General features: G+C 34.2%; 3 protein-coding genes across 6 annotated transcripts; 1 reads left to right on the top strand and 2 right to left on the bottom strand.

The window, feature by feature from the left end:
- Positions 1-30,623: 30,623 nt before the first annotated feature.
- LOC139848832 (DEAD-box ATP-dependent RNA helicase 15-like) lies at positions 30,624-34,706 on the top strand. Its single transcript, XM_071838522.1, has 13 exons — positions 30,624-30,744; positions 30,871-30,992; positions 31,593-31,693; positions 32,036-32,208; positions 32,438-32,669; positions 32,758-32,876; positions 33,269-33,325; positions 33,442-33,626; positions 33,741-33,885; positions 33,973-34,056; positions 34,300-34,363; positions 34,405-34,487; positions 34,584-34,706. The coding sequence occupies exons 2-13, from the start codon at positions 30,874-30,876 to the stop codon at positions 34,704-34,706; spliced, it is 1,485 nt and encodes a 494-aa protein (XP_071694623.1). The 5' UTR covers positions 30,624-30,744; positions 30,871-30,873.
- Positions 34,707-36,312: 1,606 nt separating this feature from the next.
- Positions 36,313-58,000, bottom strand: LOC139847128 (uncharacterized). 4 transcript variants are annotated; one of them, XM_071836741.1, is made up of 16 exons: positions 57,310-58,000; positions 40,929-41,017; positions 40,128-40,211; positions 39,959-40,030; positions 39,464-39,535; positions 39,148-39,384; positions 38,939-39,049; positions 38,726-38,842; positions 38,460-38,585; positions 38,307-38,375; positions 38,051-38,157; positions 37,668-37,751; positions 37,494-37,581; positions 37,271-37,390; positions 36,997-37,181; positions 36,313-36,913 (listed from the first exon to the last, which is right to left on the bottom strand). In XM_071836741.1, exons 2-16 carry the CDS (start codon positions 40,992-40,994, stop codon positions 36,619-36,621), a joined length of 1,833 nt encoding a protein of 610 aa, XP_071692842.1. In that variant the 5' UTR covers positions 40,995-41,017; positions 57,310-58,000; the 3' UTR covers positions 36,313-36,618. The 4 variants fall into 4 exon arrangements, with proteins under 4 accessions (XP_071692842.1, XP_071692841.1, XP_071692843.1 ...); XM_071836740.1 differs by having other exon boundaries at positions 57,783-58,000; XM_071836742.1 differs by lacking the exon at positions 40,929-41,017.
- Positions 58,001-65,184: 7,184 nt separating this feature from the next.
- LOC139848831 (uncharacterized) lies at positions 65,185-65,977 on the bottom strand. The gene is made up of 2 exons (XM_071838521.1): positions 65,402-65,977; positions 65,185-65,286 (listed from the first exon to the last, which is right to left on the bottom strand). The coding sequence occupies exons 1-2, from the start codon at positions 65,975-65,977 to the stop codon at positions 65,185-65,187; spliced, it is 678 nt and encodes a 225-aa protein (XP_071694622.1).
- Positions 65,978-72,089: the final 6,112 nt, after the last annotated feature.

Genomic DNA, 72,089 nt, shown 5'->3' with positions numbered 1-72,089 from the left:
TTTTCCCGATTGGGAACGTCTATTCACCATTCGTAGACCTGTATATAAGGAATGGTGTATTGAGCTTATGAGTACTATAGCGTTAAATGTAGATGTAGATAGATTAGATGATAGAAGTTTTCTTAGATTTATACTTGGCCGTAGGATGTACAGGATGTCCATGCTGGACATGGCCAGGGCTTTACAGATATATACTCCTGGTGAATTACTACTACCCGATTATATGAATTTGATTTATCGTGGTGAAAGGGTAGATATGAATTTTGACGCGAGCGCCTTCTGGAGGCGTATGTCAGATTATAATGTTTTTACGCTGGGAGGAAAACACTCCTACTTACATATTAACAAAGCCGAGCTTCGTATAATTCATAGATTTTTGGCTAACTCGATTACATAGAGAGGTCACAATAAGGAGAAAATGACCTTACATGATTTATTTTACCTAAAGTGTATTCGAGATCCAAGAGGATTTGTTAATATCCTTACTGTGTTGGTTTTATTTGTCTAAGATGGTAGAAGGAATACAGGAAGGGGGAATGATAGGAGGAGGTATTTTTGTTACTCTCATTGGAGAGCATTTGGGTGTAAATAGGGACCAAGGGGGTCCACTTTTGGTATGTAGGGAACAGGTTGAACCTTTAAGATTGAAGGTCTATCAGGGTGCTAAGGTATTAAAGAGCAGACGCAACCAGGCAGTACCCTATGAAGGTAGTCATCCTCAGGTAGAGAGAGGTTCAGATGAGGAAATGGAGGAAGCGGATGACATTAGGGATGTCATTAGGGAGGCTATGACTGACGTCTACCAGCGTGTAGATGAGGTGGAAATGACAAACGAGGAGAGATTTAGTCGGATGGAGCAGTGGCAAGCCCAGAATGATTACGAGCATTCCAGGCAACGACAGCATGATAGATGGGACTATCATCAGCGTTAGATCATGAGCCGGCTGTCACATCAGGATCACTACATCTCAACCCGACCCGCTTACTATCCTCCACACCAGCCCGAGATAAGACCACCATATACTCTCTACGACCCTAACCAGGCCTATCAGTACACCTATCACTAACCATGGAACCCGGACGACGACATGAACTGGAACCCCTATCCAGATTGATATAGTTCCTGTTGGTGATTTCTATGATTTTTATCTTTTTATTATTTCTATTTATTTATGTTTAAACACATTATATTTTGATACTTTTATTGTAATGTTTAATATTTTTATTTGTTGTACTAATATTTCATATTTGATTTGAAAGTGGGATTTTAAATCCCATTTCAAATTACCATGCATGTTTATATTTGTATTGTATGTACTTTATTTCATGTACACAACAGGGTAAAACAGCGCATTTTCAAAGACTGGCATTAAGTTCAGCAAAAGCTACTGATTTTGATGACAAAACGAAAAACAAATGTGATGTAACAACAAGACGGAATGAACAAATGATGTGCACCATTTATCATTCAACAAACAAACGCCAATATATTTGGAAACTTTGGTAAAATTTAATCATTTTTCTACGCTGATCACCCTCAATAATTTAAATTATTACTGATTTCTTGCAAATGAGGGCATTGCAAGATCGTAAGTGTGGGAAGGGGTTAAATTCTTTCGGATTTTAAATTTTTTTTTTTGACTTATACACTTGGTTACCATTAAAAATACTAGTAACGCAGTAGTTGTATTAGAATCTAGTGCTCTCTGATAATAAAGAACAGCCCTAGTCTTATATACTGACTACTCAATTCTAGTAAAAAATTTTAAAATTTTCAATTAAATGAACTCAAAATCATGTTTATACATATTTATGAACGATAAAACTAGGTGTTAAAACACCGAAATTATTGTTACCTCGGAAAGGACATAAATTGAGAAACAACCCAAAATATTAGAATTCATTTAAAATGGAATAGAGAACAATAAAAAGGCAAAGAAAGAAAAATAAAAGCCAAGTGTGGAAAAAATTTACCAAGTTATTTTGAACATATATCACATATTTTTGTACAAATAATTGAAGATACTTTTGTTTTGGACAAAATTAACTGTTTTACCCTGAAAACTGTAATATATTTGAAAGAAAGATGGATCTACACGATGAATCAATTCCATCATTAAAAGGAAGTAAAGTCTTCCGAAAAAGACACGCGCTCTTGATTTAGGTCAGGAAGTTGTCGTCCAGACCAGCTGTAGGTTGACAAAAAATCTAGAAAAGTCATCACTAAAATCAGCAGGAAATCCACGGACCTCAGCATCAAACAGGGTCGCCAAGTGGTCAGACTTATCCTAACCATGAGAGGATCTTTCTCGTAAAATAGGGAGGGCGCCGTGCAAATTAGCTTGATAAGACTAATGAATCAGACCCCCAAAAAGGATTATCTCCTTAAAGATCAAAAATTAGCTTTTAAGCCTGATATTACTCAATCCTTGAGATTGACTTTTAAAGATTGAGAATTACAAACTCATGGAATTCGATGATATCTAAACTCAAGCTTGAACGAGAAAATATTTTGATCAAAATTACAAACTGGTTTGTTTTCTGAAAACCCATTTTTAATGCGTTCATTACCATTGAACGTAAAATCCTAGGAATTCACCTGGAATTCATTAGGTCACCTGAACCAAATCGGGTGTCAACCGTAAGAACGGTGGTTGCATAGCATGGTCGAAGACAGGACCTTGTGCCAGACCGAAAAACTATAGGGTGATCTTTACTATTGCTCCTACAAAGGATAGTAATTGCATCCGACACGTTATAGACCATAATTAAAAGCATGTCACGGGACATTGCCTTAACAGTTGCTTGTTCAACGCTTTCCTTTACAACCGGACGGTAGTTTATCGAAAGGTAATATACGGAGCAAGTATACTGGACGTGTTGCTTTCCCAATACAAGGTTAGCAAGTGGGTGACACAAAACCGCAAGTTTTGAGCTAAAATTTTCAAATCTGAAACCCACCAAACTCACAAAAACAATTTCGCAAACACCGGTGAAGGGTTATTCCGGAAAACTTATCTAGGGTAAAAGCTAGATTTAATTTTTAAAAAGAACAAATGTTTTCATAAAGATCCAATTTTCTTAAGGATATAAAATTTCATAGTCATATGGGACTGTAAACCACAACGTTACTATCATTGTTTATACCGTCGGATAGAAATCACTGATATACAAAGTGTGAAGAATAAAGAAGTGATTCTAGTATTTTTATTTCAAGACTATATTGCTTGAGGACAAGCAACGCTCAAGTGTGGGAATAGTTGATAATGCTAAAAACAAACATATATTTCATAGCATTATCCCTCAAGAAAGACAAGCTTTTAGTTGCAATTGTTCCATTCACAAGTGATATTCGTTTAAATAATAAAAGGTGAAGACAAAAGACAGATTCGACGAATTAAAGATGCAAACGACCAAAAAGCTCAAAAGTACAAACTACAATCAAAGTGGTTCCAATTATTGATGAGAAACGTCTCGAAATTACAAGAGTACAAGACGCAAAACGCAAAATACAAGATATTAAATTGTACGCAAGGACGTTCGAAAATCCGGAACCGAGACCAGAGTCAACTCTCAACTCTCGACGCAACAGACTAAAAATTACAAGTCAACTATGCACATAAATATAATATAATATTTAAATAATTCTTAAAATTATTTATATATTATATATATTTAATTAAACTGTCGGCAAACAAGAAAACAAGCGATCCTGAGCTAGAATCCCAGGCCATGCGATCGCATGGCCTGGAAGTGTAATCTTCATGCGGTCGCATGACCCAAAAAGTCAGGCCACATCCCTATAAAAAGCCGTTTGTTGAGCGAACTAAAACACATCTTTTTCTTCTCTCTCTCTCACGTATATATATATATATATATATATATATATATATATATATATATATATATTATAATTTTAATTTTAATAATAATAAGGGTATGTTAGCGAATGTTGTAAGGGTGTAAGTCGAAATTATGTCCGTGTAACGCTACGCTATTATTAATCATTATAAGTTATGTTCAACCTTTTTTAATTAATGTCTCGTAGCTAAGTTATTATTATACTTATTTAAGCCGAAGTAATCGTGATGTTGGGCTAAAATATTTAAAATTGGGTAATTGGGCTTTGTACCATAATTGGGGTTTGGACAAAAGAACGACACTTGTAGAAATTAGACTATGGGCTATTAATGGGCTTTATATTTGTTTAATTAAATGATAGTTTGTTAATTTAATATAAAGATTTACAATTGGATGTACATATAAATAACCATATACACTCGATCGGACACGATGGGCGGGATATTTATAAGTACTAATAATCGTTCATTTAACCGGACACGGGAATGGATTAATAGTTATTGGACTTATTAAAACAGGGGTGAATTATGTACAAGGACACTTTGCGTAATTGTTAACAAAGTATTAAAACCTTGGGTTACACGCAGTCGATATCCTGGTGTAATTATTAAACAAAGTATTAAGACCTTGTTACAGCTTAAGTCCCCAATTAGTTGGAATATTTGACTTCGGATATAAGGATAATTTGACGAGGACACTCGCACTTTATATTTATGACTGATGGACTGTTATGGACAAAAACCAGACGGACATATTGAATAATCCAGGACAAAGGACAATTAACCCATGGGAATAAACTAAAATTAACACGTCAAACATCATGATTTCGGAAGTTTAAATAAGCATAATTATATATTTCATATTTAATTGCACTTTTAATTATCGCACTTTTATTTACTGTCATTGTATTTAATTGCACTTTTAATTATCGTACTTTTTAATTATCGCACTTTATTTATTGTCATTCTATTTTATCGCAATTTCATTATCGTTATTTAATTTCTGCTTTAAATTAAGTTATATTTATTTTTAATATTTTACATTAGGTTTTAACTGCGACTAAAGTTTTAAAATCGACAAACCGGTCATTAAACGGTAAAAACCCCCTTTTATAATAATAATATTACTTATATATATATATTTGTATTTTTACAATTATAAGTTAAAACTAATATAGCGTTGAACTAGTTTATTAGATCCTTGTGGAACGAACCGGACTTACTAAAAACTACACTACTGTACGATTATGTACACTTCCTATAAGTGTTGTAGCAAGGTTTAGGTATATCCACTCTATAAATAAATAAATAACTTGTGTAAAATTGTATCGTATTTAATAGTATTTTCCTTGTAAAATATAAACTATTTTATATACACCTCGCATAACATCAATATTATTTATACAGGGGGAGAGATATATGATAGATGGTGTCATTTTTTCGTTCAGAAGCTGGAGCTATTTATAGGAGTTTTGAGTTTTTGATCCCCATGCAAGTGCATGAGGTTTTAGTGTATTTGCCATGCACTTGCATGGGCTTGGTTTCCAGCTCATGTTCTTTTAACTCCTAGCTTGTCGACATAGATAAATATATATATATATATATAATTTACATAATTATATAAATATTATATTATATTCTTGTGCATAGTTGACTTGTAATTTTAGGTCCGTTGACTCGTATGTTGATACTCGGTTTATGTCTCGGTTCCGGTTTCTCGAACGTCTTTTCGTGTGCTTTAAAATCTTGTACTTTGCATTCCGCGGCTTGCACTCTTGTCAATTTTTAGACATTATTCATCGATAAATTAAACTACTTGGAGTGCAACTTGTACGTTTGAGCATTTTGGATGTTTTTGTCTTCAAATCTTCGTTTTCGTCTTTAAGTCTTCATTTTCGAGCTATTTTCGTCTTCGTACTTATTTATTTTAACGATTACAACTAAAAATAATGAAATTACAATTAGAAACATTACATATTGAAATGATATTGCGTCTAAATATATGATCATTTTAAGCACTATCAAACATGAACTAACCGAGTAGTACCTACCAGTTAAGATTCACACGTAATAGCTTAGTACGAAAAGATTTATTTTGATTTCAAAATTCATATATATATAAAATATATACATATAATTTCTTCAGGGGGAATGAGTTAATACTTCATAACTCGTTGATACAATATACTCGTCGTTGGTTATTGATGATGTTCGCGGTGATTATGGATCTGTCGGAGCTTGTGATGTTATAGGTGCTGCTGGTGCTGACAATGCTGACGGCACTGACGGTGCTGGTGATGCTGACGGTGATGGTATAACAAGTCTAGCTTGTAAATCATGCACCATTCCGGTCAGGGTTTCACTTCATTATTTCTATCCACCCACTCATCTAATTTACAATTTGCACTAGAATATATAATTTCTAAAACTTTTAGAAACTACATATTCTCTGCAGAATATTTCTTCGATGAAGTTATGAATCAATACTTCATCGTTTGTTGTTGTTGGTATTCCTTGGTATCTACAGGTCGTATGCCGTTGATGCTCGTGGGACAGATTGTAAAGTTGAGGTTTGCGATGCGGTTGTTGTTGGTGGTGGTAATGGTACTGTTGGTGTTGTTGTCGATGGTACTGTTGATGCCAGTAATGCTGTTGGTGCTTGTAACCTTTGCACCATATTCTCCAAAGACAATACTCGAGCGCGAAGCTCGTTGACTTCTTCTATTACACCGGGATGATTGTCGGTTCAGACGAGCGGATGAATAAGATTCAGAATTTGAGATAGTATATTATCGTGATGAGATACTCTGGAAATGAGAGAGAAAATGGTGTCTCGAACAGGTTCACCGGTAAGTGCTTCAGGTTCTTCGCCAAGAGGGAAATGAGGTGGATGGAAGGGATCACCTTCTTCTTGTCTCCAATGATTAAGTAAGCTACGAACCCATCTCCAATTCATCCAGAATAGATGATGGCTAATTGGTTGATCCATTCCGGTTACACTGCTTTCGGAGCTCGAGTGAAACTCCATATCGGAATAGTTGTCGGAATCTAAGGAATTTGAACTAGATACGTGATCCATCTTGTATAATCACGGAATTGATTTTTGATATGAAATAGATTATAGGATTTAGATTGGTATTCTTTAATACATAATTCACATATGTATATATAATACCAAAATTCCATAAATCACGGAGGAATTTTCGGAAGATGTCAAGCAAAGTTTACAGTAATAGATATGCTAAGATATGAATTCGTCTGTACACTATGTATGCAATAAATGCAGGAAACGTGTCTAGACTTAATAATGATAAGCATGTAATTTTCGATATGAAATGATAAGTAAAACTCGGTAAAAACAGATATGGTCATAGTCCAGACTCACTAATGCATCCTAACAATTACCAGTTAAACACACTAATGCAAATTCTGGTTCCCTATGACCTCAAGCTCGGATGCCAACTGTGACGACCCGTCCAAATCCATTTGGACAAATACATCATTTGTAACAACCCGACTTCATAAACCCAAAAACGCGTACCAAAAAAAAAAAAATTTAAGGCAGTGCATCTGGACGTCGTCCAGAATCCTGGACGGCGTCCAGCTCAGTAGGGTGGGACGGCGTCCAAAGTTTGGGACGGCGTCCAGCTCAAACAACTGGGACGGCGTCCAAGCAATTGGGACGGCGTCCCAATGGTCTTCCAGCTACTGATCACGGGTCCAACTCACACGAGCGGAAAACCCGCTTCCCGACACCTTCAAACGAAAACCTTTTTACCACAAGTCAATATAAATGAAACTAAGAGATTTTCATCATCAAATCAAGTTTTACATCAACGGGCCCACATCGCCCATTTTACGAGTTTCGTTCAAAAATAAAAGTTTCGACCAAATATAAGTTTAAGTTCCAAACGACACTAGAGCATGGTGTTTTGGGGTTAAACTACCCAATCTCGGTCGAACTCCAAAAGCTAACACCCAAAAGCATCCCCTAACAAAACAAGCGGGAGATCACTAATCCAATTGAACGCTCTTACCCTTGTCAACGGCCGAGCCTATAAAAAAAGGTAAACAACGAGAGGGTAAGCAAAGCTTAGTGAATGCAATAATTATACGAATACATATATAATTATACCTACTTGCATACACATACACAACCGCAAACATGCTAGCAAACAACATTAGCTTATCGTCGCAATAACAAGCTATAATTCACCAATACCCCCAAGCTAGCATCACATCCGCATATAAATGTAACTCGAATAATATAATATGCTTACAACACAAATAACCATGGTCGACCAATAGTACAAGGGAACGGCGCTCGCGAAAACGCCATCGGTGTTCATAACATCCGTTAGGGCACTTAACACCTCGCACCACTAACCCCTAGGGTGGCACCTTAACACCTCGGCACATCAACCCGAGTGGCATCTTAACACCTCGATGCAACACTCATTATTTTACGGAGTGGTGTCTTAACACCTCGACACTACACTCCTAGGTGGCATCTTAACACCTCGATGCTACACCCGAGTGGCATCTTAACACCTCGATGCTACACTCTTCACGTGAAACGTGGTGTCTTAACACCTCGACACTACACCTTTCACGCTACAACAAATAGATACATTATATACATATGCATATAATTATTCCACTCACCTCAAAGTCTTCGTGTAAGATAACCGAACTTGCAACGTCAATGTAACGTACCTATTACATTTTAGCACATAATCAATTCACAACTCAAGTAGGTCAAGCAACTCACTTAACAATCTAGAGTCTTTTGACCCTAAGTGCAATCCCGACCCATTTTGCACCTTTAACCCTAATAATGGGTTAACTTCACCAGAAACCCTAGTTCTAGCCATTTAAGGTCTTAACACGCGTTTAAACACCAAGTTGACTCATTTTCCCGCATGCAAGACAACCTAGGTCATCAAAGACCCATTTGACCCATTTCAAGGTCAACATACCCATTTAGGTCACCCACAACCCAAATGACTCCCACTAACACTAACTATAGGTGTACTAGTGATCTATTAGGCCTTTAAGACCTATTTACACATTTCAACATTTCAAAACCCTAAGTTAGTCACCATTTGGGTCTTCATGACCCAAACTTACCCAAAACCCCCAAATCACTCATACATGGGTTTTATGTACAACATTAACCCAAACCCTAACCCTTAAACATATTTACTAGAGAAATCAATTTTAGGGCTTACCACCACAATCAAAACGAAGCTAACGAGGAGATGAACAACTTCAATGCTCGAGCTAGAACCCGAAACAAGCTTCTTCCTCTCCTATTTGAGCTTTCTCACACTTAAGAGCACTCTCTCTCTAGAATTGAAGTAGATGATGTTTGGTGGTTGTGAATGGAGTAATGAGACTCCCAAAACTGATCTAGGGCTTTAAAATTCGTCCAAGAAGTGAAATTACCAAAATACCCATCTAAAATAATTAATAGCAAAAAGACATGCCTGCCAGCCATCCTGGACGGCGTCCAAAATGTTGGACGGCGTCCAGGTCTTCAATCTGGGACGGCGTCCCAAATATTTGGACGGCGTCCAAACCCAAAAAGAAAACAGGATCTTACAACTCTCCCCCACTTGAACCGGATTGCGACCTCGCAATTCAAGCCGCATGACACGAGGGAAGATAAACTAACACGAACTCTTCGGGCTCCCAAGTGAACTCGGAACCTTTACTTCGCCGCCATTGAACCTTGAAAGTTCTCACCTCTTTATTCCTCAACATTTTCACCTTCTCGTCAAGGATAGTAATCGGTTCCTCGACATATTCTAACTTGTTGTTTAGCTCGATCTCGTCTAAAGGCATCCATAAGGAATCATCCGCAAGACACTTACGGAGGTGGGAAACATGAAATGTATTATGGATCCCCGCAAGCTCTTCGGGTAATTCCAATCGATATGCAACTTCACCAACACGAGCTGAAACTTTGAACGGCCCAATAAACCGAGGAGCTAACTTTCCCCGTTTTCGAAATCGAATAATACCCTTCCATGGCGAAACCTTAAGCATCACCATATCGCCTTCTTGGAACTCAATCAATCGCCTACGTCTATCGGCATACGACTTTTGCCTATCTTGAGCCTTCTTCAAATGTTCCTGAATCAAATCGATCTTGCTATTTGTCTCTAAAACCAAATCGGTACTCCCGATCTCTCTTTGACCCACTTCTCCCCAACAAACAGGAGTTCGACACCTACGCCCATAAAGCATTTCGTAAGGTGGCATCCCGATACTAGTATGATAACTATTATTGTACGAGAATTCCACCAAAGGCAAATGCTCATCCTAACTACCACCAAAGTCAATGATGCACGCCCGTAACATATCTTCCAAAGTTTGATTCGTACGTTCGGTTTGACCGTCCGTTTGAGGATGATACGCCGTGCTCAACTTCAATTGTGTACCCATATCCTCATGAAACTTTTCCCAAAATCGAGATGTAAAACGGGTATCTCGATCCGAAATAATAGATATAGGAACCCCATGTCGAGCGACCACTTCCTTGATAAACAACTTAGCCAAGGTCTCCGACGATATCGCTTCTTTAATGGGAAGAAACAAAGCACTTTTCGTCAACCGGTCAACTATCACCCAAATCGTATCAAATTGGGTTCTCGCCGTCTTAGGTAACTTTGTTATGAAATCCATGGTAATGTGCTCCCATTTCCATTTCGGAATTTCTAACGGTTGCAATTTACCATACGGCTTTTGGTGTTCGGCTTTTACTTGCAAACACGTGACGCATTGCTCAACATACTTCACAACATCACGCTTCATGCCCGGCCACCAATAATCTTTCTTCAAGTCAAGATACATTTTCGTCGCGCCCGGATGAATGGAGTATTTTGACTTATGTGCTTCATCAAGTAGCACTCGTCGATAATCACCCATCTTAGGCACCCACACCCTTCCTTGGAAAGACAACAAACCACGCGGACCCATAGTAATAAACTCCGATTGGCCCACGATTCGCTCCGTATGCTTGTTGTGAACATAAGCCTCTATTTGAATCTCACCAAGCTTTTCAAGAAAATCGTTGGTAATAATCAAACGTAATGACCCCACTTTTATCGCCGGATGTTGACTCTTTCGACTCAACGCATCCGCGACCACATTCGCCTTACCCGGATGATAAAGTATTTCACAATCGTAATCTTTCACCACATCCATCCACCTACGTTGGCGATAATTCAAATCTCGTTGATTAAAGAGATGTTTCAAACTCTTATGATTCGAATAAATCGTACACTTGACACCATACAAGTAATGGCGCCAAATTTTCAACGCATGCACAACCGCCGCCAACTCAAGATCATGAGTCGGATATCTCGTTTCATGTTCCTTTAATTGTCGAGAGGCATAAGCGATGACTTTACCTCTTTGCATTAGAACACACCCGAGACCATTTAAGGAAGCATCACAATAAACCACCATATCTTCTACCCCTTCCGGCAACACTAACACCGGAGCTTGACACAACTTCTCTTTTAACAATTGAAAAGCAATCTCTTGCTCGTTCTCCCAATTAAACCTAGCATTCTTTCTCGTCAACTTCGTCAATGGAGAAGTAATCTTAGAAAAGTCTTGGATAAACCGACGATAATAACCGGCCAATCCGAGAAAACTTCGGATTTCCGTAGGCGTAGTCGGTCGTCCCCAACTCTTCACCGTTTCGATCTTCCCCGGATCTACTTGAATACCGTTTTCGTTCACGATATGACCAAGGAATTGAACTTCCCTTAGCCAAAATTCACATTTGGAGAACTTTGCATACAACTTCTCCTTTCGTAGCGTCTTCAATACTTCACGCAAATGACGTTCATGCTCGTTCATACTTTTCGAGTAGACTAGTATGTCGTCAATGAACACTATTACCGACTTGTCCAACATAGGTTGGCACACTCGGTTCATAAGATCCATGAATGCCGCCGGTGCATTCGTAAGACCAAAGGGCATAACTACAAACTCATAATGCCCGTAACGCGTTCGAAAAGCCGTTTTCTCTATGTCTTCCTCACGGACCCGCATTTGGTGATAGCCGGACCGTAGGTCGATCTTAGAGAAATACGTTGCACCTTGAAGTTGATCAAATAAATCGTCAATCCTAGGTAATGGATAACGATTCTTGATCGTCACTTTATTCAACTCACGGTAATCAATGCACATACGCATACTACCATCTTTCTTCTTCACAAATAACACCGGAGCGCCCTATGGCGAAGCACTCGGTCGAATAAAACCCTTCTTGAGCAACTCTTGGGTTTGATTTAACAACTCTTGCATTTCCGTTGGTGCTAAACGATAAGGAGTTTTAGCAATGGGAGTAGCTCCCGGAACCAACTCAATACGAAACTCAACTTGTCTTTCCGCCGGAACACCCGGTAATTCGTCCGGAAAAACGTCTTCGAATCCACTAACAACCAGAATTTCACGAATAGGTGGTGGCTCATTGTGAGTATCAACAACATGAGCAAGGAAAGCCATGCCACCGGTAGCAACAAAACGACGTGCCCGTGCAAAAGTGCATATCGGCACCGGTCTCCTTCGCTTATCACCATGAATAATTAACTCTCCCCCACTTAGGGTCTTCACACGAATAAACTTATCATGGCATGCAATATCGGCTCTATAACGATCGAGCCAATCCATACCAACGACAATATCAAAGTCGCCCAAGGTCATTGGAATAAGATCAATTTTAAAGGTTTCGGCACCAAAAACAACATCACAATTTTCACACACATCAACCACTAGCACCGTCTTGCCGTCCGCTATTTCGACTTCTATCGGACGACTTAACTTAGCTAACGGTCTATTAAGTTTAGGCACAAATTTAGGAGACACAAACAACAAATTTGCACCGCTATCGAAAAGAATCCTTGCCGCATTAGAATTAACCATGTAAGTACCTGAGACAACTTCGTGCGATTGTTTGGCTTCATCATTGGTCATCAAATAGTTGCGACCCCTAGCCGTACCCGCCGCCTTCTCTAACCGTTTCACATTGTCGTTTCGCAAGTCGGGACACTCCGGCTTCTTATGCCCTTCTTTGCCGCAATTAAAACAAGTGACTTTGTTTCCGGAACGTGGTTTCGGACACTCACGAGCCATATGACCCGGTTGCCCACAATTGTAGCATGTATAAGAAAACCCGCCGGTAGTGCCCTTCTTTACACTATTGACACTTTCGGCCCCCCTCTTGCTCTTGCTCTTCTTGCTTGAGGCGTTAGAGTAACTAAAACCTTCAAATTTTCTTTTGGAAAACATGAAATCACTCTTTCTTGGAACCTCCGGCTCAAAACCCCGAGCCAACTCGAATAATTCATCAAAAGACTTAGCCATACCCCGACTAATCTTCCCCTTGTACTCATCATTCAAAGTACGGTAGAAATCCTTCATGAGCTTATGATCATCACCCACATATTCCGGGCAAAAACAAGTCTTTGCCAAGAATGTAGACTTAAGAGTAACTAAGTCCATTGAGCCTTGTTGCAAATGGTGCAACTCATCCCGGATTCTATCGAGATCGGAAGAAGTTCGGTATTCCTTGAAAAACTCCTTCTTAAACTCTTCCCACGTTAAGCCCATACATTGTTCCTCACCATACAAGTTGATTTTATCATCCCACCATAACTTAGCCTCTTCTCGTAGCATGCTAGAGCCATACCTCGCCTTCTTTTCGGGAGGACATTCCGCGGTACGGAAAGCTCCCTCAATATCGGAGATCCAACATGTACTTTTTAAAGGATCCCGCACCCCATTAAACATCGGGGGTTGAGCATCCTTGAAGTTCTTGTAGTGGAAGTCCCGCCTTCCTTCACCTCCTTCACCACGAGGATAAATGTTTCTGGCATCAAGGGCCCCTTCGATAGTGGCCTTCATTCGTTCATTTATCAAATCGGTCACCTGCCCATCGACCGAATCTTGAAAGACCTTTCGGACGTCCGTAAGAAAATCCGCTTTTAACCTTTTAAAGACGGCCTCAACCTTGGCCGAAAACTCGGCGTCCTCGCTTGTACTTCCGTTATCATGATCAGGACCGTTTCTCGTCTTCATTCTATAAAACGAAATAGGTTAAACCACAAAAACGAAAGGACAAATTACATATGTATATACATATATGCCACACTACTCCATCTCGCTCAACAATCGTCGTACATTGCTTGTTTAACACGATTTGCACCCGTAACAACGGTAGCTACTCGTTGTTACGCGAGCACGTCGCATTCACTTGCTAGTACAACATCCGTCTTGCTTGATGATTGCTAAACACAACACAAAACAATTAGCACAAGGTTAATTCTCATAAACCAAAGCACTAACAATTCCCGATTAGACCCAAAGTCCTACAAGTCCCGCATAAGGCGCTCACACAATAAAGTCTAAGTCTAGGCACCTATCTCAAGTCGCCTAAATCCCTTAGACCATGCTCTGATACCACTTGTAACAACCCGACTTCATAAACCCAAAAACGCGTACCAAAAAAAAAAATTTAAGGCAGTGCATCTGGACGGCGTCCAGAATCCTGGACGGCGTCCAGCTCAGTAGGGTGGGACGGCGTCCAAAGTTTGGGACGGCGTCCAGCTCAAACAACTGGGACGGCGTCCAAGCAATTGGGACGGCGTCCCAATGGTCTTCCAGCTACTGATCACGGGTCCAACTCACACGAGCGGAAAACCCGCTTCCCGACACCTTCAAACGAAAACCTTTTTACCACAAGTCAATATAAATGAAACTAAGAGATTTTCATCATCAAATCAAGTTTTACATCAACGGGCCCACATCACCCATTTTACGAGTTTCGTTCAAAAATAAAAGTTTCGACCAAATATAAGTTTAAGTTCCAAACGACACTAGAGCATGGTGTTTGGGGTTAAACTACCCAATCTCGGTCGAACTCCAAAAGCTAACACCCAAAAGCATCCCCTAACAAAACAAGCGGGAGATCACTAATCCAATTGAACGCTCTTACCCTTGTCAACGCCCGAGCCTATAAAAAAAGGTAAACAACGAGAGGGTAAGCAAAGCTTAGTGAATGCAATAATTATACGAATACATATATAATTATACCTACTTGCATACACATACACAACCGCAAACATGCTAGCAAACAACATTAGCTTATCGTCGCAATAACAAGCTATAATTCACCAATACCCCCAAGCTAGCATCACATCCGCATATAAATGTAACCCGAATAATATAATATGCTTACAACACAAATAACCATGGTCGACCAATAGTACAAGGGAACGGCGCTCGCGAAAACGCCATCGGTGTTCATAACATCCGTTAGGGCACTTAACACCTCGCACCACTAACCCCTAGGGTGGCACCTTAACACCTCGGCACATCAACCCGAGTGGCATCTTAACACCTCGATGCAACACTCATTATTTTACGGAGTGGTGTCTTAACACCTCGACACTACACTCCTAGGTGGCATCTTAACACCTCGATGCTACACCCGAGTGGCATCTTAACACCTCGATGCTACACTCTTCACGTGAAACGTGGTGTCTTAACACCTCGACACTACACCTTTCACGCTACAACAAATAGATACATTATATACATACGCATATAATTATTCCACTCACCTCAAAGTCTTCGTGTAAGATAACCGAACTTGCAACGTCAATGTAACGTACCTATTACATTTTAGCACATAATCAATTCACAACTCAAGTCGGTCAAGCAACTCACTTAACAATCTAGAGTCTTTTGACCCTAAGTGCAATCCCGACCCATTTTGCACCTTTAACCCTAATAATGGGTTAACTTCACCAGAAACCCTAGTTCTAGCCATTTAAGGTCTTAACACGCGTTTAAACACCAAGTTGACTCATTTTCCTGCATGCAAGACAACCTAGGTCATCAAAGACCTATTTGACCCATTTCAAGGTCAACATACCCATTTAGGTCACCCACAACCCAAATGACTCCCACTAACACTAACTATAGGTGTACTAGTGATCTATTAGGCCTTTAAGACCCATTTACACATTTCAACATTTCAAAACCCTAAGTTAGTCACCATTTGGGTCTTCATGACCCAAACTTACCCAAAACCCCCAAATCACTCATACATGGGTTTTATGTACAACATTAACCCAAACCCTAACCCTTAAACATATTTACTAGAGAAATCAGTTTTAGGGCTTACCACCACAATCAAAACGAAGCTAACGAGGAGATGAACAACTTCAATGCTCGAGCTAGAACCCGAAACAAGCTTCTTCCTCTCCTATTTGAGCTTTCTCACACTTAAGAGCACTCTCTCTCTAGAATTGAAGTAGATGATGTTTGGTGGTTGTGAATGGAGTAATGAGACTCCCAAAACTGATCTAGGGCTTTAAAATTCGTCCAAGAAGTGAAATTACCAAAATACCCATCTAAAATAATTAATAGCAAAAAGACATGCCTGCCAGCCATCCTGGACGGCGTCCAGGTCTTCAATCTGGGACGGCGTCCCAAATATTTGGACGGCGTCCAAACCCAAAAAGAAAACAGGATCTTACATCATTCATCGATTTCACGGTTAGGTACTGACCTCTACATGATACGTTTTGTAAACATTGCATTCTTTTGAAAAGGCACACCATAATTGAATATCAAATTCCAAGGTTTTTGACGTTTGATGATTTCTACATATAGACAATCACCGTAAATAATAGTTTACAATACTAAATCCGTTGATAATGCAGTCAAAATAAGATACATGGTGATGATTTTGTGAATGCAACGTTTTCTCGAATAAAGCATGTATGACTCCATGCACATAGCTTGTATCACATATAAGCAAACAGCGGAAGACTTTTAGGAACCTGAGAATAAGCATGCTTAAAAGTGTCAACACAAAGGTTGGTGAGTTCATAGTTTTAATGTTGCGCATACTTTGTATATAAAGGTGGATCACAAGATTTCAGTTGTTTCATCCAGAAACGTTTATCAAAATATTCTACAAGATTGAGCACCCTGGTAACTAAACGTTAACGTATATATAATAAGTACCCAAGTTTTAACATACATGCAACCAACATGTACAATACACGCAAACTAACGTGTATTAAACTCAAATAGCATACGTCTATTTTATAGTTCAGGCTAGGGTTTCTATACCTGGAACATACGGGGATGTCAAGCCCTATGGATCCATATACAACTATTCGCGCCCACCAGTTCTTATAACCGGCAGCTACTAGTTACCAAAGCTAAGGGATTTTCGGTTCAAACTCAGTGTAGAATTTAAGTATGTACTTATATCCATTGTGTTTAAAATAAAGTGCATGTATTCTCAGCCCAAAAATATAGATTACAAAAGCAATTAAAAAGGGAGCAAATGAAACTCACTGTTCAATATTGAGATTCAATATTGTAGGTAAATTCGTAAACGTAACGATAGTGGATGATTGTATGGTTGGTCTTGGATTCACGAACAATACCCTTAATATCCTTAGCTTAAAACCCATTTGAAAACCCAATATGAAATTCGTTTTAATAACACTCGTGTATCACATTTTTATAGTACCATGCTATCAAATTTAAAAAAAAAATTAAACTACAAAATTATGCAGAGTATATATTTTATGTGTAGCCATTTGTGTCCTTGACAAAATGATCCCATTGTATTTATAGGCAATTTTGACCCGACTGATTAGTTTTGTCAATAATTAAAATAATTAAGTGCTTGTCAATTGTGACTAGACCCATAATCTCACAAGATATTAAAATAATTCAATCATTAAAACATGCAGCGACATTTTTGGCCATGTAACTCAATAACGTGACAGTTTTGTTATTTTCTTATGTCGACATATTTTTCCCTAATTCACGGACCGCTATTTTATAATCCGTATCAATAATTAATGACAAAAAGTCATATGAAAATTCCAAAATTTAGGGCTAACGTTAATTTTTTTTGTATCCTTGTCATGACAGCTGAGGGGCAAGTTGTACAAAAAAAAATGGTTCTAATCCTCATTATTTATATAAAAATATATAATAAGATTAATATATTTCCCCCTAGCTATTTGATTTGCTCAATAGTGCTTTTATATAATACGAGTAACCGGCCTTCAAAAGAATACATGTTAAACTAAAGAATACATTATTTTTTTTAAACATATGATATGTACCATTTTTCTTAAACAATAAACTTACGCCTCATGTTGACAAAAATGAGTCGCACGTCTCATTTAAGTTTGCAATTTCATTTTAACAACATCTGACTAATTTTCTCATATCAGTAACATAAGATAATTTTTAAAATTTAAGTGTCATGACTTATGAGAAACGGGTCATATAAAGTGTACCCATGTCTAAAAATACTTTATACGTTTGTTTAAAAAAAAATTGACCACTCAAAAGGTAGTATATATAGTTTATAGTTTATATTAAAAAGATAGTCATTTTATTAACTTAAAATTTTAATAATTTATTTACTAACCCCCGTCCTATATCTCTCAAAAATGTAAGTTTGTTATTTAACCCCAGCCCAATAATCATGCATGGGTGAAACATTTGTACGTCAAGTTAACAGTTTGAAACATTTACGCATCAATTAATCATGGATGTTTACGTGTTAAAGGATGCTTTAACCAATATATATATATATATATATATATATATATATATATATATATATATATATATATATATATTGTTATAAAATATCTAGATTGTGTTATAAAATATCTAGATTGGATGTTAATTTTATTATTATTATATTTCTTACATAGTAATATTTTATACTATAAATAGACATGTATGGTAACCATTTAAGGTGCACCATTTCTCTTGAAATATCAATATCAATATTTCTTCTCTCCTTCTTCTCTCTTTTTCTCTCTTTGTTCTTATAACCATTAAAGGTAGTTATAAGCCTACTGAATTATAACACGTTATCAGCACGAAAAGCTTAGTGTAATTAAAAGATATCTTAAACGATCACGAATCACTAATCAAGGTATGAAATTATTAATAATTTTCAGACTCGAATATATCAAATTTTGGACTACTAACATTTATATTTATGTTATTTAAGTTATATATGGTCGGTTATACCACCTGAATTATATTTCTGTAATCTAACTTTTACTAACTTCACTAACATTTATATTTATGTTATTTAAGTTATATATGGTCGGTTATACCACCTGAATTATATTTTCTGTAATCTAACTCTTATTAACTTCACTAACATTTATATTTATGTTAATAAGACCTCATGATTGTACGCAACACGTCATTTGACAACACGGTACTTTATGTACGCAACACGTCATTTGACAACACAGTACCATGGGTCGAGATTAATTCCGATCAATACGAATACGACGGGGTCTTTATATGTTATCTAACATTTATGATTACTTATGCAATTAATCATTATTTATTTCATGCATACTAATGTTTATTCTTAAATTTATAATTTTAAAAGTTAAAATAAAAAAATAGTTTGTATTTTTATTAAAAGTAAATCTTAAAAGTTAAAATAAGAAAAAGTAGTTTGTACTTTTATTAAAAGTAAATCTTAAAAGTTAAAATACAAAAGTAGTTTGTATTTTTATTAAAAGTAAATCTTAAAAGTTAAAATAAGAAAAAGTAGTTTGTATTTTTATTAAAAGTATATCTTAAAAGTTAAAGTAAGAAAAAAAAGGGGATGGTAAAATGGAATAGTTTTTTTGTCAAAAATGAAGTATTGAAAATGAAGTGGTCTCCTTCTATAACTAAAAAAAAAATATATACTTTTATCAAATGAATTTTTTTATAACTAAAAAAAATATATATACTTTTATCAAATGAATTTTTTTTGTGGCCGACAATTTCAAACACGAGTCCGTGTTTAGTTTATCAAGAATATCTCTTGCTTTGGTGAAAGGTCACGATCACGATATCAGGTGTTGTGAAAGAATTAAAAAATTGGTCAAGTGGCCTTTTAAAAACTAGAAAAAAAAATTTAAACAAAAAGTTTTTTTTTATATATTTATAATTTACGGGTAACGTAAAAAAAAGGAAGTTTTTTTTAAAAAAAAAAAACAAAGAAAGTGTTTAAATGAGTTTTACAGAAAGGGGGAAAGCAAAGTAAAAAAAAAACTTTTTTCCAAACAAAGGTAAATGAAAGTAGGACTTAATACAAGAAAAAAGTAAACATCTCCTAGACGTGATAAAATCTATCAATGATAAGTATTAGACTTGATGAGCTAAATGTGACAAAAATGTTTCAACATGTCTTATGTTAATTTTCTAAAATAAGTTATTATTATTCCGAGTTTAACACATATACATATGTTAATTAAAAACAACCTTTTTGTTCTTATGTAGTGTTGGGTTGCAATTTTGGTTGTATGCCATAATTCCATCCAGTAGAGTGACAATAGAAAACTTTTGATGATAATCAATAAAAAACTTTTTTTCAAACTTGTCAAATGTTTTGTTAAAAACGTGACCGTTGAAAAAAGGAGGTTGAATAATAAAACTTAAAAAACAAATTATTTTTTTAAGAGTGTGCATCAAAATGGCCCGTTTAATAATGGGGAGTAAAAATATAGTCAAATTGTTTCAACGAACAAGGGTTCAATTGGATGTCTCTTAAAAAAAATCCGCGGGTACGGGTGATGGATCCAATGGATCCGCATCCACGACCCGCGGGTGCTATCCCTAATTGTGACAAGTACAAATCAACTAAAAGTCTAAAAAATAAATGCTCTTATAGGGACCAAATGTTCACAATAATTGCCTAAGCTAGATATGAAACAAATAGTTCATAAAAAAAAAAAAAGGTCGTTGTGCGTTTTCGGGATGATAGCCGAAATACACTTACAAAAGTAGGTCAGCCGTCAATTCTTTATGGCCATATCAACGTAGATCAATAAAATCATTTATGGTTTTGATAAAAGATTAATTAAAAATTAATTGTTTTTTGGTCTTGGATTCTCGGTAACAAAAGCAAAGGTTGTTTTTGGTTGCCACAACAAACAAGACAGAGGTTGTTGACTTTTGTTGTTAAACATGGCACAAGTGAACAATAACAACAGATTATTGTTTTTGAAAAGAATAATGATGCGTTAATTTTATTGTATAAAATAAAATTAAAGAAAATGGTTTTCATTGATGACTATGAACAAACGCAAACAAAGTGTTTGTGGTATTTGGTGATTAAAAAAAAAGTGCATCTAAAGCTTCTACTGAAAATAATATGCATCTAAAGCTTCTACTGAAAATTAATGTGCAAGGTACAACGTATAACTATATGGTCAAATTCATTTGAGCCTTCGAAGTCACAAGTATATGATGTATATATATATTACTCAATTAACAAAATAGTAAATCTAAATTAATTCATATGAATAGTAAAACGAAATTAATTAATTTACTATTCACATAAAAAAGCGCATATGATAAAAAGCGCATCGCATATGATAAGCGCATATGATAAAAAGCGAATATGATGAAAAGCACAACGCATATGATGAAAATCGCATATGATTAAAAGCGCATATGGTGAAAAACACAGCGCATATGATTAAAAGCGTATATGGTGAAAAGGATATATGATAAAAAAAAAACACATATGGTGATTTATAAAAAAAAAAAAAAAAAACACATATGGTGATTAATGGAAAGCACATATGGTGATTAATGAAAAGTATATTGTGAAAAAGAATCACAAATGTTTCTTGAAAGAATTCAAGGTAAGATATATGAACCAATTCATCCATCATGTGAACCATTTTGATATTTCATGGTTCTAATAGACGCATCTAGCGGATGGTCTCATATTTGTATGTTATCAAGCCGTAATATGGCATTTGCAAAGTTTCTTGCACAAATTATTAAATTGAGAACACATTATTCTGATTACACCATTAAAAGGATGAGACTTGATAATGCTGGTGAGTTAACATCTCAAGCATTTAATGATCATTATATATCTACAGGGATTGTTGTTGAACATCCAGTTGCTCATGTGCATACACAAAATTGGTTTAGCTGAATCAATAGATAAACGCTTACAGCTAATAACTAGACAATTGATAATGAGTACAAATCTCTCAATATTTATATGTGGACATGTAAATTTACATGCTGCGACATTAATTCGCATTATACCATGTGGAAGTCGTAAATATTTTCACTTAATACTTGATTTTGGCCAAGAGCCAAATATTTTCTACCTTAAAACATTGGTTGTGCAGTGTATGTTCCAATTGTATCACCACAACACAATAAAATGGTTCTTCAAAGAAAAATGATAATATATTTTGGATATAAAACATCTTCAATCATAAGATATATTGAACCCATGATGGGTGATGTTTTTACAGCACGTTTTGCTGATTGTCATTTTAATAAAACATTGTTCCCTAGATTAGGGGGAGAAATAAAAAATAAAAAATAAAATGATGCTTCATGATGTGAACATCAATTAAGGTATATTGAACTCGCACAAAAGAATGTGAAACGAAAGTTCAAAAATAATGCATATGCAAGAACTTGCAAATTAATTACTTTATGCATTTACAGATATAAAAAAGTGACTAAATCATATATACCAGCGATAAATGCTCCAGCTCGAACTAAAATTCCAAAAGCTGGCAATAATGTCACTGTTGAGTCTTTGCCACGCATCAAACGTGGAAGATCAATTGGTTCCGAAGATAAAAATCCTCGAAAAAGAAAATCAGCTGATAATGAGGTAAGAGAAAGTGTTCAAGATGAACCACAAATCAATATTCCTTCTGCAGAGGATATTGATAAATGTAAATACTAAAATTGCGATAAATTATGCAATATTATGGAACCGAAATGAAACTAAAATCTCTATGAGATATTTTCATATAATGTTACAATGACATCATGAATAAAGATGATGATCTGGAACTAAAATCTGTCATTGAATATACAAAATGGACATGATTGAGCTCAATGGAAAGGAGCAATAAGAGCTGAATTAGAATCGCTCGATAAAAGAAAAGTTTTCGGATCAATCGTTATCACTTTTAAAGATGTGAAACGTATGGGATACAAATGAATTTTTATCCGAAAAGAAATGTGCAAATGAAGTTACAAGGCAAAACTAGACTTGTAACTCAATATTTCCCACAAAGACCAGAAATGAATTAGGAGGAAAAATTATCCTCCTGTAATGGATACAATTACTTATTAGATACTTAATCAACCTGGTAGTTATTTAAATGCATCTCATGAATGTTGTTACTACTTATCTGTATGGATCACTTAATAGTGATATATATGAATATACCTAAAGGGTTAAGGTATCATAAGCATCTAATGTAAAACCCAAGGGAATATATTCCATTAAATCACAAAGATTTCTAAGTGGGTTTATACAAACGGGACGTATGTGGTATAACCGATTAAATGACTACTTGATAAAAAAAAAAAAAAAGGGTATAAATATAAACTTATTTTGCACGTATGTTTTATAAAAACAATGTTCGGATATGAGATCGTAGTTGTTTATGTCAATGTTCTTAACATCATATGAACAAATAAAGAGATCTATGAAATCATTCAACTTCTAAAGAATTATTTTGAAATGAAAGATCTTGAAAAAACCAAGTATTACCTTGGATTGCAAATTGAGCATATGCCTAATGATTTACTTGTACATCAAACAACTTATACTGAAAAGATTTTAAAACATTTTTTTTAAAGACAAACTCATTGTTGTTAGATCACTCAATATTGACACTGATCTATTTCATCCCTGCGAAGATCATGAAAATTTTAACAGATCGGAAGTTCTATATTTTAGTGCAATTGAGGTTCTTATGTATCTTATAGATTATACAAGATCTGACATTTCTTTTGCAGTTAATTTGTTGACAAGGTTCAGCTCAGCCCCTACCAAAAGACATTGGAATGGGATCAAACAAATAGTTTGATACCTTCGGGGAACTACTGATTTATAATTATTTTATTCTAACAACTCGAAACAAGATTTGTTTGGTTATACAGATGCAGATTATTTATCCGATCTACATAAAGCTAAATCTCAAACTGGATATGTATTCCTAAATGGAGGCACCGCAATATCATGACGTTCTCAAAACAAACACTTGTTGCAACATCATCAAATCATGCCGAAGTGATTGCATTACATGAAGCTACTCGGGAATGATTTTAGTTAAGATCAATGATACAAATCATTATTGATTCTTGTGGACTAGAACGCTATTAAAGCGTAACAACTATCTATGAAGATAATACAGCTTACATAATACAAATGAAAGAAGAGTATCAAAAATGACAGAACAAAACATAAATGCTGACGAGGCGCTAAAGCTATAAACGGTCTTAACGGTCATAAGTTTGATGGAAAAGAATGGTATATTGGTAAGGCTCAGAAAAAGACTGAAAGGGAATAGGAACTGAAACAACGGTTTGAACAAACCATGAAGGAGACTGTAGACAAATCACGAGGGACAAACTTGTACATAAAAGATTTAGATGATACAGTTTCAGATGAAAACCTCAGATTTTTCTCATATACTTAAGATATCGTAAAAGACAACCAGATTAAAATGAGATACGTTCAATCAACAACTCTGCTGATCTTTATACCAAAGCACTGCTAACTGCTATTTTCAGAACACACGTTCATAATATTGGCATGAGGCATGTTCAGAAGATGTAACAACTCAGGCGTTGTCTACTTGAGGGGGAGTCAACTTTATGCTGCACTCTTTTTCCCTTAGCTAAAGTTTTATCCCAATGAGTTTTCTTTAGCAAGGTTTTTAACGAGGAAGTACTAGTTATTCTCTAATAAAATTGTCATCCAAGGGGGAGTGTTATAAAATATCTAGATTGTGTTATAAAATATCTAGATTGGATGTTAATTTTATTATTATTATATTTCTTGCATAGTAATATTTTATACTATAAATAGACATGTATGGTAACCATTTAAGGTGCACCATTTCTCTTGAAATATCAATATCAATATTTCTTCTCTCCTTCTTCTCTCTTTTTCTCTCTTTGTTCTTATAACCATTAAAGGTAGTTATAAGCCTACTGAATTATAACATATATATATATATATATATATATATATATATATATATATATATATATATATATATATATATATATATATATATATATATATATATATATATATATATATGAAAAGATGTTGTCCTTGTTTTCTAATTAATTGACAGTGATGTATCTTTTTTTAAATGATGCTTTAACAATTATTTTTGCAAAGAAACTTTATTAAATCATTAAGAATGCAACAAATGATACTATTTCTTACTCGAATTTATGAATTAGCATAATATATTTAAAAGCATCTAATTTGCATAAAACTTTCTGGATTATAAATCATCCCATTTTGATCGCATGAAGGTATTGAAAATGATTTTTGACGGTTAGCTAGGTGAGAAAAATGATGGACCAATTTGATTTAGAATATGGAACTACATTAAAATTAAAACTAATTATATTCAAAATGCTTCATATGTATTTAAAAACGTTTTCATAATAGATTTTATTATATCGCAAAACGTTTTTATATTTTGAAAGCTAAGTCATATAATATTTTATTATCGGGTTTCGAGTTTCTATATGTATTTATAATATGTTCGTGAATCGTTGGGAATGGTTGAAAGGGTAAATAAATGTATGAAAACATTTTAAATATAACACAACCTTTTGCTTATCTTGTCATAAATATTAAATCATGGAATAGTTTATTAATATATATAATTATTTATATATAACTATATCTATTTACAAATAATTGTTCTCGAATCATCGGAAATACTCGAAGGGTAATTGAGTACATGAGCACAGTTTCAAATTTTTGATATTCAACTTAACAGACTTTGCTTATCGTGTCGGAAACATTAAATCATTTTGAGAATTTGATTCAAAATAAGTCGAAATTTTTCGGGTCATCATACTTGAGCAGAGGAAACTCTTCTGTTGGCGAACCATTAATGAGTAACGAAACTGAAGCCGACTTGAGACATGAGCTAATCCATTTCCTCCATTTTGTACCAAATCTCATGCACTTCATAACCTCGAATAAGAAATCCCATCTGAGATTATCGAACGCCTTTTCGAAGTCTACTTTAAAGATTAGACTTTTATCTTTTTTGTTCTTTAGGTATGCGATAGTTTCATTAGCAATCAATGCCCCGTCAAGAATAAATCAACCCTTCATGAACGCACTTTGTTCCTCTTCTATATATATATATATACATATATATATATACTAATTGTCATGAACCTACTACTGTTCACATGGTTAGCTAAATGCCATGAACCTACTACTGTTCACATGGTTAGCACTGACATTTTGCACAACTTTTATCCCCCACAAACATAATATACCACCTGCCACCAACACAATCTACCACCTCCCGCCACCACCAACGTTCTCCGGCCACCACCACCACCACCCTTTATCTTCGGCCACTACCACTGTCATTTTTCGACCCTCACCACTATATATATATACTAATTGTCATGAACCTACTACTGTTCACATGGTTAGCTAAATGCCATGAACCTACTACTGTTCACATGGTTAGCACTGACATTTTGCACAACTTTTATCCCCCACAAACATAATATACCACCTGCCACCAACACAATCTACCACCTCCCGCCACCACCAACGTTCTCCGGCCACCACCACCACCACCCTTTATCTTCGGCCACTACCACTGTCATTTTTCGACCCTCACCACCGTTAATCTCGCCACGACCACCCCTCAACTCCGCCCACCAACTCAGTAACACTTCCAGTCATCACCTCTGCCACACTAAATCCGGCACTAATTCCGGCACCGCCTCTTTCACTTTAACTATCACAATCACTCTCCGTTCAATTTTATTTGTGCTACACAGGCGTAAGAATTTATGTACGGAGTAGGTTGAGAAAATATAAAAAAATAGATGAAGGAATTGGTTAATTATACATTCGGCCATCTTAACTTCTTTTCTGATTACTTCATTTTATCCAAAATCACGTAACACCACCAACACCACAAGAGTCGTCTAATTATTCTGAACAAACCCTGAAACTTTCAACAATTTTCGACAGCCGTAGCTCCTCCACGCGCTGCCATGCGTCTCGCCGGAATTTTTTAATTACGTCGAACACTTTCTTTACTATGTTATGGTTGCCGGATTATATGTATTAAAGTGTAAGGTGCTCCACTTTTTATATATTAATCGTTTTGAATTATGAAACTAAAATGTATTTAGGTGTGGTGGTGGTGGTGGTGGTGATGAGAGAAGAGAGATGTATTTGAAGTTTGGAACCATAAAGCTCAAAATGTAATTTACAAAGAAAATGAGTGGACTTTAGCGGACTCACAGCTTTTTATCTGACAACTTTTGTTAATGTTGGACTCATTTCTTGAAATCCATTTTTGAATTGGTACGGAGTAAATTTATGAGCTACGAACTGTAAATCAAATTTTAACAACATATCTTCTTAACATTAACATTTTTAACATATAAATCAAATTGAAGCGGTAAAAGTAGTACTCCATTTTTCACGTTTTTTTTTGTTTCATTTTATATTATTTTATTCCATTATTTTTTAAACGTTTATCATTCACTGTTTTTTAAAGTTTAATTAATCGAGCATTCACCGATCAAAATCACCCCGCACAAAAGTTATTTCTTTTACCACCTTTTGATGTATTAATTAATCGACGGTTAACCATTTCTTTTAAATGTTAAATTAACTGATCGTTAATTGCCCAAAATCACTCCGAAACCAAATTATTTTCTACAACATTTTTCCACTTCCTTTTTCATTCCGTTATTTTTTAAACCTTTACCGTTAACCTTTTTTCCCGTTCAATTAACTGACCGTTAACAGATTAAAACAACTCCGCAGCGAAGCGCAGACTTTTTTACTTGTTAACACCATTTGTTATGAGAATCATGGTTTTTAAATAAGCATGTAAATAATCGTTTATCAATAAGACAATAACAGATATTTCATATTATTTTAGTCATTTTTACTCAACTATCAATTATATTTTTCAACAACATTCATAAACTTAACACAACCTTTTTCAATATAACAATTTTTTCACAAACTTTGCAAGTCACTATGATTTTTTTAAATGTAGAGCTCCAAGATGATGTAGTAAAAGAAGATTGAATTTGAATCTCTATCGGAGATTACGAAGTCTCTTCCACTAAACTGTCATTGAGGTTTCCAAGTCAAAATGTACCACTAAAAATATCACTACACGGCTACACCCACTTATACTCACCGTAATAAATTACTTCGTGTGTTTTAAATATATTGTCCCAAAACAAAAAATACATAATTTAAGAAAAAAAACTAGTCACATGTAATTTTATTTGTTAACTTTACAGTTTCATTATTTACTTTTTATCTATCTTTTTGTCATACATAATAAAATAGGGTCACAAAAGAGTTGTATCACATTATTTTATATATTTATGAAAGTAGACAATTAATTTGACATTTTTAAAAAAATGGAACAATATGAAAGTAGACAATTAATTTGACATTTTTAAAAAAATGGAACAATGGACAATAGATTTGGAATGAAGAGACTATTTAATTAGTACTATTTATGTCCCAAATCTATCGTCTTCAGACGAAAAATACAGTTCAATAAAAAGTGACTGTCACATATTTTTCTAGTGTTACATCTGTTTTTTTTTTTTTTGAAAAGCCAACAATTTTATTATTAAAAAAGAGAGTACAATCAGGAGGTCCTAAGGACTAATTACAAACATCAGGACTATGTAAACCTATAACTATAACTCGAAAGGGAAAAGAAACTCTATGGATTACACGATATATATGGACAAAATTAGGTTGGTTAAATGATGGTAGGAAAAAGCCTTCACCCATCGGTTACTACAAAGGAGGATCAACTTGAAAAGACAAGCCGGTTTAGAACTCGAGAAACAGTGCTGGTCAAGCGCAGCGACAAAACAATCGAGACTAAAACCACTTAGACCCTACTAAGTAATAATTCGACGAGATTCGGCATAAAAAATCTACTTTAACCAACACCTACTCCTGAGTGTGTTGCATCGAAGCTTTTAGGGTCCGTAATCCACATTAGCCAATTCAACGAGCCTTTTTTCAACGACTACTTATCCACTCGAAGCGTTTGCTTTGAATTCCCACGATGATTTTTGAAGAGCTAAGATAGTTATTACCGAAAACACGAGCATTTCTATGTGACCAAATGTGATATGAAGTGACCCAAATCACGTCTTGCCAAATGGTTAAACCAATAGCACAATGAGCAGGGCCGTCCTGTCAAAGTTACGGGCCCTGTGCGATAAATAAAATTGGGCCCTTATATACACAAAATTTTCAATTATATAATAATAAAGTTTAAAATACTAATAGAGTAATAATTATTATGATCAATCAAAATAATGGACGTAGAAAACGATGTCTCAAATCTAATAGAAAATGTAGCATTGTGTATTTTCTTTTTTAGTTTTTTAAATAATTAATTATCAGATGGATTCATGTATTGATAATAGACCTATGTATGCAACATTAGAATATATTTTTTGGGCCCCTATAGATATTGGGCACTGTGCGACTGCATGGGTTGCACGCCCCAATATCCGGCCCTGACAATGAGTGGTGTATGGGGGAGGTGAGGTGTAGACAATCCTTCCCTTATCCGAGAATAAAAACAAGTCATTTCTCCACTCAGAGTGAAAACACTCTCAAAAGTAGAGAAAGTCATCCATCTCTCTATTCGACGGATAAAGAGATTGCTTCCCGAGTAGATTTCCTTCCAACATATACTAAAACATAAAATTGGACAGCACATTTCTGTTAGCTAATTATATATTATATACCTATATCTAAAAGGTAAAGGGGAAATGAATAGTACTATTCTTTTTTCAATTTCCACAAACTTAACTCTCTAACTTTTATTAAAATACAAATCGAACCCCCATTTTATACGTATATTTTTTTCCAAAATTCGCAAGCTTAACCCCCTAACTTTTACTAAAATACAAATCGAACCCCCACTTTACTAACTTTTTTTTTAACTAATATTCAATTTTCACAAACTTAACCCCCTAACTTTCATTAAAATACAAATCGAACCCCCATTTTATACGTATATTTTTTTCAAAATTTCGCAAGCTTAACCCCCTAACTTTTACTAAAATACAAATCGAATCCCCACTTTATTAACTTTTTTTTTTACTAATATTCAATTTTCACAAACTTAACCCCCTAACTTTTATTAAAATACAAATCGAACCCCCACTTTATACTTAAATTTTTTTCAAATTTCACAAACTTAACCCACTAACTTTTATTAAAATACAAATCGAACCCCCACTTTACTAACTTTTTTTTTTAAAATAAAACCCGAACGCTAAAAGAAGCAACTTTCACAAAAGGAACAAGCCTTCAATGTTATGTCGAAAAAAATTCTTTTTTATAAAATAGATCAAGACTTTTTTTTAACTCGAATTCAAAACGGAGCCCCCGCCGCGAAGCGAGGGCTCCACAACTAGTTTTTATTAATTAATTTTGTAAAAATGAACAATTAATTAATGTGGGACTTAGACGAGTGATTAATAATAATAAAAACTTGAGATAAGATTGTTATAATCTAATTTTTCAGGGGTAAAAATGAAATTTATTCATGTCAATCCACTTGCCAAACCCTATCTCTTTGACTCCTCCCTAAAAAAGGCCTACCTCCTCTTCCTTAACATCTAATTCGCCCAATTTGGCATTTGTTCTCCTAACAGAATTTTCCTTTGCAGACGCTTCAAACCCTAAAACTCCATCAACTTTAATCACAGATCCAAGGTCAGAACAACTCTTCATAACCTAACACATCATAATCGTATATCAGATTCATCTGTATATTAACTTTTTTACCTTATTGAATTTGCATAACCCTAATTTTGAAATTTTTGTTCGAAATTCAAATAGAAAATGGGCGAAACAGAGATTAAGGATACTGATGCTTATGAGGAGGAGCTTCTCGACTACGAGGAAGAAGACGAGAAGGCCCCTGATTCCGCTGTTAAAGTCAACGGTGAATCCGTTAAAAAGTTAGTTTTATTTTACCTCATATATATATATATATACATATAACTGTCTGTATCTATACACCGCTTATTTGCCCTGGATCTGGAATATGCAAAGATTTATCTGAACTTTGGAATATAAATTAAATTCATTCCTTATTTTTGCATCACACAGGCTTCTGATAAAGTAAGACTAGTTCTGTGTTAAAACTTTGGATACTTACAGACTTTAATGTTTAGTGAAATAATTAAGGAAAATAGTTGAATAAAATCTAGGTGCAGGATTACAGTTTTTTGATTATATGTGTTGCTGTAGTAGAGGTATAAACAAGTTTTCTTGTAAGTTTCAAAAGAGCTGTTTATATTTAGTGTCAAAATAGTTATTGTATATGGATATGTATGTGCTGTTTATGAAGTGAAAAAGGTAAGGCTATTGTTGATTGAACCAATAGTTGTTAGAACCTCAAGTTAGACGTTGTGTTATCCTTTTAGCTATTTCGTTTGTGTCTGCTAATTTTAACTGCCTATGCGACTGCAGTATTGTATTCTTATTTGAAATGTTTATGGTCCTGAAGTATGAATACTTTTTTACTTTTTGCTGATACGCTTTACATATAAATGTAGGGGCTATGTGGGAATTCACAGTTCCGGGTTCAGAGATTTTCTATTGAAGCCAGAGCTACTCCGTGCTATTGTGGATTCAGGATTTGAACATCCCTCTGAAGGCAAGCTTTTTTCACAACTTTTAAAAAACATTATACATCCAGTTTCATTTTGTCTATTTGTAAGATTGATAAGTTTGATGTGTTAACTATACAAGATGGCAATATAATTCGTGTACTTGCTTTTTTTGAGTTACTGCTTACCTAATCTGTCGAGGACTGTATTTTTTCATATTGGATCTATTTTATAACGCCCATTGTGTTATATAACATGAATGATAGTTTTTTGTTTTCTATCTGCAGGTAAATAACAACTTTCACCCATGTCATTTGGAGAAGTCTTCGGATTTGGTTATTTTTTTTATTGAGGATTGCTTAGCTTCAATTTTTTTGGTTCTTCATCAGTGCAACATGAGTGCATTCCTCAAGCTATTTTGGGAATGGATATCATTTGTCAAGCAAAATCTGGTATGGGAAAAACTGCTGTGTTTGTCCTGTCAACGCTGCAGCAAATTGAGCCTGTTGCTGGTCAAGTAGCTGCCCTTGTTTTGTGTCACACGAGAGAATTGGCTTATCAGGTATGTATTGTACGTACAATTACTAAATTTTTTTCATGTCTATCAAAAATTTTTTTGAAAGGCAAGGGTCCAAAGTGTAGCTAGTGGGGATTGAACCTGGGTCTCGTTTAGAGATTCCCTAGCATCCAACCACTAGGCCATTCCTTGGTGTTTTATGTTAAATCAATATTTACTATCATTTTCATATTTTATATTTACGGTGGGTTTGTATATATTTTTTACTTTACAGATCTGTCACGAGTTTGAAAGATTCAGCACATATTTAACCGACATCAAAGTTGCTGTCTTTTATGGTGGTGTTAACATCAAAATTCACAAGGAGCTTTTAAAAAATGAATGCCCTCACATTGTTGTTGGAACACCAGGCAGGATTCTTGCACTTGCTAGAGACAAAGACCTTGGATTGAAGAGTGTGAGACATTTTATACTCGATGAGTGTGACAAGATGCTTGAGTCACTTGGTACGCTTTGGAGCCCATACATGTTAAGTATTTATGGGTATAAATGTTTAATTTGGATTAACTTATATTTAAATTTTGATACTTTCAGATATGAGGAGAGATGTGCAAGAAATTTTCAAGATGACTCCTCACGATAAACAAGTAATGATGTTCTCAGCTACCTTGAGCAAGGAGATTCGTCCAGTCTGCAAAAAATTCATGCAAGATGTAATGTCTCATGGCCAGCTCTACTTGAATTATGAAGTCATCGTTTTCTATTTAACAAAGGGTTGGAAAGTTGTCGGGTTCAATTGGTTACAGTGTGCAAATCATCAATTTCTTTCTTTATTCATCTTTTGTATTTTTTAGCTTTAAAAGTCTATATGGGCAGTAGTTGTGGTCTTCAATAGGATTTCTTTTGTGTTACATATATCATAGTAGATAGCTAAGATCGTGTACCAACATGGTTGGTCTGATTTGAAAGCGTCTGCAAAAGATACCAGTCAGATGAACCAGAATGTTGATCCGGAGGATGTTCATCCAACGTTCATTTCCTACTGGATTCATGTTAGCTTCTGAAGACTCCTAATATGCGTTAATATGATATTTGTTCCTTTCAGCCAATGGAAATTTATGTGGATGATGAAGCCAAGTTGACCCTACATGGTCTTGTACAGGTACTAGCATGTACTTGTAGTATCTATGTTTGACTAGTTTCTGGTAAATTTGGTCAAATTGTCTTTTTTACTCTTCTAAATGATATTTTTCTTTGTACAATAATTGTTTATTGCAGCACTACATCAAATTGAGCGAGCTGGAGAAGAATCGCAAGCTGAATGATCTTCTTGATGCATTAGATTTCAATCAAGTTGTGATATTCGTCAAAAGTGTAAGCAGAGCAGCTGAGTTGAACAAATTGCTTGTGGAGTGTAACTTCCCTTCAATCTGCATCCACTCTGGCATGACTCAGGAAGAAAGGTTTGCCTCAGCTTTTGGAATAAACATTTATCTGAATTTTTATCTTGTGCTGCATGTTGTCTTATGTTAGTGATATGATGATGATTGTTTTAGTCTTATCGTTTGAGTTTGCAGGCTGACACGCTACAAGGGTTTTAAGGAAGGGCACAAGAGAATCTTGGTGGCAACAGATTTAGTTGGTAGGGGTATCGATATTGAACGTGTAAACATTGTCATAAACTATGATATGCCGGATTCTGCGGACACATATCTCCACCGAGTAATTCATCTATTCATTCCATTCATTTACCATTTCATATTGATCAATTGATCAAAATTCTTAAAGGGCTTGTTTGTAACTTGACAGGTTGGTAGAGCTGGTAGGTTTGGAACTAAAGGCCTTGCAATCACATTTGTGTCCTCTGCAGGTGACTCAGATGTTCTTAATCAGGTATGTCGCTAACTCGCTATCTCTCTGTAAAAAATACTCTACGATGACCAGAAAAAACATTTTGGGCTGGTTGGGGGATTAAGTATGTTACTTTTGAGTCATTAAATTGTTTTCGAATAGCTATTTTGTTTTTCCATATGTTTGTTTGACCTGATGTTTCTAACATACCATCTAAAACCGACCCATTTTCACATAAATATGTTTTTGGTTACTGCTGTTGATTGTGACCTGATTGGGTTTTAGGTTCAAGAGAGATTTGAGGTTGATATTAAAGAGCTTCCTGAGCAGATTGATACCTCAACTTATAGTAAGTTATTTTTATTGTTACATCTCTGTTACCACATCCAGTTACTCATATTACACAAATATTGGTGGCTAAATGGGTGGGTTGGGTAACAAATTCAAATAGGGGGACAGGGGGCAAATATTCTGTATTGAATAACCAATAGTAAAAAGTAAAAAGAAATATTCACACTGCTCATATTATAAATGCTATAAGCTGTTACTAATTGATAATTTACTTGCAGTGCCATCTTAAGGCTGGACCAACATCAGAATTCAAGCTTTTAGCTTGGTATAAACCATGGATATTGTGTGAGGTTCACTTGGAAGATGATGTTATCTTTGTCAAACATTCTAAACATTGTTGAATCGACAGTATCATGAGATGTTCCGCTCTTCATTACTTGTCTTGTTGAGCTTTGTAACATTGTTGAGCTTTGTAACATCGATAAACTTGTTTTTCAGACTTCTGGTTCAAGTAGGTTTGATAGTCGTTTATGGTGCTAAAGTGCTAAATCAACTTCTAGATGTGACGTTTTATGTGAAGTGTAAGTGTAGCCTTTTAGGCCTTTAAGTTAGATTTTTTTTTCTTTTTTAATAATTGGATGATTTTAGATCTTGTAACTAGGTGCGAGATTATCCTACTATTAGACTTTTTACAAGGTTTCTTCAGCACTATACTTTTTTTTTTAGATACTGTAATATGTATGTTGAGCATTTACGCTTGATCCGTGTGGTGCTGTGAAAAATGATTTCGTAACGATCAGCACATCAACTATTGATTCAAACTTTTTGTTAAATATGGTTTTACTGATTTACTCTCTACCGTTAAACTTCTAAAAAAGTACTACGCACCACTAAAATACTCTAATTTGCTCACGTCGTTTTTGACCGTTAAAAAGTCTTGCCATGAAGCTTGAACCCAAAACCTGTATATTAGAAGGATTCTTTACAAGTTTACATATTGATAGACTGTAAGACTACCAAATTGCCTACCGTTATTGTTTTCTTTTTCCAAATAACTATAAACTTTATAACTAATCGGGAAACATCCAAAAGATGAAGCCCGAAACAACATACAAAAGGGGCAAGAAAACTTCTGAGTGCAAACATACACTTGAAACCAAACTAGCGCTCACTACCTAGAACAAGGGACTAAGTCTAAACCCGAACAAAGAACAAAATCCCAACTTATCAATAAAACAAATAAAGCTTAAGAGGGTACCCAATCATAACGGCAATGCAAGATTTGCATCGATTACAAAACCACAAATTGAACTACAACTCGAGAAACTGATCACCCCACTAATCACGATCATATGTCTTTCAAAAACTCCGTGAAGTTCCTCAGTTCTTCGCCTTGTATCGTCTCCTTTTACGAATCTTTTTTGGGCTTAGCCGAAGGTTTTGGTGGATCATTGGAATCGATTAGAATTGCGTCCAATTTTTGGGCCCCAAAGTTTTCATTAACTTATCGAATGACTCGAAAGGAGAGTCTGTCTGAGGCTAGATTTTTCCGAGCATGAAACTTAAGACTAGGCTTTTTGCCAATGCCTTTGTCAAACTTCGAGGCTACGGAAGCCAAGTCTTTCGTACCTCCATAGAAAATAACAAATTCACTCATTTGAAACAGGGTTTATATTCCCACCATTTAATAAATTGATTGGGTTTGTATTGATCATTTGATGATATGATGATGATGATGATGATGATGATGAAGTTGAATGAGATATAATTTTTTTTTAACTTTGACCGACTCAGGCCCGACTATTTTGCGTCGACCGACTTTTAAGACGTCTTGAGCAACCCGGATGGCCTAGTCCCAAACTGACATGTCGGCCGACAATGTCCTAATATAAACCATGAACAACTCTGGTATGGCCATATTACCGCACAATTTTCTGCTAAAGAGATCATTTTAGGACTATGCACTAAACCAAATATACAGTCTAAATATGTAACTAATCATCATCATCATCATCATTCATATAATTAAAAAGATCAACCACTAATAAGTTTACATATTTATAATGTAAAATCAAAACCATCATATGATATTCATATAACATCCAATATCCAATTGTTTCAAACATTCTTGTTAGAACCATCATAAAAAGTTGATACAATATATCCACCTAAACTATCAACAACATTAGAATCATTACCACCGGGGGGCCATCAACAGTTGAACATCTCTCTACGAGGACGATCTTTAACCATGCATTTGCTAGTAGAGGGTATCTATGTCATTTCATCCAGGAGAAAAATCACACATACGAATTACAAGGACTCTGGACTAGTAGAGGGTCTGATTCTTGAAGGCATCTGCATTTTTTTACGTTTGTCGTTTCCATACATGAATGAATCTCGGGGAGTAATCGACATCTCGTTCAACTTCATATCAAGTTCGTCATCATCATCATCTTCAAACTTCATGGGCCCACTACCATTAGATACAACATGATGATTATCTTCATCTTCGTCACTAACACCTTCCTCATAGTCATCATCATCCTCTTCATCGTAGGAACTGTTTCTCACCATTTTCCAGTACATGAAGTTTGGTCGGATATAACTGCAAGTTTAATGCCCAAACTACAGATTTGATCACACATTATAAAATGCCAAAAAAATGTGTTGAAAGAAAAAAACACTAACCTGTCAGACTTCTTCAATAAATAAGGATCAAAGGGAAAGAACATATCAAGTCTTTCGAACCCACCAAAAGCTCGAGAGAGATCTGATTCAAGTAGATCATGAAATGCAAATGTACCCGATACACGAAAAAGACAAGCCACTTTAGCTTGATGTAGGAACTCTTCTACTATGGACGGTAAGCACACCTATTATTGTAGTATTTTTTTGCATGTACCAATCATCATCATCATCATTCATCATTAGATTTATAACACACAATTTTTTTAATATATACCTCTAATGGATTCAATCCATGCTTGAAAATTTGCTCCAGAGGCATAATTGATAGTTTTGATTTAAGTAGAGGAGTGTCCATTATTGATCTCAGACGGAAGCAAAGTACATACATAATGGCCTGTGTGCAAATTCAAATCAATAAACAAAAAGATATTAATATCAAATTGAATTTTAAATTAAGTTATTAATTATTTTTCAGTTGTTATAGGAACAAGTCATACCTGGCATCCAGCATAAAATACTCGGTAATTTTTTGGGTTTATTTCACCACTCTGGTTTTCAGAATACTGGTAACACCAATCCACAATACTGGAAAAAACAAAAAAATAACAGATCAGCATCTTGAATCCATGTAGAGAAGATGTATATAATTGTCATGTAATATGTGTACCAACCTTTCCAATCTAATTGTCACGTACAAATCGGACAAGAATTTAGCACGAGACAGGTAACTTGCAAGATATGCAACTGCACTCATTCTGTAATGCATCACGAATAATTTTAGCTCTATGTAAAAAAACAGGTCAGGTTGACCCATTGAATCTTCTTATTATTTAATCATAAAATCATAAATAGGATTATATGATATCAAAAAATAAAAAGGAATAAAGGAAACCACTGTTATAAAGAACCCATTATATCAATGAAACAGTGTGAAGATTATACCCCGTTTGACATGATAGAAATGTTATATACTGCAAATTGACCCATTTTCATATAACCGAGTTGAAATGGTTAAATTTATTATCAGAGAAAACCTAATGAGACGTATATTTACCTCCAGTCTTGAGGATAGACAGTACTACTAAAGATTTCAAGAAGCCTACTCACAAACTGCATCCCACAATCTTCGGGATCAAGCGAACAAGCATAGAACATTACAAACTACAATAACAACCAATAAAGATGGGGTAAACAAGTAATATCATGTAACAGTTGAACAGTAAACTATCTAAATTAGGCAAAATAGGTAAAAGCTTCCACCTTTAAGGGCATACGAAAACTAAAAAGCATTAGGAGGATCAGTTAGCTACCTGAGCAAATTTTGACTTATATACGTTCAAAACAGTACTCTGAAACGACTGGAGAAGCGCCTCAAAAACCTAAATGAAATCTTAAATCAAACGTATACAGAAAAACAGATGATAAGAGCATATATGAAGTCACACTTGAAGTATACAGATTACCTGCAGCAAACGTCCATTTTTGTAAGCAGCTTGAAGGTGATCAAACGTGAGAAGCATTAATGTATCCAACTTCTGAGCAGCCACATTTGACCAAAGAACTTTTCGACCCGTATATTCTCTCTGGGGCTGATAGAATAAAATGATATACAAAGCTCAATATTGCAAGCAACGATTTTGTACAACAGTTCTTTTCTTTTAAAGTCAACCCATTTAAGCAAGTCAATTTGAGATACAGCTTAATTTGGGATATATCTTATTGAGATTACCTCATCCATATCCATCTCGGTTTCATCAACGGGTCGGGCCATATCTTCTAGCTCCATTTCAAAGATGCCTTTATTGGTGGTATCATCCTGCAAAACTTCATCCCATCCTATCTCCATCTATAACAAGGTCAATTGTATTGCGTTTTATTATAAGTACATGTTTTTATTTATTTATTCAAACTGCTAAAATACTAAAAATTAGTAACTACTCACGTCTAGGTCTATCAGCCTATTCACCAGTTCGAAAATCATAGTGTTACCAACAAGCTCACCCATATCACCACTCTCCAACATTAGCATGTTCTCCACATATACTACAATTTGCTGCAAAAGTAGAGAATTTAAAAAAATCGGTCAAAGTCAAACTAGGTCAACATCCGAGTACTCCTCGAGTATAAGGGTCAAGTATGTATTTGACTCACAGCTTCTTTAGCAAACACATTTGGTACTCGCTCCCGTCCGATTTGTTCCAATCTCGATGGTGCTAGAGGCACAAGATCAGCAACTCGTTTAAGTGCATAATGAACTCGGCTAAGAACTTGATCCTTTTTCGCTAATCCACGAGGCTGCTTTAATATCTCGAGGAAATTGTAAGGTGGAATAAAGTTGCTTACAAGCATATCCAAGCACAAATCAACATATTTTCCACTTGATGAAGCCTAGTATGCAGTTTAAGAATATATAATGAGAAACTAGAAGACAAATTATTTATCTAAACGCAACAGATTATTCGCATACCAAGGCAACTACTAGTTCGACCAATGCATCCATGACATCTGGCCCATAGTTCCACAAGCTCATTGTAGATATCTAAAACAAAACAGATTATCATAATAATCTGGTATGCAAGTTAAATTAATACAAGGGTGTCGAATTGGGCAAGTTGGGTAGCCGTACATAACGAGTTCAAGTCAAACCATGCAATTTCGCGGGTCCAGATGGACTGGGAGAGGCATGTCTGCAAACACTCTCTAAGTTCGTATACATAATACATTCAATAACAAACTAAATTATGGCGATTGTATAATCTATATTTTCCTTTGCTATATCGAGTGAGCAGGTTCTGTTCAAACGTTTAGAATGGTGTTCAACTCATTCGACCCACTTTCTGTTTGGTTAAATTTTTTAGCTGGGTTGAATTGACCCAGTTGTATATTATTGGGTCGAAATTGCAACCTCTACCCATCACTGAATATTAATTGATGAAAAGCACACTTGTAACTTTCATCTTACAGAAGAAAGAAGAGACCGGTGATGCACAACATCGATGTGGGAAATTGCTCCAGATAACCCTCTCAAAATTGTCTGTCAAAGAAAAAAACAACAACAAAGGAAACAAAATTTGAGTCGAAGCTCGTTATTTATCTGTATAAATTAATTTTCTTAATGGTGAAGAACTTACTTCAAGCATGGCCACTTCATCGGGGACTAGGCGCAGATTGTGATGCATATTTCCTATTATTTGATCGTATTCATCAGTATCACCCTGCAACAAGCTAAACTACATCAAGATCTCCTTATATATATATTTAATAATCACACATAATTATACTCTTAATAGGGTTTATGATTTGGGAATGTATCAAACTTCATACCTTTTTACTGCATCCAATTTTGAAACCTCCTATTCTATGTATTCTAGTTTGGAAACAATCTATTATATTATAGAACTTACAAAGATAATGTCAACTTATGTAGCCAAAAAAGATATAAAAGACGGTTTTCAAACATAAATACACACACTAGGAGGTTTAAAAGTTGAAATCTACAATAGTAAAAGGTGTAAAGTTCGATACATTCACAAACCATAAACCCAATTAATAACCAATCTATACAAAAGCCTAATCAATTTAAAGAATTCATTAACTTCATTGATACTATAGCTAATACTAGAATATTAACTGAACAAAAAACCCTTAATAACTCTTATCTCAATTGTATTCTTTGCTCAATTCAATCCATATGAACCACCAGATATGCTATACATTTACAGTACTTTTGGTTCACAATAAGTACACATACTGATCATTTAACTTTAAAACCCCATAAATCATAGTACTACTTTATACAATTTTATAAACTTCACAACATTATACTAACAGAATTCCAATATTGGTTAACAATATTTCATATTTCAATAAAACTAATCAAACCCCATAATACAAATAATAAAAAGATTAAAGCTTTTTTTTTTTTTTTTTACCGATACAGCAGATTTAAGTGCTTCACGAACATAATGAGACAACTCATAGTCGTTAACATCACCCATCTCAGCATATTCACCTCCACCTACTGCACCCATCGCAACAATAACACGAATTTACTTGCAAATTCGAAAACTTTCACCTTTTTTTTATAATTGGGTGAAAATGAAAATAAGAACTTCAAAACTTTCTTGATTGTAAACTAGAATTTGAATTGAGATTAAAGGCAGAAAAAGAAAGGGCTTGTGGTTGGAGTGAAAATGTCTAATGATCGTTAGAGGTCCCCATCGACGGAACCCAGGAACACATCCATTCGGGCAGTATTCCTGGGTAGAGGTCTGTCGGTAAAACCTCGTTATAGGGTCAATATATACCACTATTATTGATGTTTTAAAAAAAAATCATGTTATCTATAAGGATCGAATTCATGACCACTCCCTATCCCAGGACTCAAAAGACATGGGGGAACCGTTGGGTTATGTCCGCTTTTTTAAATCGGTAGGTTATCGTAATTTACAAATCTTCCATGGATAGTCACTATGTCAAAATGTCTAATGATCGTTAAACTTTTTCGTTAACTTCGAATCACATGTGACATGTAAGACACATTAGTTCTTTTACTTTTTTTTTTTTTTTTGAACGGCAGAGATTTTATTTTAAAAAAAAGAAGCTTAAAACTAGAAATTACAAGGAATACAAATATTTACAATGAAAATAAAGGAGACTATAACCAAATATTCCAATTACAACTTGATTTTCGGTATCCGCGTATAACCAATTGAAACTCGTCACCACGATGCTATCGACCACATGGAATTTCCGAAAGTTTTTATCCTTGAAAATTATACTATTCTGCAGCCTCCAAATATTCCAAAGAGATGCAAAAATAATGATGCTCACAATGAGGCGCTTATTGGCGTGAATGGGAACTCCATCTATCCAAGCCCACAAGTCATCCAGGGTGGCCCAGTTGGGAAAAGAAATATTAGACCATTGAGCAATCTTGGCCCAAATTAATTTGCTTGTTTCACAATGAAGAAATAAATGCTCATGATCTTCGAACAGCTCTTCGCACATGCTGCAACCTGAGTCTTCTAACTCAATACCGCGGTGAGCAAGGTTAGACTTTGTCGCAAGTCTTGACATCTTTAGTCGCCAAATAAAAACATTAACCTTTATCGGAATTTGTTTGCACCAAGTAGTCGGTTTTACGAAAGTCGCAGAATCGAACCCATCAATTATTCCACGAGCTTTTGAAACCGAATAAATTCCATTGTCCCAAGTTCATTGGTCGGGAGAGGAGGATAAGGTAACTTGGTTAAGGATAATATTCAATTCTTGCATGTTATCTACTTATATCTCGTATCTTGGGAGTCTTCGCCAACAGAAGACCCATGTGCCATTTCAAAATCGAGATGCTGCTGAATCAATCTGCTAGAGTCAAGAGCCAAAAGGCGAGGGAAACTTGTAGTCAGGGAAAATCCGTTAAACCAAGGGTCCAAAACGATGCAAGTTCTCCATCACCAATGCGAAGCTGAAGTAGATACGGGTCAACGTAGGAGTTCAGGTGAAGATCGTCAATCACGCGATTAATTACCACCCATGTTCCAGATGCAGTTGATAAGCAAGGAATATTAGGCCCATGAATAGCAATAATTTGCATTGCCCAGTTCGATTTTTTATTTGTGATAAAGCGCCACCTCCGTTTATAGATTAAAGCCCGGTTTAGAGAATGAAGACTTGGAACTCCTAAACCCCCATGATCTAGCGAATTAAGAATTAATCTCCAGTTGACCCAGTGAACTTTTCAATTATTTTCATTCTCGCCCCAGAAAAAAGATGCCCGCATCGACTCTAGCTTGTTGATACTAGTTTGAGGCGCCTTAAATAGAGACATGTAATAGGTACCCACCGAGCCAAGAACCGACTTAATAAGGGTAAACCTTCCACCCATTGAGATGAGATTTGATTTCCAATTCGCGAGACTTTTTTTGCTTTGTCAATTACCGGATCCCAACTCTCCGTTTTATGGATGTTGCGACCCACCAGTAGACCGAGGTGAGTGAACGGGATAGAGGCGTCCAAGCACTCAATTCTGTAAGCAGCTTGCGAAACTAAACAAGAGGAAACACCCACTCCATATAGCATTGACTTTTGCACATTTATTCTCAAACCGGACACAATATAGAAACATGTCAGGATAAGCATCAAGTTTTCAAAATTCTCTTCGCACCAATCCCCTACAAAAATAACGTCATCCGCGTACATGCATGAGTCAAATTCAAATGTGTTATGAGGGGAACCGACCCGTAGGGGATGATATAGAGCGGAGTTGACAGCATCTTTTAGGGCAACTTGGAGACCTTTCATGCCAATTATAAATAGAAATGGAGATAGAGGATCACCTTGTCGAAGGCCTCTACCAATTCGTCCGAAGGACTACCGTTAATAAGTAGAGAATCTTTGGACGAGACAAGACATGCTTTAATCCAAGAGATCCATCTGTCACTAAAACCCATAAATTGCATCATTGAAAAGATATAATTCCAATGAATAGAATCGAACGCCTTCTCAAAATCAATTTTGAACAACATAGCTTTCGTTTTCCTCTTCTTGCACCATGAGATCACTTCGTTTAACATCAAGGGCCATCAAGAATTTGACGACCCTTAATGAAAGCCGATTGGTTATGAGCAATAACCTCATTAAGAACCAAGGCTAAACGGTTAGCCAATATTTTTGCAATGATCTTGTATTGAACTCCAATCAAACTAATAGGCCGAAAATCTTGAATATAAAGCGGGTTATCCTTTTTCGGGATAAGCGAAAAGAACTAGCTATTACATCCTCTTGGAATTAAAGTCGTTGTCATAAAATCCTTCACCATATTAATCGTATCTAACCGGATAATATCCCAAAAATGTTTCACAAATTTAAAAGAAAATCTATATGGGCCAGGAGATTTGTCACTTCCACATGACCAGATTGCATATTGATTTCCGACTCAGCATAATCTGCGCTAATTACTTCATTCATACCCGAAGGCAGTTTTCGGACATGAACACTTGGAACCGAAACAGTAGCATGCTCACAATACTTGAAATTTTCAAAGAATAAGTTCAAAAATACCTCCTTAACATGGTTTGGATTGGAAATCCAAACACCTTCAGACATGACACCTTCGATATGGAGCTTCTTCCTTTTACGATTGATTGTCGAATGAAAGAAGGATGTATTTTCATCTCCTAGCGAAAAACTTCAATTTTTTTTTGAAGACACATTAGTATGTTTGTCCTTTTATCCTTTCTAATTTAAATCACCTAGATTTTTCTTCTTTTACTTTCTTAATCAGTCCATTTACATGAACCTACTAGATCTTGATGATTTCAAATAAAATTGTTACAATCTCAAATATCTACCATCATCCACCAATACTGAAACTGTCACTCACCTATTAGATTCGAGTGACTTCACAGCTATACAAAATCTAATTTCACTTAATTAGTACTCGCAGGGCTAGAGTGAAAGGACCCGTTCATATACATTATAAACGATTCACAATAGTTGATTACATTGTGAGGTATTTGACCTCTATATGATACATTTTACAAACATTGCATTCGTTTTTAAAAGACAAACTTTCTTTACATCGAAAATTGACAGGCATGCATACCATTTCATAATATCCACTATCCAACTATAAATTGATTTAATAATAATCTTTGATGAACTCAATGACTCGAATGCAACGTTCTTCGAAATATGTTATGAAAGACTCCAAGTAATATCTTTAAAATGAGCAAATGCACAGCGGAAGATTTCTTTAACACCTGAGAATAAACATGCTTTAAAGTGTCAACCAAAAGGTTGGTGAGTTCATTAGTTTATCATAATCATTTATTTTCATCATTTTAATAGACCACAAGAATTTCATTTCCAGTTCTCATAAATATACGTCCCATGCATAGAGACAAAAATAATCATTCATATGGTGAACACCTGGTAACCGACATTAACTAGATACATATAAGAATATCCCCTATCATTCCGGGATCCTCCTTCGGACATGATATAAGTTTCGAAGTACTAAAGCATCCGGTACTTTGGATGGGGTTTGTTAGGCCCAATAGATCTATCTTTAGGATTCGCGTCAATTAGGGTGTCTGTTCCCTAATTCTTAGATTACCAGACTTTAATAAAAAGGGGCATATTCGATTTCGATAATTCAACCATAGAATGTAGTTTCAATTACTTGTGTCTATTTCGTCAAACATTTATAAAAGCGCATGTATTCTCAGTCCCAAAAATATAAAGGGTAAAAAGGCAAATGAAACTCACCATACTGTATTTCGTAGTAAAAATACATATAACGTCATTGAACAAGTGCAAGGTTGGCCTCGGATTCACGAACCTAAATTAATTATATATATTTATGTGTTGGTCAATATTTGTCTAACAAATTAGGTCAAGTCATAGTGTACCACAATCCTAATGCTCGAGACTAATATGCAAAAGTCAACAAAAGTAAATTTGACTCAAAATAATTTCCAAAAATCTATACATGATTAATATATAGTTTAAATATCGTCGTTTTATATTTTTAAATATTTTTAAAAGATTTAATAGAGTAAATAATATAATTTATTTATTAATAAATAAATAAAATTTTATATTAAATTTATATAATAAAATATACTTTTATATATATATTAAGTAATAAAAATTATAGGGTTCATTTAATATCATAAAGATAATATGATAGGTATTATTAAAGTAGGTTATTACACGTAGTAAAATATGTTTGTATCACATATTTATTTGATAAAATAATATCTATAATGATAGTAAGTAAAAGTTGTATTATTTTGTAATAATAATTATTATTATAAAAATATCAATATTTATAATTACTAAGATGACATTATGATAAAACGATAATTCTAATTATGATAACTTTAATATTTACGATAATTATTAATATTATCTTTAAAATAATAATTCTATTTAAAATAATAATAACAATGATATTTTATAGTAACAATGACATTTCTATTAAAATGATAATTTTTGTTAAAATGATAGTTTTAATAATAATAGTAATGATAAAAATAATAAGAACGATAATTTTATCTAAATCAATATCTTATAATATTTTAATTTCATCATGATACTCTTACTTATTATTTCCTAATCGTTTCATTTAATAGCTTTTAATCGTCTTTTATATCGTGTTCATAATAATGATAATAATAGTAATCAAAATAATTAGGTGTTACAAATATTTGTTTTAATTACACTAATATTAATAATGATAGTTACTATAACATTATTAACGATAATACTAATAATTATCTTAATGATAATATAGTAATAATAATAATAACAATAACAATAACCATTTTTAAATAATGATATACATATTAATAATGATAATAATAATAATAATAATAATACTAATAATAATAATAATAATTGGATAATAATAATAATACTAATTATAACTTTAACAATAATAACGATAGTAATAATAATAAAAAAAATAACAATTTTTAATGATAAATCCCTTTTATTGATAAAGATAATAATAATGATAATAATAAGATAAAACTAGAACGACGATAAAAACGACGATAATAATAATCATTTTTAATAAAAATATCGAAAATTCAATTGATTATAACTTCTAATCCGTTCATCGAAACCATTCGATATCTAAAGGAAAAGTTCTTAATTTTTCGCTAGCTTTTCAAGGACATGCATATCTTATACCTTATCTCAACCGTAAGTGTAACTAATTCAAGATTCAACCTAACCTGTCTAAGGGCAATATCAAAAGTACAAGCATGCATAATCCTAAATACTCGAGCACTAGTCAGGGATACACTATTAGTATGTAAAAGTTAAATTATGAGTACTCACGTATCAATATTGAGATTCAATATTGCAGGAAAGGTACGTAGATGCAATGGAAATGATAAACACTATATTGACCTCACGAGCATACCCATGAACCATACTCAATCACCTCCATAGCTATAACCCATAATTTCCTTAATCCTATCCTACTCGAAAAATAATTTCGAAAACACTCGGACAGCACTCCGTCGTAATATTTTATGTATACTAATAATATCTTGAAATAATACGGAGTAAATATATATATGCAAATCGATTGAGAGAGTTTAGAGAAAAATATTTTCAAGTTTCTATGAAATAATGAAACCTATTGAATTCTATTTATAATAGATTTTTGAATTATTAAAGTGAATTATTAAAGTATGAATTATTAAAGTGAATTATTAAAGTATGAATTATTAAAGTGAATTATTAAAGTATGAATTATTAAAGTGAATTATTAAAGTATGAATTATTAAAGTAAATTATTAAAGTATGAATTATTAAAGTGAATTATTAAAGTTAAAGTAAAGTAAAAATAAAGTAAAGGTAAAGTTTAAGTATAGTAAAAGTATAAAACTATGTACGTATAATACGCGTATAAATATATATAATATTAATTTAAATCGTTATATATATATATTTAATAAAATAAAATATAAATATCGTTATCTTTATCATACTAGTTAAGTAATGAGTTGTCAAAAGTGGTTCTAGATATTTATAAAAGTTATATACGTTTTAATAATAAAGTTCTTTTTAAACTGAAAACGTTTTTGTACGTTTGAAACTAAATAGATCAATCGAGTCTTTATGAGATTCAATCTTCCACTATCCTTTGTCTAGTTCTCAATGATTGACAATTTGTTCTTATTTATAAATCACTTTACCATTTTCCGAATATTGTTAAAATGGAAAGATTTCTCAAATCAACGTGGGCCTTTCAACAGAGACTTGTAATCATAATTCAATATATCTGATAGTTTAATCATTTGATCTTATCTTCTAATTCCATTGATAAACATTTTGAAACAGATACAATCATATAAAGTATTTAATCTAATATTTTGTTTACGTTTCAAGTTATAATATATATACACATATACATATATAATCATATTCGTTTAGTGGTTCGTGAATCGTTGGAACTTAGTCGAGGTTGAATGAATGTATGAACATAGTTTAAAATTCTTGAAATTTAACTTAACAAATATTGCTTATAGTGTCGGAAACATATAAAGATTAAAGTTTAAATTTGGTTGGAAATTTCCGGGTTGTCACAGTACCTACCCGTTAAAGAAATTTCGTCCCGAAATTTGAGTGGAAAGGTCGTGAATGATAATAAATATGTTTTCATGATGCATACGGGCTGAAAATTAGAGTTTTATCATCAGCGAATAATTTGGATAAACAATCCATTTATATGAAGAGTACGAATGAAGCTAACATAGAAGAGTGAAATGAGTAAGTGTAGATTCATCTTATCATTTGATGTAGATATGATTGATTCCCAGATTTCAAGGGATTTGAAGAAAATCTTCTTAATAAGATTTGACTCTCCGGTAATCAAGGGAATTAGGATCCGCTTTAAATGCGATCGTCCATTTTAATTGTTCTGTCAGAGATTTTCTTATAAATTCACCTCCTTCGTTTCCTTACAACTCACACCTTCTGTTGATGCATTTTATGCAAGTCCCTAGACATCTACCCACGTCCATTGCAGGTATAACAGTTTACAGGCCACCATGATTGCTCGTTATTATCCTATCCGTGTTTGTATGTGGTTACAGGAACTGCAGGAACGAGATTTAGATGTTTGACTATGTTAGACTTAGTCAGACGTACGAGTGAAGCCTTACTAGTACGGCTGACAGGCTCATACGCACGGTTGATGCTGAGCTAAGTCACAATTACAACCTAAATAAGAATACACGAGTGAGTGATCACCCGTACGGCTGATGAAGCCAACTCGTACGTGTGATGAATGAATCGTATGGGTGAGTCAACAGCAGGGGTATATAAAGTCTTATGTTCTTCATTTTAGGTTAAGCCTCTCATTTGTTACACACACTCAGATCTAGTGAGCTCCTCCGATTCTCTCTCAGTCCAAATCACCCAGGTGGTGAATAATAGCTCTAGGTGTTGATCTAATCACACTTGATTTAGTTGTGGTTTGACTAAATTAATCAAAAAAAAACTTAACCTATTTACTAGAGGGTTTGATTTACTTATTCCGCCATTGTGTGAGTTAAATCTATTAATTTCTAAGTTCCTAGTCATGTTTCATCACCTTCTATTCTTTCCCCCTCAACTCGTATTTTAAAGTATTCATCAATATGCTCCATCCAGTTCTGATTCTCGATATACTTCTAACTTTCATATCGGTCATTCTTCTTTTTCATCTACCGCCGGAAGAATCTATTTACATCTACTATACTCTTGGGTTTATAGTGTTTCTAGTTCTCCCGTGTCTTTATATTGCTATATGCATCGATATATATGGTTTATAATTTCTGATTTGTCGTTGGGCTTTATATGTTCCCTTATATTTCAAAGTCTCTGCTTCTGTCTTCTATAATCATTATCATTCACAGTTAATGCTCTCTTTTATTTGCTGCAATTTATACCCCAATTTCTATTTCGGAGTTTTGTCCTTTCGTTTCTTCTTCTTGCGATTAAGCACCGCTTGTAATGGTCCAGAATTCACAGATATGAATTTCGGAATGAACATTGTTAATATTCTAGGAAGGAAATTGTGATGGCACGATCTTGACTTGTCAAATTACTAGAATATCTTGGAAAAGGCCGAATCATCAAGAAATATTTTCTTGATATTTTAGAGGTTAAATAGAATACAAGAGTCGTATAACATGGCACATGATGATGTTATGATCTGTGAATCATCACGTTCCATTTAGAAACTCAGCATGACTTACTGTAATATAATCACATTGATCAAGTGTCATTATATTATACTAATTCATGCTTCAGTTCCCAACACTACTTCAAAATATTCCTATTTTAAACTTGAATGTTTCAGAATTTAGAAACTAAAATAGTTTCTTTTATGATGTAATACAGATAGCGCGAAGAGGTAAATGATTTCAAATAAGAAAAATTAAGAAAATATCTTCAGAAATATGGAGGATATTTATAATGAAAGATATGATGATATTTTAGAATTTCTAATATCAGAGGATGATGAAGAATATTGTCCACAGGGGTTTAGAGTCAGGAGCAAGGTATTCGTTAATGACTTCAGCAGGTACTGAATCATTTGGATCCTTTGAAGTCAGGTTCAGTCTTTGTAATTTGTCCACAGCCTCCTTCCTACTTTGCTCAATCCGTTTTCCAGTTCCAAAACTTCTCTTTTTCTGCGCTTTTCCAGCACACTTCATCATTATCATCCAGCTTTTACCGTTTAAAGTCGTTTATAGTTTTTGCTACTTTATCAGCATTTTTTTTCCATTTTCGGAGAACCAATTCGTAGTTCGGAGTGTTTTTCAGAAACTTCACATTCAAATTAAGTCCAGAAGATAGACGTTATATATACACATATAACTGTTGGCGTAGACATGCTGCGAGATTTCAAAATACTGATTGCTAATTCCCAATGATTCGTATGGCTATTCTCATTACAAGATGTGAATGAGTAAATGATGGGGTTTCAATGAATAATTATAATGACTTTTTGGAGAGGCTAAATCAAAGGGTAATGAAGTTGTTGGTACATCTGCTAATAATGTGGTGGAATGTAAAAGGTTCACTGGTAACGATGGTGTATATCTCAAGGTTATAATAAGGTTAGTCTGACTGAAAACTCGAAGTTGACTTGCTGGAGCTGTGACAAAACTGGCTACTTTGAATAGGAGTCGCAAAGTTATTTTTGCTAATAAATGCCAAAGAATCTGACGCGGATACGTTGTTTAAACTTTTACTTTGGTTTCAAGAGTTTTTCGGGTACATAACTGTGGGTAAGATGTGGTTGGATCATCATCTTGATTGCTCATCATTCGAAGTGTCTTCAGAAATTTTCAAAAGGTTTGAACATAGATTGTAATCGTTAACATACATTTGATATTCTAACACAGTTTTGAAGTCAAAATATAGCTTGTGAAAGATGTAAGGATCTAAGAGTGATGATTTTGGTCATATCTCAAGTTGAATTTTGAGATTTCAAAATCAGAATATGTAATTAAATTTTGAATGAGTATGGTTGTTTTGATTTCTATAAAAGAATGTATATTGTTGTGAAAGTAGGGAGTATAATGGATGATTTGCTGAATCAGATTCGAAGAATGTAACATATTAATTGTGAATTTATATATCTCTCGGGTATTACCTACCCGTTAAAAAAAATTCACAATTAATATTTTGTACAAAAGAATTTTATTACAGTCTTTATGAAAATATATATATGTATATTTTCTTCAGATGTAACATAGATTTAATGAGTTAATGTTAAATTAAACTCATTTAATTTACGGTTGAAACTAGAATTGAATATTCCCTAAAGGCTTTAAAAAGTACATAACTTTTACGCAGTATTTCTTTAATGACATTGAAATTATGAATCAATACTTCGTTATTTGTTGATGTATGATGTTCGGTTCGTGGAATTCTTGTGTTCGCAAAGTACGAATGATGTTATCTGAAAAGTTTCGGGTACATCGATGATGAAAGTGTAAAATCAAATATATACTTGATTTATTATGAATTGGAATTTGTTGAATTGCGACAGAGATTGTAGTTAACGTTGGTTAAGTTGCGGCCGAAGGACGTACATTATTGCATATTTGTAATATGAATTAACCGAGTAGTTAAGATTCACACACAATAGCTTAGCACGGAAAGATTTATTTCAAAATATATATATATACATATAATTTCTTCAGAGGGAATGAGTTAATTCTTCATAACTCGTTGATACAATATACACGTTATTGATTCGTAATGATGTCCACAGTGATTCTTGAACTGACGGAGTTTGTGATGTTATCGGTGTTGTTGATTCGGATGTTGACTGTACTGACGATGCTGGTAACGCTGACGGTACTGTTGATGCTGTTGGTAAAGCAAGTTTAGCTTGTTAATCACACACCATTTTTGTCAGGGTTTCTACTCTTCCTTCTATCATTTTGGTTCGCTTAACTAATTTATGGTTAGGGCTAGATTAGATAATCTCTAAGACTTTAGAGATTACATAATCGCCGCGGAATGTTTCTCCAATGAAGTTATGAATTAATACTTCGTCAGTTATTGTTGTTGGTACTCCTTGGTTTCTATGGTGCGTATGACGTTGATGCTCGTGGGACAGATTGTGAAGTTGAGGTTTACGACGCGGTTGTAGTTGGAGGTGGTAATGGTACTGTTGGCGTTGATGATGATGGTACTGGTTATGCTGCTGATGCTGCTGCTGGTGTTTGTAATCTCTGCACCATATTCTCCAAAGCCACTACCCGAGCGCGAAGCTCGTTGACTTCTTCTATTACACCGGGGTGATTGTCGGTTCGGACGAGCGGATAAATAAAATATAAAATTTGATGTAATATATAATCGTGACGAGATACTCTGGAAATGAGCGAGAAAATGGTGTTTCGGAGAGGTTCGCCGGTAAGTGCTTCAGGTTCTTCGTCAAAAGGGCAATGTGGTGGATGGAAGGGATCACCTTCTTCTTGTCTCCAATGATTGAGGAGGCTACGAACCCATCCCCAATTCATCAAGAATAGGTGATGACTGATTGGTTGATCTATTCCGGTCACACTGCTTTCGGAGCTTGAATGGGATTCCATTTCGGAATCTGAGTGACTTGAACTGATAACGAATTCCATTTGGTACGATTGGATAAAGGATTTTTTTTTCTCGATATGAAATGATTTTGGCTAACGGATGGTATTCTAATTACATAGAATATATATATATATATATATATAGATCAAAAGATTTCGTAGATTACGGAGGACTTTGCGGGATATGTCAGACAAAGTTTAAAGTAACAGATACGATAAGATATGATTTAGCAGATATGCTAAGATATGAATTTTTGTCTATACACTATTCATGCAATCAATGCAGCAAGACGTGTCTTAGACTAAAAATGATAAGCGGGTAATTTCCTGAGGATGATAAGTAGTTAATTTTCGACACAAAATGATAAGCAAAACTTTTGACATGCAGACACGGTCGAAGTCCAGACTCACTAATGCATCCTATCGACTTATCAGTTAGACACACTAATGCAGACCTGGTTCGCTAAGACCACCGCTCTGATACCAACTGAAAGGACCCGTTCATATACATTATAAACGATTCACAATAGTTGATTACATTGCGAGGTATTTGACCTCTATATGATACATTTTACAAACATTGCATTCGTTTTTAAAAGACAAACTTTCTTTACATCGAAAATTGACAGGCATGCATACCATTTCATAATATCCACTATCCAACTATAAATTGATTTAATAATAATCTTTGATGAACTCAATGACTCGAATGCAACGTTCTTCGAAATATGTTATGAAAGACTCCAAGTAATATCTTTAAAATGAGCAAATGCACAGCGGAAGATTTCTTTAACACCTGAGAATAAACATGCTTTAAAGTGTCAACCAAAAGTTTGGTGAGTTCATTAGTTTATCATAATCATTTATTTTCATCATTTTAATAGACCACAAGAATTTCATTTCCAGTTCTCATAAATATACGTCCCATGCATAGAGACAAAAATAATCATTCATATGGTGAACACCTGGTAACCGACATTAACTAGATACATATAAGAATATCCCCTATCATTCCGGGATCCTCCTTCGGACATGATATAAGTTTCGAAGTACTAAAGCATCCGGTACTTTGGATGGGGTTTGTTAGGCCCAATAGATCTATCTTTAGGATTCGCGTCAATTAGGGTGTCTGTTCCCTAATTCTTAGATTACCAGACTTTAATAAAAAGGGGCATATTCGATTTCGATAATTCAACCATAGAATGTAGTTTCAATTACTTGTGTCTATTTCGTCAAACATTTATAAAAGCGCATGTATTCTCAGTCCCAAAAATATAAAGGGTAAAAAGGCAAATGAAACTCACCATACTGTATTTCGTAGTAAAAATACATATAACGTCATTGAACAAGTGCAAGGTTGGCCTCGGATTCACGAACCTAAATTAATTATATATATTTATGTGTTGGTCAATATTTGTCTAACAAATTAGGTCAAGTCATAGTGTACCACAATCCTAATGCTCGAGACTAATATGCAAAAGTCAACAAAAGTAAATTTGACTCAAAATAATTTCCAAAAATCTATACATGATTAATATATAGTTTAAATATCGTCGTTTTATATTTTTAAATATTTTTAAAAGATTTAATAGAGTAAATAATATAATTTATTTATTAATAAATAAAATTTTATATTAAATTTATATAATAAAATATACTTTTATATATATATTAAGTAATAAAAATTATAGGGTTCATTTAATATCATAAAGATAATATGATAGGTATTATTAAAGTAGGTTATTACACGTAGTAAAATATGTTTGTATCACATATTTATTTGATAAAATAATATCTATAATGATAGTAAGTAAAAGTTGTATTATTTTGTAATAATAATTATTATTATAAAAATATCAATATTTATAATTACTAAGATGACATTATGATAAAACGATAATTCTAATTATGATAACTTTAATATTTACGATAATTATTAATATTATCTTTAAAATAATAATTCTATTTAAAATAATAATAACAATGATATTTTATAGTAACAATGACATTTCTATTAAAATGATAATTTTTGTTAAAATGATAGTTTTAATACTAACGATACTTTTAATAATAATAGTAATGATAAAAATAATAAGAACGATAATTTTATCTAAATCAATATCTTATAATATTTTAATTTCATCATGATACTCTTACTTATTATTTCCTAATCGTTTCATTTAATAGCTTTTAATCGTCTTTTATATCGTGTTCATAATAATGATAATAATAGTAATCAAAATAATTAGGTGTTACAAATATTTGTTTTAATTACACTAATATTAATAATGATAGTTACTATAACATTATTAACGATAATACTAATAATTATCTTAATGATAATATAGTAATAATAATAATAACAATAACAATAACCATTTTTAAATAATGATATACATATTAATAATGATAATAATAATAATAATAATAATACTAATAATAATAATAATAATTGGATAATAATAATAATACTAATTATAACTTTAACAATAATAACGATAGTAATAATAATAAAAAAAATAACAATTTTTAATGATAAATCCCTTTTATTGATAAAGATAATAATAATGATAATAATAAGATAAAACTAGAACGACGATAAAAACGACGATAATAATAATCATTTTTAATAAAAATATCGAAAATTCAATTGATTATAACTTCTAATCCGTTCATCGAAACCATTCGATATCTAAAGGAAAAGTTCTTAATTTTTCGCTAGCTTTTCAAGGACATGCATATCTTATACCTTATCTCAACCGTAAGTGTAACTAATTCAAGATTCAACCTAACATGTCTAAGGGCAATATCAAAAGTACAAGCATGCATAATCCTAAATACTCGAGCACTAGTCAGGGATACACTATTAGTATGTAAAAGTTAAATTATGAGTACTCACGTATCAATATTGAGATTCAATATTGCAGGAAAGGTACGTAGACGCAATGGAAATGATAAACACTATATTGACCTCACGAGCATACCCATGAACCATACTCAATCACCTCCATAGCTATAACTCATAATTTCCTTAATCCTATCCTACTCGAAAAATAATTTCGAAATCACTCGGACAGCACTCCGTCGTAATATTTTATGTATACTAATAATATCTTGAAATAATACGGAGTAAATATATATATGCAAATCGATTGAGAGAGTTTAGAGAAAAATATTTTCAAGTTTCTATGAAATAATGAAACCTATTGAATTCTATTTATAATAGATTTTTGAATTATTAAAGTGAATTATTAAAGTATGAATTATTAAAGTGAATTATTAAAGTGTGAATTATTAAAGTGAATTATTAAAGTATGAATTATTAAAGTGAATTATTAAAGTATGAATTATTAAAGTAAATTATTAAAGTATGAATTATTAAAGTGAATTATTAAAGTTAAAGTAAAGTAAAAATAAAGTAAAGGTAAAGTTTAAGTATAGTAAAAGTATAAAACTATGTACGTATAATACGCGTATAAATATATATAATATTAATTTAAATCGTTATATATATATATTTAATAAAATAAAATATAAATATCGTTATCTTTATCATACTAGTTAAGTAATGAGTTGTCAAAAGTGGTTCTAGATATTTATAAAAGTTATATACGTTTTAATAATAAAGTTCTTTTTAAACTGAAAACGTTTTTGTACGTTTGAAACTAAATAGATCAATCGAGTCTTTATGAGATTCAATCTTCCACTATCCTTTGTCTAGTTCTCAATGATTGACAATTTGTTCTTATTTATAAATCACTTTACCATTTTCCGAATATTGTTAAAATGGAAAGATTTCTCAAATCAACGTGGGCCTTTCAACAGAGACTTGTAATCATAATTCAATATATCTGATAGTTTAATCATTTGATCTTATCTTCTAATTCCATTGATAAACATTTTGAAACAGATACAATCATATAAAGTATTTAATCTAATATTTTGTTTACGTTTCAAGTTATAATATATATACACATATACATATATAATCATATTCGTTTAATGGTTCGTGAATCGTTGGAACTTAGTCGAGGTTGAATGAATGTATGAACATAGTTTAAAATTCTTGAAATTTAACTTAACAAATATTGCTTATCGTGTCGGAAACATATAAAGATTAAAGTTTAAATTTGGTTGGAAATTTCCGGGTTGTCACATAGAGGTCTCGGGTTCGAACCTCGTCACCCGCTCTAGGAATTGAAATATATTCCTTGAAGGTGGCCCAAAGGGAAGGTTTTACCGACCCGCTCCGGGACTAAGGTCCGGCCCGCCTGCCCCTCGGGATGGTTTAAGGGTCGGATCCTCAGAGTGTGGTTCGGGTTTCCTGCCCGAAAGCGCGTGTGTGTGTGCAAATGATGACTAGGCTTCGGTCCGGACTGATGCAAGCTTGCCTTTAAAAAAAAAGAGTAAAGAGAAATACAAAAAACCTTGTGATTTCAAAAACTCTAATTTCAATTATATATCAAAGAATTATGATGATGATTGATCATATATGCGGACGTGCATATGTAAATATCGCCAAACAAACATGCGCAATGAAGACACGCGTATCGAATTCGGGATAAGGGCATAAGTATAAGGCGTCATATGTTAATTTGGGAACGCTGTAAATAGGAAGGTATGAACATCATTTAGAGGTTAGATATTGTTGCGGGTAAAAGGCTTATACATCAAACGTATGAAGCTAAGATTATACATTCGAAGTATTGATTGAGAGATCAGAAGTATCGTTACTAACGGGACATGTAATTATGCATTTTAAGATGTCGATCTTAAAATGATAATCATACGGTCCTTAAAACGTAATCTCAACATCCTTTTTGCACTCGAATTTGTTCTAAAAATTCCAATGGTTTGAAATAGGTTCGATCAATGATAAAAAGGGGGGAGGATGGCCGGAAGTCACATGTTTTCGACTAGGTACTCGAAGGTTGAACACTCAAAATCGTCGGATTAGGATGGAAGTGGTATAACCCTCACCAACCAACAACACACGCCTTTGTTTTAGGCTAAAATGGTAAAATAATTGGCGGTGCTTGATAAGAAATCGATAGTTAAATAGTGAAATCAAACCCTTAACAATAAATCAAACCCTTAATAAAAAATGACATCGATTGTTCGTATATCGGGTAAAATCAAACCCCTGATAAGAAATGGCAGAGATCATACCCATGACAGTGGGTTGTGGTGGTTGGAGTTGCAGGTGGTGGTGTGTGTAGTGTTTCTGTAGTGGTCACAGTTTAAGATTGGTGGATTGATTAACATAGTGAACTTTTGAATATTGTTTGCAGGATTTGTTTTAAGTTAGGGTTTTGCTTTTTATAAAGACTGGTTAATAAGATTTTTCTTTGTTTATAATTGCATATAGAAGATTTTTCTCTGTTTATAGTTACAATTAGTGGTGGACTTGAATCTGGTAGTGTTTATGGTTGGAATAATGAGAGTAATTATTTGGTTATTCTTTGTTTGACCAAAAAAAATGAAAAGCGGGCTGAGAAAAGAAGTTAATGTAAAATGACTAAAATACCCTCACGTGGCTAACATGTGATTAAAGTAAAAAAAAATGTTTAGTACGCATGGATATCCACGCAAAATTTGTAAACCACGAGGACTACAACGCAAAATAGGATTTAGGGATCATACCCGCAAATTGGACCGACAATATTGTAAAGTTTTTTGTTTTATGTTAGGGTGCGTTTGATAAAAATGATTAGACGCTAAATAGTTTAAAATTTAAATGATTCGAACATATTAATAAAGCTTAATTATAAAAGATGATACCATGTTTAATAAATATTCTATTTAAACTCAATGAATGATGTCAAATTAAGGTACTCACTTTTTAAATAAATAAATGGATTTATTTAATGTTAGCCGTAAGAGATATCTTTAAAAGAAAAAATTGATACATAAATGGATAGTACACAAAAGTTAGTAAGGTGGTTATTAATAGTGGTTACTAACAAATTACAAATGATTTATGCATGTCCTAACATCTTAAGCATACCCCTCTAGGGCTATGTTTAGAAAAATACTAATAAAAATAGATATAATTTTTAGATAAATATTTTGTATATAAGTTAAGGAGCATGTCAATGAAATGGAGGTGCTGAATTAATTTTTTTAAAGCATTGTTAAGGTGTTATTTCAACTCCGAATGATTAAGGATAAATTGTTGAACAATTCAACATAATTTTAATTCATATGTCAATAATAAACACAATGAATGTTGAATGTGTTATAATAATAATAATAATATAGATATGGATAGTCAATTTTGGTGTATACATATAGTCAATTTTGGTACACAAAGTATGTATTTTTATATTGAGATTTTAGGCTATAAATACTCATGAATGCAAGCATTAAACTTGCACCATTTCTCACACTTACAAAGTGTTTCTTTCTTTCTCTCCATTATCATCTTTGTTCTTACACTTCATTATTAGTATTCTAAATCAAGAATCAAATCACTAAAGGTAGTTATAAGCCTACTGAATTATAACATCAAGAATCAAACCACTAAAGGTAGTTATAAGCCTACTGAATTATAACATCAAGAATCAAACCACTAAAGGTAGTTATAAGCCTACTGAATTATAACACGTTATCAGCACGATAATCTTAATACTAAATATGGTTGGCTCTGCCACCAAAATGATATATGGTCGGTTATACCACCAAAATGATATATGGTCGGTTATACCACCAAAATGATATATGGTCGGTTATACCACCAGAATGATATAGGTCGGTTATACCACCTGAAAAAATATATGGTCGACACTGTCGCCAAATTTTCATTTATGTTTACTAATATTTATATTTTTGTTATATAACATTTATTTATGATTGCTTACACATGGTCGACACTGTCACCTACTTATCATTTATGTTATATTAAATTTATGTTTAATGTTTATATACTTATGAATATAAATTGACTCTAATTTATCATGATGTTTGTTTTAATTTTTGATAATAGAAAATGTCGAATCTGGAAAAGCTTAAATTTACTCCTTTAGAATCAACTGGAAACAACTACATGCCATGGGTTATAAAAGTAAAAATGCATCTTAAATCAATGGGCATTCTTGAAACCATAAATGAAAACAACACTTGTTCTGAAAAAGAACAAGCTACGGCATGTTGCTTTATTCATCAACATATTGATGAATGCTTACAAAATAATTATGTGACTGTAGAAGATCCCCATGTTTTATGGGAAGGTCTCAAAAGCAGATTCAATAATCAAAGAGAAATTTTACTTCCAGCTGCAATGGAACAATGGAGAACATTAAGGTTCCAAGACTTTAAGAAAGTAAATGAATACAGCTCAGCTCTGTATAATACATGTTCACAACTTAAATTCTGTGGACATGAAATTAGTGATGCAGACATGATGGAGAAAACTTTCTCCACAATGAATGCTGCAAACATCACAGTGCAAAGAAATTTGAGAATGCTAAAGTTCAAAACATATCCTGAACTTAATTCATATCTCTTAGTTGCAGAGCAAAATGATGAGCTATTAATGAAAAATCAGCAATCCCGTCCTACTGGTACACTTGCAATCCCTGAAGCAAATACTGCAAATAATTATAAACAGGGACAAGGACGCGGGCAAGGTCGTGGTTATAATAACCATCACCATCATCATGCCAAAAGCCATAACTATGGTAGAAACCATCCTTATGGTAATGGTAATGGGCGTGGACGTGGTCGTGGTCGTGGCCGTGGTGGTCAAAGAAATAGTAATCCACGAAAATATAAATATCAACCACAAAACAAGCCCATTAAACAAGATGTTGAAGAAAATTCTTCTAAAGATTCTGAAGAATCTTGCTACAGATGTGGTAGAATGGGCCACTGGGCTAATACTTGCCGAACATCTAAACATCTTGTTAAGATGTATCAGGATTCGCTGAAAGGTAAAGAAAAGGAAGTAAATTTTGTGGATAATATTGATCCAACAGTCACTGAGAAACCATCTGATTTATATGAAGATTTCTTGAATGTTTAAGTTGTGTGTCTTTTGAAAAATAAACGATTTAATATCGTCTGTCTTTGTCATTATGTTTGCTAAATGTTTCAGTACTATCTATTTGCGTTTAAAATATTGTGTAATATTAATGTACTCACTATTTATTTCTTATATATGAAGTTCAATATGAATTTTGCTGGAATACAACATCAATCAAGTGGTGGAGATCTCTGTATAGCAGACAGTGGAACTACACACACTATACTTAAATCCGAGAAATATTTTATTGATCTAAAACCAACGGAAGGAACTATACATACAATATCAGGACCTGCTAACTTGATAAAAGGGATAGGAAAGGCAAATTTCATACTACCAAATGGTACAAAATTTTTAATAAATGATGCCTTATTTTCTCCCAAGTCAAGCAGAAATTTATTGAGTTTCTCCGACATATACCTTAACGGGTATGATTATCAGTCAGTGACAACAGAAAATGAGAAATATTTAAGTATCACTGACAAGAGTCATGTGGTTGAAAAACTGCCAAGACTTAGTTCTGGATTACATTATACACATATAAATGTACCAGAAATACATATGGTAGTTAACGAAAAATATATTGATCCTGGTGTATTCAGTTTATGGCATAACAGATTAGGCCATCCAGGATCAACAATGATGAAAAGGATTATTGAATGTACTCATGGACATCCACTAAAGGATAGAAAAATCCATCATGATACAATGGTTCCATGTACATCTTGCTCTCTTGGAAAATTGATAACTAGAACCTCACCACTTAAGGTTGAGAAAGAATCACCAATGTTTCTTGAAAGAATTCAAGGTGATATATGTGGACCAATTCATCCACCATGTGGACCATTTAGATATTTCATGGTTCTAATAGACGCATCTAGCAGATGGTCTCATGTTTGTCTGTTATCAAGCCGTAATGTGGCATTTGCAAAATTTCTTGCCCAAATTATTAAATTGAGAGCTCATTTTCCTGATTACACCATTAAAAGGGTGAGACTTGATAATGCTGGTGAATTTACATCTCAAGCATTTAATGACTATTGCATGTCTATAGGAATTGTTGTTGAACATTCTGTTGCTCATGTGCATACACAAAATGGTTTAGCCGAGTCATTGATTAAACGTTTACAGTTAATCGCTAGACCATTGATAATGAGAACAAAACTCCCTGTATCTATATGGGGTCATGCAATTTTACATGCTGCTGCATTGATTCGCATCAGACCAAGTGCAAGTCATAAATATTCCCCCCTACAACTTGCTTTTGGTCAAGAGCCAAATATTTCCCATCTTAGAACATTTGGTTGTGCAGTGTATGTTCCAATTGCGACACCACAACGTACAAAAATGGGTCCTCAAAGGAGGTTGGGAATATATGTTGGATATGAAACATCTTCAATATTAAGGTATATTGAACCTATGACAGGTGACGTTTTTACAGCACGTTTTGCTGATTGTCATTTTAATGAAACATTGTTCCCTAGATTAGGGGAGAAATGAAAAATAAAGAAAATGATGTTTCATGGTGTGAACCTCAATTAAAGTATCTTGATCCTCGCACAAAAGAATGCGAGACAGAAGTTCAAAAGATAATGCATATACAAGAACTTGCAAATCAATTGCCTGATGCATTTACAGATACAAAAACGGTGACAAAATCATATATACCAGCAGTAAATACTCCAGCTCGAATTGAAATTCCAAAAGCTGGCAATAACGTCACTCATGAATCTTTGCCACGTCAGAAACGTGGAAGACCAATCGGTTCAAAGGATAAAAATCCTCGAAAAAGAAAATCAGCTGATAATGAAGTAAAAGAAAGTGTTCAAGAAGAACCACAAATCAGTACTCCTACTGCAGAGGAGATTGATGATGTCAATACAGAAATTACAATCAATTATGCATATTCAAAAATATTATGGAACCGAAATGAAATGAAAAATCTTGATGAGAAATTTTCATTTAATGTTGCATATGACATCATGAATAATGATGATGATCCAGAACCAACATCTATGGTTGAATATCAAAATAGACATGATTGGGCTCAATGGAAAGAAGCAATACGAGCTGAATTAGAATCACTCAATAAAAGAAAAGTTTTCGGATCCATCATTCTCACTCCTAAAGATGTGAAACCTGTAGGATACAGATGGATTTTTGTCCGAAAAAGAAATGAGAAAAATGAAGTTACAAGGTATAAAGCTAGACTTGTAGCTCAAGGTTTTTCTCAAAGACCGGGAATTGATTATGAAGAAACTTATTCTCCTGTTATGGATGCAATTACTTTTAGGTACTTAATCAGTCTGGCAGTTTCTAAAAATTTAGAAATGCATCTCATGGATGTTGTGACTGCTTATCTATATGGATCACTTGATAGTGATATATATATGAAGATACCTGAAGGATTTAAGGTACCAGAAGCATCAAATGCAAAACCCAAAGAAATGTATTCGATTAAATTACAAAGATCTTTATATGGGTTAAAACAATCGGGACGTATGTGGTATAACCGATTAAGTGATTACTTGATAAGCAAAGGGTATACAAATAATCTTACTTGCCCTTGTGTTTTCATTAAGAAAACAACATCCGGATATGTGATCATAGCTGTTTATGTTGATGATCTTAACATCATAGGTACAAATAAAGAGATCCATGAAGCCATTCAACTTCTAAAGAAAGAATTTGAAATGAAAGATCTCGGAAAAACCAAGTATTGCCTTGGTTTACAAATTGAGCATATGCCTAATGGTTTACTTGTACATCAAACAACATATACTGAAAAGATTTTGAAACGTTTCAATATGGACAAGGCAAAACCATTAAGTACTCCTATGGTTGTTAGATCACTCAATGTTGAAGCTGATCCATTTCGTCCATGTGAAGATCAAGAAGACATTCTTGGACCAGAAGTACCATATCTTAGTGCAATTGGAGCTCTTATGTATCTTACAAATTGTACAAGACCTGACATTTCTTTTGCAGTTAATTTGTTGGCAAGGTTCAGCTCTGCTCCTACCAAAAGACACTGGAATGGGATCAAACACATATTTCGATACCTTCGAGGAACTACTGATTTAGGATTATTTTATTCTAACGAATCAAAACAAGATTTGGTTGGTTATGCAGATGCAGGTTATTTATCTGATCCACATAAAGCTAAATCTCAAACTGGATATGTATTCCTAAATGGAGGTACTGCAATATCATGGCGTTCTCAAAAACAAACACTTGTTGCTACATCGTCAAATCATGCCGAAGTGATTGCATTACATGAAGCTACTCGAGAATGTTTTTGGTTGAGATCAATGACACAACTCATTACTGATTCTTGTGGACTAGAACGCGATAAAAGTCCAACAACTATCTATGAAGATAATGCAGCTTGCATAGCACAGATGAAAGAAGGGTATATCAAAAGTGACCGAACAAAACACATACCACCTAGATTCTTCTCATACACTCAAAATCTCATTAAGGACAACCAGATTGAAATGAGATATGTGCAATCTAGCAAAAACTCTGCTGATCTTTTCACGAAAGCACTTCCAACTGCTATTTTCAGAACACACGTTCATAACATTGGCATGAGACATGTTCAAAAGATGTAACAGCTGAAGCGATGTCTACTTGAGGGGGAGTCAACTCCATGCTGCACTCTTTTTCCCTTAGCTAAAGTTTTTTCCCACTGGGTTTTCTTTAGCAAGGTTTTTAACGAGGCAGTAATTTATAGTTGATCTTCAACAAAATAAAATTGCTATCCAAGGGGGAGTGTTATAATAATAATAATAATATAGATATGGATAGTCAATTTTGGTGTATACATATAGTCAATTTTGGTACACAAAGTATGTATTTTTATATTGAGATTTTAGGCTATAAATACTCATGAATGCAAGCATTAAACTTGCACCATTTCTCACACTTACAAAGTGTTTCTTTCTTTCTCTCCATTATCATCTTTGTTCTTACACTTCATTATTAGTATTCTAAATCAAGAATCAAATCACTAAAGGTAGTTATAAGCCTACTGAATTATAACATCAAGAATCAAACCACTAAAGGTAGTTATAAGCCTACTGAATTATAACATCAAGAATCAAACCACTAAAGGTAGTTATAAGCCTACTGAATTATAACAGAATGATATAATATTTAGTGTTAATTGATTCAATTAAGAGATAACTAAACCACCCTTAGCGACCCTTACTGACCCACTAGACCCATTTACGCAGAAAAGACTCTTTCATGTATCTGATAAATTTAAAATTAAACATATAGTATAAGTTCTATTTTAACTATGTTGATGTGGTTTAGTAGTACGTTTTCAATTGTTTAGTTGATAATGTAGGTTTTTGGGGTTATTTGTTCGTTGGTTCGTAGTTATTTACTTGTGCTTTTGTACATGTCGTTCGATTGTATTCTCGTGGTCTCTTCATTTCACTTCTAACTTCTCGTTTTTTAATAAAAAAAAGAAAAAATAAGAAAAAGAACAAGTGAGAAAACAGAAGTTCTTTTTCCTATAATTATCATTCAAATTTTCTATCAATGGTGGCTGCAATATTCAATTGGTTTCGTTACAAATTCTTTAAAAATCTGAAGGAAAACAAGTAAAATCTCCAATTTCCAATCCCAAATTTCCCAATTCTGTATATTACTGCAGCATTTATATCAAGTATAGTTACACATAATGTTACAAACTAAAAATAAGGAACATAAATTACAATATTAATTCTAAATTGTCAAAATTTTCGAGCTGTACATCCTTCGACTTTAACGGTAAGTAATCCCCAAGATACACCTCAAGATGATCAGCCAACAATGGCTTATCAATGTTTTCATGATGGAACGATTTGCAGACGAAATAAACGATCGTTTGTGCAGTTAAGCTAATAACAATCAGTACAGAAAGCAACACGACAAAGATAACGCCGTTAATAATTCTAACCACAACAGAACTTTGTCCATGAACCACATGCCACTCAAATCCCATTTGAATGTAAACAAAACATAAGTTAAGAACACAATAAATAACGATACAAACACGCCTTTTTCCTTTAATCAATTCTCTGCTCTTTAGCATTGCTTGAATTCCATAATCATCTTCCAAAACTGAAACCACACTTGCTAAATGCCATATGACACTTATATATACGAAAATCGCCAAATAAATGATGCCTAATATGGTAAGAATTAAAATCCCAAACGTCGTAAAACCAACTAGTGCAGCCCAAATTATCACAACCAACAATGCTAGTAGATTAAACGCGAAAACAATGATAAAGTTCCAAACAAATGTGATCATTAATCGCTTCCAAACGTTTGGGACAACACTCATGATTTTCTTGAAATTTAAGTCTTTTGATGTGTAAATGCATGCAATGCAATAGACTATTGCAGAGGTTGAAATGAGTGAAAGGACGAGGAAGAATATAAAGTATACAACTTTAAACGCCCAAAAATATATCCATTCGGATGAGATTATATCGGAGAGTTTGTTATACATATTTGTATTTTTAGGTGTTTGATCAAGAACATATTCGTTGTGTATGATTCTTCCGAAAAGGTATTCGGAGACTTGGATATGAGCTAAGAATATGCAGGAAAGAGGGAGGATGATGGAAAGGATGATTTGTGTGAAGATTTGTTTGTAAGTTGAGATGATTTTGAAGGTTTCTTTAAAGATGCCAAAGAAGCCAAGAAATTGTATTTGTTCTTGTTCTTGATCCATTTGAGAGGTTCAATAATTCTTGAATTGTGTTTATCTTCTAGGCTAATGAATCATGTGATTCAAATGAGGATATTGCAACAAATGGTTGCTTAGTAGTTTGTGTTTTGATATTATATAGTGAATAATGACTAGTAGGCTTTTGTAGTGGGGTAGAGGTGGGATAGAGGGCTTTGGATGGCAAACCGTTTTTAGAAATTTTTTGATTAAATAAGTAAAAAATATCATTCTTTTGTAAATGAAATTACTAGTGGGTAATTATAATTGCATGATTAGATGGAATAATTATAATTATATTGAGCATATTAGATTATTGATGTTGTTATACGATGTTATAACTAGAATGTGAATTCTAAAAGTATTCAAAGATAAAAATAAAATATTTTTATGCATTATGCATAGGTATTGTAGCTTGCATATGGGAGGATGGGACAAATACAAAAGAATCAAAGCCTTGTAATCAACGTTGACAATGTGCCGGCTATATCTTAATCTCTCCGCTTGAAAGGCATGTTCACGTATATTTTATTACGAATATTTATTATTTTATTATTTATTTTAAATAGGAAACGGCGAAAATGTACATCTTTTTTTTAAAGGCAAGTAGTTTTATATATATATATATATATATATATATATATATATATATATATATATATATATATATATATAAAATACACGAAACAATCTAGCAATAAACTAGACAAGACACGAGACTACGCACAAGCTTTTCGGTTCCCTCCCCCTATGCGGTCGGCCTTATTACCAGTCTGCCTCCTTTCTCTTGATGGAACAAACAAACAAACAAAAACTTGAACGCACTAGCACGAGAACACTAAAGGAAACTCGCTCAACCCTAGCCCAACTACCAAAGATCCACGCAAAATACCATACACGAAACTCATACATGAGAACCACAAACATACACGACCCCGAAATGAACACCATGACTAGTTATTGAATGTATGTTTCCGAGCCCGAGGACGCGCATGCAGAGCAACATGAGCAACAATCAACTTCATCATCGTCCTCTTCCGAATCTTTCATCACATTATCGATAAAATATCTATCATAAACATGTTTAATGAAATGAATTTTAATTAATGGATGGACTTTTCTCTCTTTAAAAAGAAAACGAGCTACTACGGTAGATGTTGAACTAGAGACCACATCTTGCAAATCAACACTATCCCTTTTGTTAAAGCTAGGAACACCCACATCAGATTCATCTGAAACCGGACCCAGGCCATTTGAGGAGCAATTACTCATCTCACAATCCGACCTGTAACTTGTCTCAAAATGCTCCCCACCAGATAAAATATCACTAGAATGGGCTGGCCCAATAAATGTGCTTTGATTTAGTGAGGAAGCCTGCTCAAACCCAACCTAGTTTTGAATAATCATTGGAACTCTCAAAGGTACACAGTAATCATCACGTGTGCCGTCTTTTCCTTCGATACCTGCGCAACCGACATTGGAATTTGCATCAGAACCTATCGGCTTTTGAGCTTCTCCCGTCATCAGACCGTCGTAATTAATTACCAGTGTGGAGACCGCTCCCGGAGAATCACCAGACGGAACCAAGGTCTCATTACTTTCGGTCGGAATAATCTCACCATCTTCAACGTCATCTGCATCATCTGCTGGGACAAAATTTACCGATCCATCAGAAGCTTTTTCCTTGTTACCTTCATCACAGGTTCCATTATTCGCACCCACACTTAACGATTCATTGTCCCCCAAGTTAGTGTCTTTGGCAGGTTCCGATTGGAACAATAAATTACTGGAGATGCCATGAGTTTTTTCCAAACCATCTCCGTCAGCAACCCGTTTCTTATTCACTTCGACCAAAGACCAAGTTAACCGCTCGTTGTTAAAGCTAAACACGAGATTGTGATTGCTTACTGATTCAGGAAGATTAAATTCAAGACATTTACCTCCGACCTTTATCTCGATACGATTAGTCACTGGAATCTGGAACTCCTTGGATTCTTGATTAATACCTGCAAGTGAATCTGCGTAACTTCTTCCTTCCCATTTTAATGGATTAGATGGACCACGGTTCCAAGGAGCGGGTGGAAAGTTATCATTTCCACAATTTTAAAATTAGTGAGTTTACTTGATACCATTAAACCATAAATCTTTTGGTTCACATTTATTATTTTATTATATTAAGAGTGTAACACCCGCGTTTTGGGCCTAGTTGAAATGACCCTTTTGACCTTGGGCGTGTTTGTATGTTATTATAATAATTATTTGTTTATAATTATTTGGTTGTTTAGTTGAGACCAGTTTGTGACAAGGGTCACAGAACAAGTTCGTTTGTTTAATTTGGACTCCGTTAGGGCCTCCCAGCGAGGTACGAAAGATACCAGATAATTAGTAAATACCCGTGTGTGATGGGGTATGAGATTTTAACCTCAAATAAGTGTAGTGAGCTGCATTTTGTTACCAATTTCTCCATCCCTCTAGAATCTTCACCAAACACCGTACCTTCATCCCTCCCATCTACCAAACCCTAATCCTTAAACATTGATCTTGAGCTCAAATTGGTGTTAGAATCGTGTTTGTTAGCGTTTACTGAGTCTATCAAGGTAAGTAACATGTGTTTTTGTGTTCAATTCGTTGTTAAGTTCATGGTTTTGTGTGAGTTTTGTAAAAAGCTTGAATTTGTGTCAAAACAAGTGATTTAAGTGTTGTTATGGTCAAATTATTGTGGGTTTTGAGTCTATAACAAGTAGTGAACAAGTTGTGGTCGATTTTGGTGTTTAAAACGAGCTCTAGATCGAGATTTGAGGATTTCATCGTGAAGTCTGTAGCCTTTGTTCAGTTTCTGAGGAAGATGAACACAGTCGGCCGACTTTCGATCGACAGTCGACCGACTGAGGGTTCAACCGACCGATTGTTTAGTGAACCGACCGACTGAGATTTACCTTCGGCTGATTGATGTAATACCAAATGAATCGACCGACTGGAAAGGTCAGTCGACCGGTTGTGTCGACAGTCGACCGACTGTCAGTGTCAGTCGACCGACTGAGTGTCCAGGGCAGAATATTTACCAAAGTGCCTTTTTCTAGCTGTTATGCTGCCCGTTTGTATTTTTGTGTTCAGAATGTAAATTTTGAAAGTGCTTAAGTGTTAGGTGGACTTTTAGCGGCGCTTTTTGTGACTGATTTATGTACTGTGTTGTTTTGTGTTAACGGATAGAAACTAACTTGATTTGCCTTATGTTCAGGTGATAAGGATAAGGAAGAAGCTCAGTGATAGTTTATCTGAGCTGGTTGCTGGTAATCGGTGAGTGGGATTATCTCTGGGTGTAGTATAGAGTAGTAAGTTGCGCTACTATGTTTATATTGTTGATAGTTGCCATGATTAGTAGTTATGTTGTATAGTTGATCGCCGTTAAGGTTGCCATACTTTTAGTAATATTAGTTGCCTGTTGTAGTAGTAGTAGTTGACTGGTTGTATGTGCACAAGTTGTTGTTGTTGTTGGAACCTATTGTTGTTAGGTTCAGCTCAGAGAGGTCAACCTAGTTATGGTTGGGTCTAGTTGGCTACTGTTTGTTGAGTATAGTGCTGAATGACGCATCACCTGCGTGTGGATAACTATACTGGGGATTCAGTAGTAAAGACTATCGGTAGACGCTAGACTGATCAGCTAGTGGTCGTGTGCTCGTACAAGCCGCCGATCCTCTAGTTGGAGCACAGTTGCTAGTTGTTGTTTGTTGTATGTGGTTACATATAGCTGTTGATATGGGAGTACAGGTTGGTACTATATGGTAGACCTTTTGATAGTTCCATTCACTTAGCCTTGTGCTAACCCCTCACCTCCTCCCTTGCAGGTTTTAGATCTTAGTGCTGGTAGGGACGGGAGTCGGGCTAATGATATGTTTGACAAGACGAACTCTGATGTTTTAAGTTTTGTAAATATGTAACTAGTCGTTTAACGTAACACCTGTGGTTTGTAATAAAGTAATTAACTTATGATTTGTGATAATCATGTTTGTAACTAACTAAGGGTATTTATGTGAACTCAGTCTTCCGCTGTGATTTAAAAAAAAAAATTTAAGGTGTTACAACTTGGTATCAGAGCATAGGTTTGGCCGCATGTACATTGTGTTAAATGTCATGTTCCCAAACCTTGTGTTGTGTCAAACATATCTGAGGGGACGGGTTAAGTGAATGTAGGGATTACATGCATTAGTTGATAGGTACTAACATGTTTTCCACTAAGCGTTTGTGTGAGTTGTTGTGGTAGTGCAGATATGGCAGATAATACAGGAAACGTAACTGGTCCGTCAGCCCCCGAAACATTCAGAACCCAAGATGATGACAGGTATGTGTCAGAAGAGGATCCGCAGGAACAAATTCTAGATTTAGAAAGTAAGTTAAAGGAAGCACGTGACCGAATAAGGGAATTAGAACAACGCCAGTTAACAGTGAATCCCGGTGGTAGTGTACCGAATCAGATGTTTAGTGGGTATTCGATGCAGTCAAATATTTACCAGCAAACGGGAAGTGCTTTCCAACAACAACACTGGTTACCACCTCATTGTCACTTTCCTCAACAGTATCAGGTGCCACCTCAGTTTAATCAACAGTTCACAAATCAGATGTGAGGTCAGTATCAGATGTCGACGTTTCAACAACCGAAGAAATGTACCTTCAAACAGTTTCTGAATTGTAATCCACCGGAGTACGTAGGAAGTTCTAACCCAACGGTAACCCTTAACTGGTTAAGAGAGATAGAAAAAGTTTTTAAGGCATGTCAGTGCGAACTAGAATTACAGGTTATTTATGCTAGTCGTATGTTAAAAAATAGGGCAATGGTTTGGTGGGATACAGTTATTTCAAGTATACCGAAAGAGCAAGTGAACATGATTACTTGGGAACAATTTTATAGTAAAATTTGTGAGCAGTATTGTTCATCCTACGACCTCAATCGAATTAAGACAGAATTTTTGGCAATGAAAATGACACCTCAGATGACGATCGATGAGGTGATTGAGCAGTATATGGATAAATTAAGGTTCGTGCAACAGTGGGTTCCAGACGAACAGTCCAGAATTCAACATTTTGTTAATATAATTTTACCAGAATACAGAACGATGGTTAGGATGGCGATGACGCTATCGCAAGCATTTGTTATGGCCAAGATGGTAGAAGATGATGTTAAAGCAGCAAGAAATAGAATGGTAGGTTATGTGGTACCACAACAAGATTAGGCGATGAGTCATTCGGACTCTAGGTCAAAGAAGTCTGTTAAGTTGAAACAGAAAAGTGGGTCAGAACAGAGTGGGACAGCATCAAGTCAGAATTCTTGGTGTTATAGTTGTAGATCATCTCATAGTGGTCCTTGTTCAGATTCAACCAAAAGATGTTTGAGATGTGGTATTGTGGGGCACGAGATTCGGATGTGTTCGTTCCAAGAGGATGTATGTTGGAAATGTCATCAAGTGGGGCATAGGTCAGCTCAGTGTCCGTATGTAAGAGGATCAGGTTCTGGGGCGGGGCCAGGAGCGCAGTCAGGATCAGTAGGTGGATCTTCTGGTTCTCCAGTTGGGCAGAAAAGAAAGAATTCACCTACGGCAACAGCAAGAGCTTATCAGATGGTTGCAGATGCAGATGTTGAATATGATGTGAATACAGGTATGCTTCAAAATCCTCGTACTATTTAGTTGTATATATGTAAGTGATTGTATATATATATATATATATATGT

Source organism: Rutidosis leptorrhynchoides, chromosome 5 (genome assembly GCF_046630445.1).
Source record: "Rutidosis leptorrhynchoides isolate AG116_Rl617_1_P2 chromosome 5, CSIRO_AGI_Rlap_v1, whole genome shotgun sequence".
Taxonomy (NCBI): domain Eukaryota; kingdom Viridiplantae; phylum Streptophyta; class Magnoliopsida; order Asterales; family Asteraceae; genus Rutidosis; species Rutidosis leptorrhynchoides.
The sequence above is the reverse complement of the archived record's forward strand: the minus strand, read 5'-3'. Positions and strand labels throughout refer to the sequence as shown.

Bases quoted from the DNA above. Each gene is read 5' to 3' on its own strand.
- LOC139848832 (XM_071838522.1), top strand. From the start codon at position 30,874: ATGGGCGAAACAGAGATTAAGGATACTGATGCTTATGAGGAGGAGCTT. The intron at 33,627-33,740 runs GTTTGCCTCAGC...TTGAGTTTGCAG, and splicing joins GGCATGACTCAGGAAGAAAG to GCTGACACGCTACAAGGGTT. The intron at 34,057-34,299 runs GTATGTCGCTAA...ATTGGGTTTTAG, and splicing joins ACTCAGATGTTCTTAATCAG to GTTCAAGAGAGATTTGAGGT.
- LOC139847128 (XM_071836739.1), bottom strand. From the start codon at position 41,027: ATGGGTGCAGTAGGTGGAGGTGAATATGCTGAGATGGGTGATGTTAAC. The intron at 39,536-39,958 runs GTAAGATGAAAG...GTTTTGTTTTAG, and splicing joins ACCGGTCTCTTCTTTCTTCT to ATATCTACAATGAGCTTGTG. The intron at 38,843-38,938 runs GTGAGTAGTTAC...ACCTTGTTATAG, and splicing joins ATAGGCTGATAGACCTAGAC to ATGGAGATAGGATGGGATGA.
- LOC139848831 (XM_071838521.1), bottom strand. From the start codon at position 65,977: ATGAGTGTTGTCCCAAACGTTTGGAAGCGATTAATGATCACATTTGTT. The intron at 65,287-65,401 runs GTACAGCTCGAA...AGTAATATACAG, and splicing joins TACCGTTAAAGTCGAAGGAT to AATTGGGAAATTTGGGATTG.